The sequence below is a fragment of the Henckelia pumila genome, chromosome 3 (assembly GCF_033568475.1).
Source record: "Henckelia pumila isolate YLH828 chromosome 3, ASM3356847v2, whole genome shotgun sequence".
Lineage (NCBI taxonomy): Eukaryota > Viridiplantae > Streptophyta > Magnoliopsida > Lamiales > Gesneriaceae > Henckelia > Henckelia pumila.
Genome location: NC_133122.1, coordinates 15878562 through 15950650, shown reverse-complemented (window position 1 = coordinate 15950650; position 72089 = coordinate 15878562). Strand labels below are relative to the sequence as shown.

General features: G+C 38.3%; 4 protein-coding genes across 6 annotated transcripts; 1 reads left to right on the top strand and 3 right to left on the bottom strand.

Moving 5' to 3' along the window:
- Positions 1–264: 264 nt before the first annotated feature.
- Positions 265–1050, top strand: LOC140888137 (transcription repressor OFP15-like). The gene has a single exon (XM_073295822.1). It carries the CDS (start codon positions 265–267, stop codon positions 1048–1050), a length of 786 nt encoding a protein of 261 aa, XP_073151923.1.
- Positions 1051–35974: 34924 nt separating this feature from the next.
- Positions 35975–36619, bottom strand: LOC140893359 (transcription repressor OFP6-like). The gene has a single exon (XM_073302415.1). The coding sequence runs from the start codon at positions 36589–36591 to the stop codon at positions 36061–36063; it is 531 nt and encodes a 176-aa protein (XP_073158516.1). The 5' UTR covers positions 36592–36619; the 3' UTR covers positions 35975–36060.
- Positions 36620–38368: 1749 nt separating this feature from the next.
- On the bottom strand, positions 38369–43515 carry LOC140887403 (uncharacterized). 3 transcript variants are annotated; one of them, XM_073294631.1, is made up of 13 exons: positions 43429–43515; positions 43197–43301; positions 43033–43106; positions 42837–42908; positions 42679–42707; positions 42271–42321; positions 41991–42038; positions 40476–40535; positions 40296–40378; positions 40008–40155; positions 39521–39571; positions 38832–38936; positions 38369–38667 (listed from the first exon to the last, which is right to left on the bottom strand). In XM_073294631.1, the coding sequence occupies exons 1-13, from the start codon at positions 43470–43472 to the stop codon at positions 38530–38532; spliced, it is 1008 nt and encodes a 335-aa protein (XP_073150732.1). In that variant the 5' UTR covers positions 43473–43515; the 3' UTR covers positions 38369–38529. The 3 variants fall into 3 exon arrangements, 1 of the variants encoding a protein (XP_073150732.1); XR_012151818.1 differs by having other exon boundaries at positions 38624–38667; positions 38832–39148; XR_012151817.1 differs by having other exon boundaries at positions 38624–38667; positions 38832–39119.
- A 3683-nt stretch (positions 43516–47198) lies between these two features.
- LOC140888136 (probable protein phosphatase 2C 41) lies at positions 47199–50247 on the bottom strand. Its single transcript, XM_073295821.1, has 3 exons — positions 50235–50247; positions 49085–49291; positions 47199–47428 (listed from the first exon to the last, which is right to left on the bottom strand). Exons 1-3 carry the CDS (start codon positions 50245–50247, stop codon positions 47199–47201), a joined length of 450 nt encoding a protein of 149 aa, XP_073151922.1.
- Positions 50248–72089: the final 21842 nt, after the last annotated feature.

Sequence of the window (72089 nt, the reverse complement as noted above, 5' to 3'; positions counted from 1 at the left end):
AAAATAAAAAATGCATTCACTTTGAATATTATTATAAGATAAATATATTCTAAGCTAACAACAGGACATCATTAAATATAGTTTTATATCTGGTGCTCTTCCCTCCACTTTTTATATTTTACCTTTTCTTACTTGAAAATCAGCCGTTGAATTGAACCTACCAATTCTGTAGGCTTTAAATGCTGTATTAGTAAAAATCAGACAACATTAAAATATTACATCACTTTCTTTAGACCACCTCAAATTTACCAAACGGGCAAGAAAATGAAGTTCCCATTTCTTTTCAAGACCTCCTCCGCCGCCGCCACAACTTCTTGGCAGTGGCCAGCCTGCGTCAACAACCCCAAAACCCCGTCATTCAGAGCGAACCCGAGCGAAGACATATACAAAACCATGAACTCCGCATATCTCGCAGAAAGTACTATTAATCCAGAAACAAGTTTCTTTGAAATCGATCCATCTGCGGTGGTTCGAGGGCTGAGATCCTCGGACAGGCTGTTCTTCGAGCCTGGAGAGACGAATTCCATCCTGGAAGAAGCAAGATTAACCGGCGGTCAATATGATTATGATTTCCCGTACAAGGAGAGTACCGTCTCCATCTTGGCCATGGATTCCAGGGATCCCTTCTCTGATTTCAGAGCTTCCATGGAGGAAATGGTGGAGGCCCACGGGTTGAAGGACTGGGAATGCCTGCAGGAGCTTCTCGCTTGTTACCTTCGTGTTAATGGCAGAAGCAACCATGGATATGTCATCGGAGCTTTCGTAGATTTGCTGCTGCACCTTTCTTTACAGCTTGCCCCCGATTCTTCTTCTTCTTCTTCTTCAAAGCCCGCCGCCATTCATGATGACCCTGCAGCAGCTTGCTCTTCTTCTTCGAATACGACGCTGAATTATTCTTTGACTTCTCCTCTATCTTTTTCTTCTTCCACTTATAATTCCTCCATCTGCAGTCCTTGTTTATCTTCACTGCAAAACGAAGATGAATTAATAGTGGTGGAGAAAGTCGTTAATGGGTGTTCTTCTTCATCGTCAACTTCTTCAGGTGTTTAATTAATCGATTCGGTCCCATTTTTGTCTTTATTATTAATTGTGTTTAATGGGTGTTAATTAATTTGGCGTAGATTAATGAATATTTGGTGTGGGTTTGCATGCATAGTTTAGATCGATTCTTGAAAAATATATATATGAAAAGTGATCGATCATAGGTACGATTAATTAATTAATTATCGATTGCATTCAATTTCTCGCTTTCATAATAAGCGATGTATCGTAGATTCCGTAATTCGTAGGCTGCGACTTTGACGTATCGAGAACATCTCCACATTTAATTTACAGCAAAATTTATTATACAAATTTTACGATAAGGTGGAGCCCACTTTATAATATTAGAAACACAAAAACATGATGTTATAAGTTGAGTCAATTGCATGAGTTAGATATCTTGTTCGATCATGCTCACCAAAGTGATAAATCTTTATTCTATCCGATCCAAATTCCAAGATAAATTTTTTTATTATTATTATTAAAAAATGTTACATTTTATTTTAAATTGAAATAAATATATAATACTCGTGAGATCGTCTCACGATATACGGGCCGGGTTGGTAAAAATTATTGTTCTGACCGTTCCAAATAATTTAAAGACACTTTTGCGTGTTTTTAAGGCAAATTTTTTAGCTTCAAAAAATATATTTATAAAACAAATAGTATCTATTTTAGTTTAATTTGATTGAATTATTGTGTTTTTTGAGAAAAAAATATTTTATGGGAAAATTGTAAATTTGGTCTTTATTTTTTGTTTGCCTTTTTGCAATTTTGATTTCAATGTGGTCAAATTCTATTTTTACTCTGTTATCTTCTTTTATGTTTTTGGCAATTTTAATATTTTTTAGTGTGTGTCGTGTCAACACGACAACGTGTCACGGACATGATGCTAATATTTCAAATACCATGTAAGCGTATAGGTGCAAAAATGACTAAAGTTGCAAAAGAAATTACCGAAATTACAAAAAATCACGGAAATGTATATTTACATGAAAAATCGTAATTTTGAAACGTAACATAGATGCTCAAAATCACAAAAGTGCGGAAATAAGATAACATGGGATAAAAAATTTAAAAAAAAAATCCTCTTTATTATATTTTTTGTTTTGTTTTGTGTTGTACAAATAAATATATATATCGAATGGAGAGGGATTTTCACATTGGAATTCAAATTGTAGAGTGACTATATATCAGTGGACAGTTGACAGCAACAATTCTAAAACGATACAAAAATTTGCAGTGGTCCTGTCTGAAAATATATATTATGTAAATATATGTATCTGCAGCAGAATCGTCACAAACCAGAAATTGAGTGAAGAATCCATACTTTCATTAATTCATTCATATGAATGTCTCTATGTGTTAACTGCGACATCATCAACAACTGTATAATTACCCTTTTCGGACTTCAAATAAATTAATCATTATAATCTCCCACAAAACTTAAATAGAAAATTAAACCCATGCAATATAATATATAAGATATATATCGAAAATATAATGTGCCCCTTCTTCTTTTTTTCCTTTTAGTTTTTGGCTAGGCTACCACAAGTTTTTTGAAATTTTATATATAAAATGTTTAATTCCTCGGTTCGTTTCGTTACCGAATTCGGTTGATAAAGGGATTCATTGCATACCATTATGCGTTTTTTAAAAATAAAATAAAAAGTATAATTCCAACAAATCAGACATTTGTATTAATCCATTTTTTTTAGGGAATATATATGAAAACAGAAAAGAAGTTTTGTAGGGTATTTTGTTTTGGAGGGCATCTTAATTATTATATCTTTTTTCAGGCCTCACTGGCTGAAACGATTAGAGTCCTTTTCACGTCTGTTTAAACAGATAAGAGTTGGAGGAAAAGAACAAGAAAATGAAATTATTCTCATATGGACAAGACAATCTTACTTATATTTTGCATCAATGTTTGGTGCTGCTTACTTCATTATAATTCATTTGTAACTGCAAGTTGCTTATGAATCGATTAATGTTCGTATAGAGAAACGATCGAATTTTCGGGGAATTTTTTTTTTCAAGAATTCAAGTTTTATGGTGAAGAAGGAAAAACAGTTGAAACATAACATAGTCCATCGGATGAGGTTTTTGGAGGTATATATATATATATATGTGCATTATTGTGTTTGAAAGTTGAAACCATGAAAAAAAATAATCATTTTCTCAATTTAAACCTGCAAAATAACAAAAATGGCATTTTGTACCCTACTTTAGAGTGAATCATTAGCAACTTGCTCCATTTTTTCACAAGTGTATACCCCATTTGTCAGTTCCCAACATACTGAACCATGTATTAGCTAGACCCTGGACAACCTGCTGCTGGACTTGTCCATTATGGAAATAGATTTTTAACCTTAAAATTATTTTTATTATTTTATTATTTTTTTTTATAAAATTTCATGTGAAAATAAAAACAAGTATATTTCTTTTATTGTCACAACTGACTCACAAACCTCAAAATTTTGAATTCACCATTTTTGTTGAGCCGAAATTCAGTCTCGAAATAATAGGAAATAGGCCAAAGATTTTGAGTTTAACTTCAGTTTAAACATTTACAATATGCTACCGTCAAAAAAAAACATTTACAATATGCTTCACTTTTTTCTTTTCTTTTCTTGTTTTTTTTTTTCAAAGAAGATTTCAATTGTCAAATCCAAAGATTTTGAAAATAAATGAATCTTTCATTTTGTTTCCAAAATTTGAGCCCAAGCAACGTCTCATGTTTCAAATCAATCATTCAACATACAATTATTGAATAACTATTTCATTCTCTTTTAGCCAATCATTAATGTACATGCAACGAATTCATATATATAATATATCACCTATCATCACCTTCTCCCATGAGTCTATGATCATATATACTAGACATATTTATTGCGAGTTATTTAAATAACGTGGTTTATAAATTAGTCCAATGTTTTATTTAATTAGTGCATGTAGAAAGTGTTGAGTTTATGCTAGCATAAAAATAGTATTCTAATGCTGAATTTAATAGTTTAAAATTGATTTGAATATGCGAAGTCCATAAAATTATATAGATCTAAATAATCAAATTGAAATTGAACTATTGAATGTAGTATAAGTGTACTATCCTTATGTTAGCATCTCATCAATCTATTGGAAGATATCTTATATTATATATACGGGTTCTCAAGTAGTAAAAAATTGATTTGTGCACGAAAAGATAATTTCTGCGGGTTTTTACGTTATAATTTATAAAAATGGATTTGTACATTGTTTTCCTAATTACGACACCCTATTAATATCCTATTTCATATAATTTTGTATATAACTTTAAAATCAACATCGATTGACCATTACAAAATTAATTTTAAAAAATAAAATGCTTTCCAAAAATATTACATTTCATAATATATTGTATGGTGTCAACCTAAAAAAGAGCATGGTAGCATAAATTGCTCCACTCTTCGTGCGGTTTCTTTCCTAAATTCGAGCTCAAACAAAAACATATATTTTTTTAATATGGATGGAATAGATTAAACAATATAATATGGTTAAAAAAAATAGTAAAGAATCTTCAACTGATTTCAAACAATTTTGGCATTATATTATGGACAACTACACGATATGCATATGTGCATCAATCTCGGAGAAAGATTCTTGTCCTCTGATCTATCAGCGCCGAACCTTCTAAACCTTGTGCTTCACCAAGTTTTTCTTACAATCTAATTCACGTTTATATACAATAATAATGTGAAGATAATATTGATTAATCCTAATATTTGACTTCATTGATATGAGTGCGTAAGGTATTAATTAATTTAATTATAAATCTTATCATGAGTAATCTCAAGATGATAGCCGTTGTAATCGTTCGTTCGATTGAGTTCATTCTAAGAAAACTTTTTGTTCATTTTAATCGTGATACAAATCTCGTTGTACATTTAAGTTGTAACATAATTCAAAAAGTAACTCTCTTATATTGAAAAAGCAAAGTTCCAAACAAAATTTTTATTTAATTCATTTTTTCTAAAAAAATCGAGATTTTCAAAACAAAATTAATAGGAGTTTATTAGTGAAAAAAACAAGAAATTTCTATTGATGATAGGAGGAAGAGAATATTGATTAGATAATAGATATTATATATATACGTCGTTATGCACAATATATACTTAATATTTATAGAGCTTTTTCTTCTGCTACAAGAACAAGATAGTATACAACTTTGTCAATCAATACTAATCAACAAAAATTAATCGACATGCTAGCACAAATACCTTAGTCTATATATAATCTTAATTCTCGGTCACAAATCCACTAAGATTTTTTAGGGATATTTTCTTTAAATCGGGTCAAACATTTTTTTTTTAAAATGACTCTCATTTGTATATTGAAATACACGACAAATTTTTTTTTTTTTTAAAAATGACCCTCTCTAGTGTATTTCAATACACTACAGAAAATTATTTTTCAAATCAAAAAGTTAACTAAAGTTAGATAATCAAACGCCCTTTAATTTTAATAGGCATACGCAGGGAAATAAAAATATCTAGCTAGGCATATATTTATTAAAAAAAAAAAATCAAGGCATATATTTATTTATTTTGAGAAATTCACGTGATTTTGAACCCTGCAGGCTTTAACTTGTATATGCAGAATGCATTGATATGTAGCATCTTTGTTTGAGATATAATTTCGCAGTAATAATCTCGATCGAGCTGTTAACTTATTTTCATTTCCAAGAAAAAAATTGATTATTTCCCTGAAAATGATGGGGGCTGTAAACATTATAGAAGTTGGCGCGTCGTTTATTTTATCAATAAAAATAAATAGTTTATAAAAATGTTTTCTTCATGCATTTAATGCCGCTCTCAGATGAGCCAAGGCCCATTAATTAATTCACGTGGTGATCCAAGTCTAGTGAAAAGTTCTTTGAATTTTAAATGATAAACAATAACTTTAAAAACAATACATAACAGAATAACAATTTTGACTTTAAATAATGGTAAACTAAAAAAAATTCATACATTTATGTTTGTCGAAAAGTTCATAACATCATATTAAAAATCAATCAGAGTAAAATTTTTCATTATTATGAATTTATGACCGTAAGATGTTAATAAACTAAAAAAGTTCACATATATGTATATATATTTAAATTCGTGGCTAATTAATGACTGAAAAATTAATAAGTTACAACTCTCATACATAACTGTATTTTTTTTTAAAAAAATACCACATATTATTCTTTATCTATTGATCTTGAAATAATTTTTTAAGAAACTTAAAACATAAGGGTTCATTTTAATCCTTAATTACAAAGCAAATCTTTAAAATCGAACAAATGAAACAAGTTAATTTTGACTGCCTGCACAGTCGTAAAATTGCCCTCTGAATCCCTGGCTGCGATTTTAAGAGGGACCAAAGTAATAAATAAGTGTCGTCCTTTCCGTGCCCAGTGTGTGTGTGTGTGTGTGTTTTTTTTTTTTTTTTTTTTAAAAATAATTTCCTTTCCTAAAACTACAAATATTTTTTTTACAAACCTAAAGTAAATCGAGTGAAACATATTAAAAACAGAAGGGGAGGAACATAATTAAATATCCAAGTGATTCAAAAATTTAAATTTAACCAACTTTAACATTGCCTACACCTTCGCCTCAATCACAATCCAAACAAAAAAAAAAATTTAAAAGACAAATTGCAAACCTAACCCGAGAAGTTTATTTATTTATTTATTTATTTATTTATTTATTTATTTTTAGAGTAATCCACGCAGTTAAAAGGCGAGATGTGTGCATAAAAATCGACATGACGAATTATCAGGCAAGACCATACACAATCCGTCCAAGGAAAACACCAAACGAATTCAGTCATTCAGATATATATGCTTGCAGTCTATGGATTTCAAATCTATGTGTTTAAAATTCGTTAGATATTGCTTTGATTAATTTTTGGGTATGTTTCAAATCCATCTCTTGCTGATCTACGTAGTTACTTTGATAATTATGATAGATTTGAAATATATCGAAGATGAGCGTTCTTCGAAACTCGACATTCAAATCCCCCTCGAGTCAAATTTTTCCTTCCAAATCAAATCTTCATTAATCTAAACACAATCTCAAAGCATGTTAGCGCTAGTACACATCGTTTGTATTTTGGAACCAATAATGGAAGTCATGTTCATATGTTGTGGATCTTAAATTGCATCAATTAATTGTCTTGAATCCAAAGCTGAAAAAAAAAAACCAAAGACTTCGTTTGGACAAATACTTTTTTTAAAAGTGTTCTTTAAAATTTTTTTATAACGAATAAATATGTCTTTGAAAAACTATTTTATAAAGATGTTTTTATAATTAAAAATAAATATGTTTTGTTTTTAATCATTGCTTTCAATTCTAAAACATCGTAACACACATCTAAATTTTTTACAAAAATCTTGTCCAAAAAAATATTTTAAGTTATTTAATTTATAAAACACTAATTTTTTTTAAAAATACTTGTCCAATCGGACACCAGACAAATACTCCATAAATTAGTTATTATATATTGAATAGCAAAGGAATAATAAAAAGTTCAATACAGGAGATTCATAGCTAACTGGAAACATAGTTGTGGACTTGTCGTGAAAGCAAGCAGGCGCGAAGTCCAGTTTAGATATAGATATCATATAAGTGCTAAATGGGCCTTGGGCTATATTTCTGATCTGTAGGATGTATATTAACCCCATGATACATCAGCCAGGTGCTTCAGGCCTATCTTTTGCAGAATTGTATAGTTTCCAACTCCGATTCATTGTCATTTCTAACTAATACAAATAGTTCGTTTTATTTTAAATAAAATTAAAAAGAAAATGGGTATATGCATGCAAATGTCATCGAGATGGTTGAGAACGATGGTTTTGGAGTTGCTCTTGGTCATGTAAGAAAACTAAGGTGTGGTCAAAATAAAAACAATAAAATTTTATGGATGAATTTAAATCATAAAATTTTTAGAATAATAATAGTTTTAAACTTTAAAACGAGTATTCTTGGATACTTTAGTCATAATAATTGTTAAATTGAATTATGGCTTTCAGACGCGATGTAATTAAATTTGAGTGGAGGGGGGAATGAAATCAATTTTGAAATTAAATAAGAATGTGAATAGAATAATGATTATATTACATTTAAATGATTGGTACCGGAATAATGAAAACGAAATTTAATAATTTCATTTCATTTTTACATCATTCTCTCATGCGAAGTAGCTCTCATGCATCGTTATTGATACCCCATGAGTAGGCCCATCAAGTGCTTGAGCCCAATGAAGGCCCATAACCAAAGACTAAGGTCCGAGTCTCATGTTTAGAGGTAGGGCTGGCTCGTCAGAGGATTATGGAAGAAGATGTATGTTGGCTCCTAAGGGATGAAGGATAGCCCCGTCCAGTTGGACCTTAGACGTGAGGTCTCTAAGGTAAGTCGAAAGCTTATGGCAATTTGGAAGGAAGATGTGAAAGAGTATATGAAGGCAGCGGAGGAGAGGCTCGCCTAGGGTGGGCGAGCCTCAGGGTGGGCTTCCCCCTAAGGCGGGCGACCCCTAGGCTGGACAAGCTTGGTTTTGTGCTTTGAGTTGTCTTTGGAGGGCGAGCTCTAAAAGAGAGGCGCGTGAGCTACACGCTCGTAGTTCCCTACAAAGTGTTCGTGGTCCCCTACTTTGCCTCCTATAAATACGGGTTTGCTCCTTCCATTTAATTCAATTCACTTTCATTTTGAGGGGCGCCTAAGCTCCTCTTTTTCTTATTCGTTCACGTCTCTGACTTGAGCGTCGGAGGGGCTACGCCGGGATACCCTCCCAGCCCCTTCTAACATTATTTGCTTGATTTCAGGTTCATCTCTAGACTCGAGGCTTTGGGCTTGAGTGGGATCCGGACCATCAAATTTTAGTGAGTATCACTTGGCGCCGTCTGTAGGAAACTTTGAGTTGAGACGTAGAGATGGTTGGAAGGAGAGGGAGTAGAAGAGCTCACACCACCTCATCTCGCCTAGGGCCGATGCAGGAGGAGCCTCCCCCTAGGAATACGGTGGGAAGTATGACCTTGGAAGAGTTGGGCCAATTTATTACTAAGGTTGTGGGAGAGGCCTTGAAGAAGAATCAGGAAGTCTCGCAAGGTCAAGGTCATGAGCAGGAGCAAGAACGAGAGCAAGAGCAAGAGCAGGAGCAAGAACAAGAGCAAGTGCAAGTGCCAAGAAAGGATGAAATGGCTCAGCGAAGTCAGGTAGGGGGAACCCTACCCCCTCCAAGAATGAATGACCAAGAGAAGGAGGAAATGTGGAAAGAGATAAGGATGTTGAGACAATAACTTGGGAGCAAGGGTTCAGCTCTTAGGAAAGAAAGTCCATTTTCCCTTGCAGTTTTGGAGGAAGAACTTCCTGCCAGTTTCAGAAAGCCAAGCGTGGGAGAGTATGATGGAAGTACGGACCCGGAGGAGCATATGGGAAGGTTCGATAACGCCGCCCTATTGCACCAATACTCCGATGGTATAAAGTGTCGAGTATTCTTGAGCACGCTGGTAAAGTCCGCCCAACAATGGTTTAACATGTTAAAGCCCAGGTCCATAAGGTCTTTTGAGGATTTCCGTGTGGCCTTTATGCATCAGTTTGCTAGTAGCAAGAAATACCAAAAGAACTACTTGAGTTTATTTGTGATGAAGCAACATGATTAGGAAAATTTAAGGGAATTTATCCAACGCTTTAATGGTGCAGCTTTGGAAGTGCCGACTGCTACTCCTGATATACTGATCAGCGCCTTCACCCAAGGGTTGAAAGGAGGTGAATTCTTCAGGTCTCTAGTTAAGAAGCCTCCATCAAGTTACAATGATCTTTTGGCATGAGCGGAGAAGTATGTGAATTTGGAGGATGCTCAAAGATACAGGAGGACTAAATATAGGCCAGGGGGTAGTATCGTGGAAGGGGCAGAGAAGGGGGGCAGAAAACGAGGGGTGGGAGAGAAGGAGGATGATCGAGCTCGAGGTAAGAGGCAGTTTTCACCTTATGTCCCCTTGGCTCCAAATAGGGACAAGGTGATGGGGGTAGATGAAGGAAGAGGAAGGCAAGGAAGTTCGCAAAGGGTGGATGAATGCTCTAAGATCCTTCCACCTGCGAGGAGGGAGAGAACTCCTCCAAGAAGCAATCAGGAATTTCGATCACCTCCGCGGCGAGGTCGGGTCCCCCCTTGGGTAAATTCGAGAATGGAGGTGCCGAGAAGACAGATGGAGGGTCAAGTTCCTCCTCAAGGGCTTGACCAAATAAGGAGTGTGGATGAGGCTAATAACCCTACCAGAGGTATGATTCATATGATTTCAGGAGGCGCTACCGATGGTGACTCCGGACGGGCGCGTAAAGCACATGGAAGGAGGATGGAGAACTTTGAAATATCTGAGGAGTCGAATTTACCTCCAGATCCCATAATCAGTTTTGGACCCGAAGACCTTCGTGGTGTTGTGGCTCCGCATAATGATGCTTTGGTGGTCACGTTCACAATCGCAAATTATGATGTGGCGAGGATATTTGTTGACAGTGGGAGTTCAGTGAATGTGTTGTTCAAGGGGACGTTGGATCAAATGAAAATGGAAGGATTTGAATTGGAGCCCATCTCAACACCTTTGTATGGATTCACGGGCCATGCTATTCGACCGTTGGGCCAGATTTTCCTCCCAGTATCCATGGGAAATGACCCTCGACGGGTCACCAAGATGGTGAGCTTCACGGTAGTGGATGCTCCTTCCTCATATAATGGGATTTTGGGTCGACCAGCTATGAAAGATTTTAGAGCTGTGGCTTCTACATATCATCAAAAGATTAAGTTTACCGTAGGAAGAGAGGTTGGGATGTTGCGTGGGGATCAGAAAGTGGCACGCCGATGCTATGATGGAGTGGTGCGCGAAGAAGGAAAAAAGACACGGGTGGAAGTCAGCATGATACGGAGGGGTGGGGCTATGTTAACAGTGGCTAGGAGAGAGGTTCAAACCCTGGAAGAGGAGGAACCTGAAGTAGTGGAACTGGGGGTTAGCGGAGAGAAGCTTAAGATTGCTGCTGATTTGGAAACAGAGGCCAAGGAAAAACTCATTATTTGCTTGAAGGCTAACCTTGATGTATTCGCTTGGTCGGTTCAAGAGCTTAGAGGTATAAAACCAGCGGTTATGGAGCATAAGTTAAATCTCTTATCCGGAGTTCGACCCGTAAAGCAAAAGAAGAGGCATTTCGGACCCGACAAGGATAAAGTGATAAAGGAGGAAATAGGAGAATTGCTTAGGGCTGGGCACATTCGAGAGGTGCAATTTCCTACTTGGCTATCGAATGTTGTTTTAGTGCCCAAGAGCTCGGGTAGATGGAGGATGTGTGTGGATTTTAGGGACCTCAATAAGGCATGTCCAAAAGATTGTTATCCGTTGCCTCGAATAGATCAATTGGTGGATTCTACGGCCGGTCATCAATACTTATGCCTAATGGATGCTTACCAAGGGTACCATCAAATCCCTTTAGCTATGGAAGATCAAGATAAGGTAAGCTTTATCACTTCTGAGGGAACTTTTTGCTTTGTGGTCATGCCCTTTGGGCTTAAAAATGCCGGGGCTACGTACCAGCGTTTGATGGACAAAGTTTTTTCCAAGCAAATAGGGAGAAATGTGGAGGTGTATGTGGATGATATCATGGTAAAATAAAAAGATGCAATTGGCCTCGTCGATGACATGGTGGAAACATTTTCCACCCTACGGTCTTATGGATTGAAGTTGAACCCTCAAAAGTGTATGTTCGGAGTTAAGAGTGGAAAATTCTTGGGATACATGGTAACTGAGCGTGGGATTGAGGCTAATCCAGAGAAGGTTCAAGCTATACAAAATATGACGTCTCCTCGGGGCCCGAAGGAGGTCCAACAATTGACCGGGAGAATCACGGCCTTGGCGCGATTCATTTCTCGGTCAGCTCATCGTAGCCTGCCATTCTTCCGCACTTTACGGAAAGACAAGAAGTTTGAATGGGGTGAGGATTGTGAGAAAGCTTTTGGAGAATTGAAGAAATATTTGGCTGAGTTACCTGTGTTGGCTAAACCGGTGGCTGGAGAAGGGTTATGGGTGTATCTATCAGCTTCGGAGGCAGCCGTGAGTTCAGTTCTTGTCAAAAAAGAAGGTTCAACACAAAAGCCTGTTTATTATGTGTCGCATGCACTTAAAGGGGCTGAGTTGAGGTATTCGGGGTTGGAGAAGTTGGTGCTGGCATTGGTGATGACGGCTAGACGTTTGAGGCCATATTTCCTATCTTATCCTATTGTGGTGCTTACAAACAGCCCTCTAGGAAGGATTTTAACTCGCCCAGACGTGTCAGGATGGTTGGTGAAATGGGTTACTGAGTTGGGAGAGTATGATACACAATATGAGCCAAGAACTGCTATTAAGGCGCAGACTTTGGCTGACTTCTTAACCGAAATCGTTCATTTGGAAAATGAGGATCCGTGGAAGGTATTTGTTGATGGTTCATCGTCTATATAAGGAAGTGGAGTAGGGGTGGTGCTGATCTCTCCTACTGGTGAAGAGGTGAAATTGGCAGTGAAATTAGATTTCAAGGCATCTAACAATGAAGCTGAATACGAAGCCGTTTTAGCTGGACTTCGAGCGGATAGGAACATGGAAGCTGTACGAATACACGTCTTTTCCGATTCACAATTGGTGGCACAACAAATGAAAGGGACATATGAAGTGAAAAATGAAAAGCTTATTGAGTATGCTCGAGAGGTGGATAAGGCAAAAGAACAATTTGCAGAGGTGGTCTTCGAACAAATACCTAGAAGGGAAAATGAGAGAGCAGATGCTTTGGAAAAGATGGCTGGTTCTATGGGGAGTTGGAAAACTAGAGATGTAGTATTTCAGGTGGAGCTCGCACCTCATATGAGCTCGGTTATACCTGAACTCCCGAAGGAGGATTGGAGGGTCGTTATAATTAATTATTTGAAGGAAGGAAAGCTGCCCGAGGACCCTAGGGAAGCTCGGAGGTTGAAATTAAAGAGTTCAAGATATGTATTGATTGAGGAAGTGTTATATAGGAGGTCATTCGCGGGACCTCTCCTTCGGTGTTTAAGTTATCAAGAGGCTGATTATGTGCTTAGAGAAGTACATGAAGGGTGTTGTGGGAATCACTTGGGAGCTCATGCTTTGGCAAGAAAGGTCTTGTTGGGGGGATATTGTTGGCCTAACGTTCTGGGAAGTGCCCAAGAGTTGGTCACATCATGTGATAGTTGCCAACAACATGCTCGATTGCAACATCGACCCGCGGAGCTGATGAAAGCTATTGTCTTTTCTTGCCCCTTTGATCAATGGGGTATGGATATCGTGGGTCCTTTTCCCGTAGCTCCTGCTCAAAAGAAGTTTTTATTGGTGGCGGTTGATTATTTCTCGAAGTGGGTGGAAGCTGAGCCTTTGGCTAGGATCACGGAAGGAGATGTGTTGAAATTGTGGAAGAATATAGTGTGTCGGTATGGGGTACCTAGGAGACTGATATCCGATAATGGTAGAGAGTTTCAAGGAGCTAAGATTCAAGCGTGGTGCAAGGAGATGAAAATTCAGCAAGCTTTCACATATGTGGCTTACCCTCAAAGTAATGGGCAAGTGGAAGTGACAAATAGATCTGTAGTGACCCTTACCCGGATCACCTACTAAACAGAACTTAGGCATGCAATTAACTTAATTAAACAGATATCAGAATAAAACTGTGGAAATCATAAACGTTATACAATCCCAAGTAAAGGAATCTGTAATTTATCCAAATAATATACAACCAAATCAAATAGTTGTATCAACCCAAACAACAGTAATAAAACCTAGACGAAGCTCCAGCTGGCCAACCACTGACTAGCCCCTCCTGGATCCACCCTACTTGTCCAATCGCAAACCTGCCCCATGGAATAGGGTGTCCAGAAACACAGAGTACGAGACGTGAGCATAAAACGCTCAGTACGAGAGTATGAGTATACATGCATGCAAAGTGAACTCCCTAAAAACTCGAGGTCAAGGATCAGATAACAGAGACAGACCGGGCCCTGGTATGTAGCACGCTGTGCCGTCGCTTCAGGAGGTGGCTCCCATACCATAATACCAGTGGATATTCCGGACCCAAATCGATGGAAGTCCAACCACTAACAGGATAGGGAAAAACCCTACTAACAGATATCTCGAAGGAGATAGCTCAATATGCAAATGAATGCAGCATAAATCAATGACATATAAACCATGCAGTCACATAATACATGCATACTCAGTCAGGATATCTCAAACAGTACTTTCGTACCTCAAATCAGTGCAAGCTCTACCAACTCTAGGTCCACGCCTATAGTCTGCTCTACACTACCAAATGATACTACTATCATTAAAGTGCTCTAAAAGCCTTAACTAAGCTATTGCATACTCCTAAATATTTATAGGAAGCAAAAGCTATACCATCGTCCGTCGTTAGCCCTTTGATGTCGATGCCTCCAGAACTTGGGCACAACTCCGCTACGACTACCAAACGCCTCGTTGACCGCCGGGTCAAGCCTAGGAAGGCTAGAACAACTCGAATAGACTAGAAAGGAGAGGGAAATACTCGGAATTGGAAATTAGAAATGAAGCCTCGGACCTCTATTTATAGACAACGATCGGAACTTCCGATCCTTGATCGGAACGTTCGAACCTCGATCGGAACGTCCGATCCTGCCATCGGAGCTTCCAAAGATTCTGATCTGCCACGTGTCAAAATATCACTTGTTGACTTCGGATAGGGGTGATCGGAGCTTCCGATCCAACCACACGTCATGGATGACATAATAATATCGGTGACTTCGATCGCTCATCAGAGCTTCCGATCCTGTTCGGAGCTTCCGATCGTGCCTTCGGAGCTTCCGATCCGTCCGATACCCAATTTATTTAATTAGCATTAATCCTTTAATTACTCAATTAGGGTACGGGCTACTACATTCTCCCCCACTTAAGATATTTCGTCCTCGAAATCAGATCTTAAGTACTGAATGCAATACAGAAATCAGAAACATTCTTTATTCAAATCAAACGTTTACAGAGTTTGCAACTGAATACAACTTAAGAATGTAATCAAAACAACTCAGGATGGTCTTCATGCATCCTGTCCTCAAGCTCCCAAGTAGCTTCTTCAGTGCCTCGGCGCTGCCACTGAACTAAAACCAAAGGAATGACTTTGTTCCGCAAAACCTTATTCTTATAATCCAGGATACGAATAGGTTTCTCAACACAGGTCAAATCCTTGTTCACCTGAACCTCAGACCGCTGCAGAATATGAGATTCATCCGCTACATACCGTCGCAATAGAGATACGTGGAACACGTCGTGAATACTAGATAGATGCGGTGGCAAAGCTAGTCGATAAGCCAAATCGCCAATGCTCTCCAGATTCTCAAACGGACCGATAAACCTAGGAGACAACTTGCCCTTAAGGCCAAATCTGAGAATCTTGCGGAAAGGTGATACTCTCAGAAACACTTTTTCCCCGACATCGAACTGCAAAGGCCTACGCTTGATATTAGCATAGCTGGGCTGACGATCCTGTGTAGTCTTAATCTGTTTCTTGATCTGATCGACAATGTCTACCGCCTACTGGATAAGCTCCGGTCCCTCAGCCTGTCTCTCCCCCACTTCTTCCCAGAAGAGTGGAGTACGACAACGTCGCCCGTACAACGCCTCAAAAGGTGCCATCCCAATACTAGTATGATAGCTGTTGTTGTACGCGAACTCGATCAACGGCAAATGATCCTTCCAGGCTGAACCAAAATCCATGACGCACGCTCTAAGCATATCCTCCAAAGTACGGATAGTACGCTCTGACTGACCATCAGTCTCCGGATGATAGGCAGTACTCAAACTGAGAGTAGTACCCATCGCACGCTGAACACTCCCCCAGAATCTAGAAGTGAACTTGGGGTCCCGATCGCTGACAATGCTCACAGGCACTCCATGAAGTCGAACGATCTCCTGAATGTACATCCGTGCCATGCGATCCACAGAGTACTCTCGGCTATAGGCAATGAAATGCGCTGACTTGGTGAGTCGGTCCACCACAACCCAAATAGCATCACAGTTCCTCGAGGATACTGGCAAATGGGTCACAAAGTCCATTGTGATAAACTCCCATTTTCATTCAGGAATAGGCAGACTGTGAAGCAATCCTCCAGGTCGTCGGTGCTCTGCCTTGACCTGTTGACACACCAAACATCTCGAAACAAACTGATAAACACTGCGTTTCATATCCTTCCACCAGAAACGAGTACGTAGATCCTTGTACATCTTGTTGCTTCCAGGATGAATACTCAACTTAGTGCGATGTGCCTGAGACAAAATCTCCTCTCGCAACTCTTCATCCTGCGGAATCACAAACCTACCAGACAAACACAGAAAGCCATCTGACTGATAATGAAATCCAGACGAGCTACCCTCGTTAGCTAGACGAGCTAAACGCTGGGTTTTCAAATCAGTCATCTGAGCATCTCGGATCCGCAAATACAAAGCTGGCTCAGATAATATCACAAACATCTGGATACTCTGCATACCTTTCTTATGCTTGAAGGTATAACCTGAAGTACAACAGTCACTGATCGCACTAGACATCGAACAAGTCTGAAGTGCGGATAGTCGCACCTTTCGACTCAAAGCATCAGCAGTGAGATTAGCAGCTCCCGGATGGTACTTAATCTCGCAATCATAGTCCTTAAGCAAGTCCATCCAACGTCTCTACCTTATGTTCAACTCCGCCTGAGTGAAGAAATACTTGAGACTCTTATGGTCGGTGAAGATCTCAAATTTCTTGCCATACAGATAATGACGCCAGATCTTCAAAGCGAACACAATGGCTGCTAACTCCAAATCATGGACTGGATAGTTGTCCTCATGAAGCTTCAGCTGTCTAGAAGCGTATGCGATCACATGCCCATTCTGAGTCAGAACACAACCTAACCCCTGAAGAGAAGCATCAGTGTATACCACATACCCTCCAGATCCTGACGGTAATGCCAACACCGGCACAGAAGTCAACCGCCGTCGAAGCTCACAGAAATTCTCCTCACACTCGGAGGACCATTCGAAATCCACACTCTTGCGGGTAAGTTGCATTAACGGTCGAGCTAACTGAGAGAAGTTCAGAATGAAGCGACGATAATACCCTGCTAGACCCAGAAAACTACGGATCTCAGCAACTGTCGTCGAACGCGACCAATTAAGTACCGCTTCAATCTTGCTTGGATCAACAGAAATCCCTTCCCTGGATATGATATGGCCAAGAAAGACCACTCGATCCATCCATAACTCACACTTGCTCAGCTTGGCGTACAACTGCTCATCCCGAAGAGTCTGCAGTATCAACCGCAAGTGAGAAACATGCTCTTCCATATTATGCGAATACACTAAGATGTCGTCAATGAAGACCACGACAAACTTGTCCAAATACTCCCTGAAAACACGGTTCATCAGATCCATGAATATAGCCGGGGCATTAGTCAAACCAAATGGCATTACTAGAAACTCGTAATGCCCATAGCGAGTACGGAATGCAGTCTTGGCTACGTCCTGATCACGGACTCTCAACTGATGATACCCAGATCTCAAGTCAATCTTGGAGTAAAGTGACGTGCCCTGCAGCTGATCAAACAAGTCATCAATACGAGGCAACGGATACTTGTTCTTAACAGTGACTCGATTCAGCTGCCGATGTCAATGCACAACCGCATCGACCCATCCTTTTTCTTCACAAAGAGAACAGGAGCTCCCCAAGGAGATACACTAGGACGAATGTACCCCTTGTCCAAAAGATCTTGTAGCTGATTTTTCAACTCACGCATCTATGATGGAGCCAGATGATATGGTGCTCTAGAAATAGACGAAGTACCCGGCATCAACTCTATGCCAAACTCGACTTCTCTAGCAGGAGGAAAACCCGGAATCTCATCAGGAAATACATCTGGAAATTCATCCACAACAGGAATGCTCTCTATCCCAATACTCTCAGCGGACAAATCAACTGCATAGATAAGGTAGCCTTCCCCGCCAGACTCTAGAGCTCGACAGGCTCTCAAAGCTGATACTAAAGGCATCGGGGGTCGTGCTCCCTCACCATAGAAAAACCAACTCTCACTCCCCTCCGAATGAAAGCGTACTAATCTCTGATAGCAGTCCACTGAAGCTCGATAGGTAGTCAACATATCTATTCCCAGAATGCAATCAAAGTCGTCCATCGCCAGGACCATGAGATTCACTAACAGAATGTTCCCTTCGAACTCTAAAGGGCAACCCCCGTCGGAGTAAAAACAGACATCACTACGTCTAGTGCAATGCATGGTAACTTATGCCTCTTAACAAAACGTGCAAAAATGAAGGAATGAGATGCACCAGTGTCAATAAGTACAAGAGCAGGTATACCATAAAGCAAAAATGTACCTGCGATGACTTTCTCATTCTCCTCCACTGCCTGATCATGTCTCAGGGCAAAAACCTAGCCAGAAGCTCGTGGCCTCAAATGAGAACTCCCAGCAGACTGTCCCTGCGACCTCTGCTGTACGGTGGCCTGAGAACCAGATCCTGAACCAGATCCAGAACCGCCTTCCCCAGATAGTGGACAATCTCTCCGGATATGACCAGTCTCTCCACAATGGAAACAAGCTCCAGAAGCTCTACGGCACTTGTCGGATGTATGGTTCTTCCCACGGTGATCACACTTGTCCTTCTTACCAAAACGGACAACACCTCCAGAACCAGAGGAAGAAGTAGATCCAGACTTCTTGAAAGATTGGGCACGGGGTCCCAAAGAACTAGCAGGCCTCGACTGAGGGAAAGACCTGTTCCGCCGAATGCTGTCCTCCGCCTGGTGACAACGGCTCACCAAACCCTCGTAGGACATGTCGTCGCCAACTGCCACACGGTCATGGATCTCAGGTTTAAGGCCCTGAAGAAACAGATTATACTTCATCTCTGAGCTATCAGCAATCTCGGGGCAATAGGATAGCAGATCAAAGAACCTCTGCTGATACTCATCGATAGACATGGCTCCCTGTCGCAGACTCAGTAGCTCGCCTGCCTTCGACTGACGGAGTGCAGGAGGAAAATATCGCTTTTGGAAAGCTGTGCGGAACTCGGCCTAGGTGGCCACTCCTCTCGCCACAATAAAAGGTGCAGAAGTAAACCTCCACCACCTACGGGCTCGCCCATCCAGAAGATAGCCAAGGGTCTCCATCTTCTGCTCCTCGGTGCAGTGAAAAGTCTGAAAAGTCGTCTCCATGCGGTCTAACCAATTTTCCGCATCCTCCGGAGACTCACCTCCAACTAAGGGCTTAGGACCCATAGCTAAGAATCGACGCACAATGAAACGCTCGTCGTCATGATGACGATGACTCCGTTCTCGACGATGCTCTCGGTCGGCATCACCCCAACGCCCACCAATACTGCCATGAGAACCCTGGTTATCACGATTTGCCATCTACAAAAATACCTCATGATGAGACTAAATCACAAGAATTCTTTTGCATGCTATGATTGAAAGAGTGGGTGCCCGGTGAGCCAACTTGTGGCTAAGGGCTTTGATGACTCTTTGTATAAACAATCTTTTGTTTAATATAATTTACACTTTTATTAATGGCAATGACTTTATCTTTCTTCATATTGTTATATTGTGATATACTATTGTTGTTTTGATAAAGACCTTGAATATACTATAGTGTATGTAAGATGTGGTAGAACATGGGGATGTCTATCATGAAACACATCTTATAGTCATTGTATATTCTAAACAGTTCCTAGTCGATTGAGCCGTCCGTTAATAAGGATAAGGATCGCTCGAGTTTGAGACTAGCATTTGCGATGCAGAGTACCACGTTTCATTGGTAAGGAACATAGAGATGTTCGAAGCATGCAAATGGATATTCATACGATGAATGATCGAACTACCCTATCCGGATTTTCCAAGTGGTTATCACTTATCGAGTGGATAAAGTCCGCGGTTTTGGTTGTACACCATTAGTCCTTACTACTTGAAACATCATTGAGACTCTATATGCTAGTACTGTGCTTTGACTCGTTTACCGACTCTATTGGGGTCATCAGGTGTTGGGATTGGGTACAGTTACGACACATATAGGAGTCGATGCTTTGTTGTCAAGGATTCACCACATACTTGCGAGTGTGGATATCCTATGCAATCTGAGGAGATATTAGTGTGACGAATCTCTGGCCAGAGTACATGATGTGTTTTAAGAAATGGTTTCTTAGTAGCACATGCGATGTCACTATTTGATCTTCAAGATGCGTTGCATAGTTATCGAATCTAGAACGACTCTCGATTTACCAATGGTTGTTAATTCGATCGGGATATTTGGATGAAGGGACCGTACTGTACGCTAACCAAAATCTATTGGTTCTTGTAGGCACTATTAGTGATACCTAGGGAATCATGGGACGATGTTGCTAGGCGCTCTTACCATGATTCGATGGGCAAGTCGGAAATTGTTGTTCCGAGTCACAAGGAGTTGTGAGCCCATGGCTAGCTGTATCCCTGAACCATTGAGGGTCACACAAAGTAATGGATTTTTAATCCCCGTTGAGATAGTTAAATTTAAAGAGTTAAATTTAATGAACAAAGAAGTGGGATTTCTTATTTAAGAGTAGAGGAGTAAGATTTCCTAAAATGACATAGGGATGTGCATTTTTGGAAATCACTGAATTCGGATTCAGAAAAATTTATCTTGACTTTAAAAGTGCAGAAATGGTTTCTGTGAACATTGGTGAAATTGGTTTATCAATCTGAGTCACGATGAATTTTATATTAATTTCTGAACATGCGGGCTTTGCTTGTCAGGCTTGAACTTATGACTAATGGGCCCTAAGCTGTTAGCAGCCCAAATTATAAATAAGTTATTGCAGTACAGAAATTACACAACAGAGGTCACAATTTTTGAAAACCCTAGTTTTCTCTCTAAAAGTGGCCGCCCCCTCCCCTCTGCTCGGGAAAAATCCAGCCTGTGAATTTTGAATTTGCAGTCTGGTTTAACGGATCAAATTCGTTAATTCTCTTCGTAGAAACTTCTGATAGATTTTCTAGTGCAATCTATCAGAGGGATTAAATCTTTGTTCGTGGACCTGATTGAAGAACAGTTCGTCCATCAGTTCCAGGGATATACAACAAGAGCAGAGTAATCTGTTGGTGTCCATAATCTCGATTCGAGATTGGAGGTAAAAATTTATAATTATTATTTAATTTTTACACACACAATTTAATCGTAAAGTTTTGATACCCATTATGGAATCGTTCCATATAAAAATTTTAAACTTCCGCTGCACCGGGTATCAATTCTGATTGATCTGATCACCGTTCTCCAACAGTGGTATCAGAGCCAGGTTGCTCAGATCAAGCGATTAAATTAATCGATTGTACAAAAATTTTTAAGCCTCGGTTTTTGAAACAAAATAAATTTTTTTAAAAATAATTTTTTTTTTTTCGGGCAAAACACGGGCAGCGATTGGATCGCTGCCCGGGGGGCATCGATTGGGTCGCTGCCTGGCCCGAGCCCCTTTGGGGCGCGGGCTGCCCGGGAGTGTCCCGGGCGGCCCGCGAAAAATTAATTTTTTAATTTTAAAATTAAAATTTTAATATGTTAAAATTCTATTTTTGGTCCGATCGAAAATTGTTTTTGATTGGTCCACGAGGCATCGGATCGAATTGTTCGAGTCCGAAAATTTTAAAATTGATTTTTGGATAAATTTGAATTTTTGGAAAATTTATAGATTTTATCCGTTAAATCATATTTTATGAAATTAATTATTTTTGGTACAATTGATGATAAGATATGATCTTATGGAAATATTGAGTAAAATATGATTTTTTGTATAAAATTGGATTTTATATGTAAAATATGATTTTATTTGATAAAAAGATAAAATATAATTTTGTATGTAAAATAAGATTTTATATATGGAATATGATTTTATCCTTTTAAATTTAATTGCCCGGTTTATGGCCCGTTCCCACCCCTTAAAATGTATCCCCTACTTGTCATGGTTATTTATTGTAAATACATTAGACTTAGTGGGAGATGAATATTTGAAGACGGAGGTGGGCCCAGCAGATAATAAAGACTGAAGAAATGTAAATTGGAAGCTCAATGTAATAGGATTGCATTGCATACCTGCATATTACCTAGGATTGGACTTAGACTCGTGATTGGCAACCACGGGTCGATTAGAAATGGAATCGATCATCCTATATAATATATGATATTATAGTTGTATGCATGTTTTAGACAAAATTGTATGAATCCCGCAAGCATACAAATTTCTAATGATGAGACAAATTTTCAAAATTAAAATCCCTCATTTTAAATATGATTTAAAATTGATATCAAGATAAATAAAGTAAATTTAAAATTGTTTAAATGTTCCTACCTTCCATCAACGATCAATGTATGAGATGCTATCCGCGGATACGGTCCGGCTCATATTATTGGGGGGGCCCGTTCGTCGGAAAGCTGTACATTGGATCGACACATGTTGTAAGTTGGGTGGAACTCCCATGGGATCGGCTCATATTATTGGGGGATCCACATGGCGACCGTCCATCACAACTTAATATTGATGGGTCATCTTGACATGTCACAATAAACGGCGTCATATTATTGGGCCCTTATTGGACATGAGGTAAAAACGTGGAGGTTGCTTTGGAAGCAATTGGACTCTACCTTTTGAAAATTATGGTTGGCTGATATTATTCGGGACCATAGTTTGTCAATTGGACTCCATGTTCCCACTAAGGAAAATAGTTTCCCGTTTTCACTAGAGGGTAGTGAAATCGTTAAAATAGTGGGAGTGAGATTCATAAAATAAATTTCGCCTATTTTATGTCTTAGTAAATTAATTAAACAATCACTGATAATTGTCTGTTTCTTTTCAGTATTTCATAAAGATGAATTCGCGTAATCCACTTTTCTCTATCCTCGAACAAAATAAATTGACTGGCGCAAACTATACGGAATGGTTCCGTAAGTTGAAGATTGTCTTGACTTCGAAGAATATGCTCTACGTGTTAGAAAAATCTCCTCCGAAGGAAGCACCAGTTGATGTAAGTCCGGAAGAATTGGCCAAACTTGATACATGGTGGGACCATGATATCAAGGCCAAATGCTATATGCAAGCCTCGATGTCTGATGAACTCCAGATGCGATTTGAGGATACCGTGAATGCTGTTGACATTCACGTACAACTCAAGGAACTTTTTGGGGCTCAATCGAGAGCTGAAAGGTTCGCTACTGTAAAAGAGCTAATGACGTGTCGCATGCGTGAAGGGACTTCGGTCCGTGATCATGGGGTACGAGTGATTTGGCTCATACAGAAGTTGGTAACGCTTGATTTGGTGTTGGAGCATGAACTCAACGTGGACTTATTACTTCTATCTCTTCCTTCTTCGTTTGACGGATTTGTGGTAAATTTCAATATGAACAAGATAGAGGTCTCCCTTGAAGAGATGGTCAATATGCTTGTAACATATGAATCCACTTTAAAGAAGGATAAACCAGCTTTCTTGGTGGGCTCCTCTTCTTCTGCTAAGAAGGGGCCAAGTACAAAGGGTAAGAAACGTTCTGCCCCACCCAAGAAAACCGAACCCGAGAAGAAGTACAAGACAAAGGCTTCAAACATGGAAAAGTCCAAGGATGTTTGCCATTACTGCAAGAAGCCCGGTCATTGGAAACGTAACTGCAAGGAATATCTAGAGCAGTTGCGAACTGCGAAGGGTATGTTCTATATTGAAATAAATGTTTCACTTAATACTACTTCTTGGGTATTGGATACCGGATGTGGATCTCACATTTGCAATGATTTGCAGGTGATGACAAGAAGTCGCAAGCTTAGAATGGGTGAGACCCAGCTGAGGCTCGAAAATGGTTCTAGAGTTGAAGCTAAAGCTGTAGGAGACGTTTATTTAATTTTGCAGAACGATTTTAAGTTACTTTTGAGAGACATTTTATTTGTTCCAGATTTAATTAAAAACATTATTTCTGTTTCTATGCTTGATAGAGATGGTTATTCTTGCAATTTTGTGAATGAGATTTGCAATATTTACAAGAATGAATGTTTGATTGGAAATGGACAACTTGAAAACGATCTATATAACTTAAAATTAAAAGACGTTCCAATAAATTATGTTGATAAACCGGTAACAACAAACAAAAGGAAAATCGATAGTCAAAACCCGGCAAACCTTTGGCATGCTAGGCTAGGTCATATTTCCTCAAGGAGGATGAACAAGCTAGTGGGAGAGGGCATGTTTGATATGTCTGATATTAACTCTCTACCTACTTGTGAGTCCTGCCTGAAAGAAAAAATGACTAAATCTCCTTTTAAGGGGAAACCTGAGCGTAGTCAAAATCTGTTGGATTTGATCCATACAGATGTTTGTGGTCCATTTAGAATTGGTACTCAATATGGCCACACCTACTTCATTACCTTTACTGATGATTATTCTAGGTATGGGTATTTATATTTAATGAAATATAAGTCTGAAGCATTTGAAAAGTTCAAAGAATTCAAGGCTGAAGTAGAAAACAAGCTAGGTAAAAGTATTAAAGCACTTCGATCGGATCGAGGTGGAGAATACTTGAGTACCGAGTTTTTGGACTATCTGAAAGAGAATGAGATTCTCTCTCAGTGGACTCCTCCTATGACACCTCAGCTGAATGGTGTATCGGAGCGTCGTAATCGAACTTTGTTGGACATGGTTCGATCCATGATGAGCTTCACTGAGCTTCCACCTTCGTTTTGGGGCTATGCGCTTGAAACGGCGGTATTGTTGTTGAACAACGTCCACACTAAAGCAGTGGATAAAACACCATACGAGTTATGGAATGGCAAAGCTCCTAAGTATTCGTACTTGAGGATTTGGGGATGTCCTGCTTACGTGAAGCAGACAGTGGGAGATAAGTTGGATAGTCGATCCACCTTATGTTATTTTGTAGGGTATCCGAAGAATTCAATCGGATATTATTTCTATCATCCTGCTGAAACAAAGGTGTTGGTTTCAAGGAATGCCACCTTCTTGGAGAAGGAGTTCTTATTGGATAAGAAAGGCGAGATGATGGAACTCGAAGAAATTCGAGAAGAACCCGAAATACAAAATAATGATCCTACACCTCAGGAACCAATGATGGACACGCCTATACTTAGAAGATCCGAGAGGACTTCTAGACCTCCTATTCGATATGGTCTTCTTCTTGAAGGGGATCAAGATGAACCCGACGTTGGATGTGATCCAAGAAACTTCAAGGAAGCAATTTCTGATGCGGATTCTAATTTATGGCTTGAAGCAATGCAGTCGGAAATAGACTCGATGCATTCAAACCAAGTTTGGTCTTTAGTAGATCCTCCCGATGGAATTGTTCCAATAGGGTGTAAATGGATCTACAAGAGAAAGCTTGGGCCTGATGGTAAGGTATTGACCTACAAGGCGCGATTGGTGGCGAAAGGTTATACTCAAAGACAAGGAGTTGACTATGATGAAACTTTTTCACCAGTTGCAATGTTCAAGTCCATAAGAATCCTTATTGCCATAGCTTCTTGGTATGACTATGAGATATGGCAAATGGATGTGAAGACTGCATTTCTTAATGGAAACATTAAGGAAGAGATCTATATGACGCAGCCTGAGGGATACACATCCATGGGAAGCGAGCATAAGGTATGCAAGCTTCAGAGATTAATCTATGGTCTAAAACAAGCATCAAGAAGTTGGAACCAGAAATTTGATGAAACAATAAAGGATTTTGGTTTCATCAAGAACCCGGAGGAACCATGCGTGTACAAAAAAATAGTTAAGGATGCTGTGACATTCTTAGTACTTTATGTTGATGACATCCTACTCATTGGGAATGATGTAGGGATGTTGCAGTCAACAAAGATATGGTTATCAGGTAGATTCTCGATGAAAGATTTGGGTGAGGCATCCTATATTCTAGGGATACAGATCTATAGAGATAGATCTAAGAGAATGATAGGAATCACTCAAGCAACCTACATCGACACCATATTGAAACGGTTTTCAATGGATGGGTCCAAGAGAGGACATCTACCTATGTGTCATGGAGTTTCTCTATCCAAGTCTATGTGTCCCAAGACTGATGAAGAGATAGAGAAAATGACACATGTATCATAAGCGTCAGCCATAGGTAGTATCATGTATGGGATGATATCTACCAGACCGGATGTAGCATTTGCTCTGAGTGTCACGAGCAGATATCAAGCTAATCCCGGTCAAATGCATTGGAAAGCCGTGAAGGACATTCTTAAGTACTTACGAAGGACTAATAATATGTTCATGGTATATGGAGGAAGAGAACTGAAATTGGAAGGCTATATCGACTCTAGCTTCCAAAGTGACGTGGATGACTCGAAGTCAACCTCTGGATTTGTGCTCATGCTCAATGGCAGTGCTGTCTCTTGGAAGAGTTCCAAGCAGGACACCACAGCGGATTCCACCACTGAGGCAGAATACATTGCAGCATCAGCTGCTGCTAAAGAGGCCGTTTGGATGAGGAATTTCGTCCAAGAGTTGGGCGTTATTCCGGAAGTTGTTGGTCCAGTCCCGGTGTACTGTGTCAACACAGGTGCCGTTGCTCAGGCAAAGGAACCAAGGTCTCATCAAAGATCCAAACACGTACTGAGGAAATACCACATCATCCGGGAGATCGTGGAAAGAGGAGACATCACTGTCGAGAGAGTGGCCTCTGCAGACAATATCGCTGATCCACTTACTAAGCCCTTGCCAGGACCATTATTTGACAAACATCGCGAAGCAATGGGTCTACGTAGTATGACTAATTGGCTTTAGGGCAAGTGGGAGATTGAAAGAGTGGGTGCCCGGTGAGCCAACTTGTGACTAAGGGCTTTGATGACTCTTTGTATAAACAATCTTTTGTTTAATATAATTTACACTTTTATTAATGGCAATGACTTTATCTTTCTTCATATTGTTATATTGTGATATACTATTGTTGTTTTGATAAAGACCTTGAATATACTATAGTGTATGTAAGATGTGGTAGAACATAGGGATGTCTATCATGAAACACATCTTATAGTCACTGTATATTCTAAACAGTTCCTAGTCGATTGAGCCGTCCGTTAATAAGGATAAGGATCGCTCGAGTTTGAGACTAGCATTTGCGATGCAGAGTACCACGTTTTATTGGTAAGGAACATAGAGATGTTCGAAGCATGCAAATGGATATTCATACGATGAATGATCGAACTACCCTATCCGGACTTTCCAAGTGGTTATCACTTATCGAGTGGATAAAGTCCGCGGTTTTTGTTGTACACCATTAGTCCTTACTACTTGAAACATCATTGAGACTTTATATGTTAGTACTGTGCTTTGACTCGTTTACCGACTCTATTGGGGTCATCAGGTGTCGGGATTGGGTACAGTTACGACACATATAGGAGTCGATGCTTTGTTGTCAAGGATTCACCACATACTTGCGAGTGTGGATATCCTATGCAATCTGAGGAGATATTAGTGTGACGAATCTCTGGCCAGAGTACATGATGTGTTTTAAGAAATGGTTTCTTAGTAGCACATGCGATGTCACTATTTGATCTTCAAGATGCGTTGCATAGTTATCGAATCTAGAACGACTCTCGATTTACTAATGGTTGTTGATTCGATCGGGATATTTGGATGAAGGGACCGTACTGTACGCTAACCAAAATCTATTGGTTCTTGTAGGCACTATCAGTGATACCTAGGGAATCATGGGGCGATGTTGCTAGGCGCTCTTACCATGATTCGATGGGCAAGTCGGAAATTGTTGTTCCGAGTCACAAGGAGTTGTGAGCCCACGGCTAGCTGTATCCCTGAACCATTGAGGGTCACACAGAGTAATGGATTTTTAATCCCCGTTGAGATAGTTAAATTTAAAGAGTTAAATTTAATGAACAAAGAAGTGGGACTTCTTATTTAAGAGTAGAGGAGTAAGATTTCCTAAAATGACATAGGGATGGGCATTTTTGGAAATCACTGAATTCGGATTCAGAAAAATTTATCTTGACTTTAAAAGGTGCAGAAATGGTTTCTGTGAACATTGGTGAAATTGGTTTATCAATCTGAGTCACGATGAATTTTATATTAATTTCTGAACATGCGGGCTTTGCTTGTCAGGCTTGAACTTATGACTAATGGGCCCTAAGCTGTTAGCAGCCCACATTATAAATAAGTTATTGCAGTACAGAAATTACACAACAGAGGTCACAATTTTCGAAAACCCTAGTTTTTCTCTCTAAAAGTGGCCGCCCCCCTCCCCTCTGCTCGGGAAAAATCCAGCCTGTGAATTTTGAATTTGCAGTCTGGTTTAACGGATCAAATTCGTTAATTCTCTTCGTAGAAACTTCTGATAGATTTTCTAGTGCAATCTATCAGAGGGATTAAATCTCTGTTCATGGACCTGATTGAAGAACAGTTCGTCCATCAGTTTCAGGGATATACAACAAGAGCAGAGTAATCTGTTAGTGTCCATAATCTCGATTCGAGATTGGAGGTAAAAATTTATAATTGTTATTTAATTTTTACACACACAATTTAATCGTAAAGTTTTGATACCCATTATGGAATCGTTCCATATAAAAATTTTAAACTTCCGCTGCACCGGGTATCAATTCTGATTGATCTGATCACCGTTCTCCAACAATGATACCATAAATGTAGTGACCCTTACCCGGATCACCTACTAAACAGAACTTAGGCATGCAATTAACTTAATTAAACAGATATCAGAATAAAACTGCGAAAACCATAAACGTTATACAATCCCAAATAAAGGAATCTGTAATTTATCCAAATAATATACAACCAAATCGAATAGCTGTATCAACCCAAACAACAGTAATAAAACCTAGACGAAGCTCCAGCTGGCCAACCACTGACTAGCCCCTCCTGGATCCACCCTCCTCGTCCAATCGCAGACCTGCCCCATGGAATAGGGTGTCCAGAAACACAGAGTACGAGACGTGAGCATAAAACGCTCAGTACGAGAGTATGAGTATACATGCATGCAAAGTGAACTCCCTAAAAACTCGAGGTCAAGGATCAGATAACAGAGACAGACCGGGCCCTGGTATGTAGCACGCTGTGCCGTCGCTTCAGGAGGTGGCTCCCATACCATAATACCAGTGGATATTTCGGACCCAAATCGATGGAAGTCCAACCATTAACAGGATAGTGAAAAACCCTACTAACAGATATCTCGAAGGAGATAGCTCAGTATGCAAATGAATGCAGCATAAATCAATGACATATAAACCATGCAGTCACATAATACATGCATACTCAGTCAGGATATCTCAAACAGTACTTCCGTACCTCAAATCAGTGCAAGCTCTACCAAGTCTAGGTCCACGCCTATAGTCTTCTCTACACTGCCAAATGATACTACTATCATTAAAGTGCTCTAAAAGCCTTAACTAAGCTATTGCATACTCCTAAATATTTATAGGAAGCAAAAGCTATACTTTCGTCTGTCGTTAGCCCTTTGATGTCGATGCCTCCAGAACTTGGGCACAACTCCGCTACGACTACCGAACGCCTCGCCGACCGCCGGGTCAAGCCTAGGAAGGCTAGAACAACTCGAATATACTAGAAAGGAGAGGGAAATACTCGGAATTGGCAATTGGAAATGAAGCCTCGGCCCTCTATTTATAGACAACGATCGGAACTTCCGATCCTTGATCGGAATGTCCGAACCTCGATCGGAACGTCCGATCATGCCATCGGAGCTTCCGAAGATCCTGATCTGCCACATGTCAAAATATCACTTGTTGACTTCGGATAGGGGTGATCGGAGCTTCCGATCCTGATCGGAGCTTCCGATCCAACCACACGTCATGGATGACGTAATATCATCGGTGACTCCGATCGCTCATCGGAGCTTCCGATCCTGTTCGGAGCTTCCGATCGTGCCTTCGGAGCTTCCGATCCGTCCGATACCCAATTTATTTAATTAGCATTAATCCTTTAATTACTCAATTAGGGTACGGGCTACTACAAGATCATTGGTGCAAGGCTTAAAGACTAGACTTGGGAAAGCAAAAGGAAATTTGGTGGATGAGTTGCCAAGTGTTTTGTGGGCGTATCGAACTACACCTAGAGAAGGAACGAAGGAAACGCCCTTCAGCTTGGTTTATGGTAATGAGGCGGTGTTGCCAGTGGAAGTCGGGATGGAATCAGCTAGGGTCATGTTTTATGATGAAGATAATGGAGAAAAAAGATGTACTGATCTGGATTTGGTGGAAGAAAAAAGGGAGGCTGCAACAATTCGGTTGGAAGCTTACAAATGTCGTATGACTCAAGCTTATAACCGTCGAGTTGTCCAGAGAAGCTTTCAAGTGGGTGATTTGGTCTTAAAGAAGGTGCAAGAGGAGCAAAGAGGGAAATTGGACCCGAAGTGGGATGGTCCTTTTAAAGTCATTGAGAAGCTTAGCTCGGGAGCCTACTACTTGGAGGATACACGTGGCAAAGCTTTGAAGAGGCCCTGGAACGCTTATCATCTTAGGAAATATTATCCTTAGCTTACTTACTGATGTATCTCGTTTTGAATTATCGTTTTTGTAAGAATTTCAAGTTCAATGAAATCAATTTCTTGTTTTGAAGTAATATGTGGTTCTGTTGTTAAAATGAATGGTGCTTTGCATGGGTTCCTAAATTATGTGAACTCTAAGCATATGTGTCCCGGGGCATGAAATCGTATTTTTCCTACTATGGTCATAACCTAGTAGAGGAGTTTGAGGGGTTGGAGGTTGAAAAACATATTTTTCCTACTATGGTCATAACCTAGTAGAGGAGTTTGAGGGTTGGAATTGAAAATCGTATTTTTCCTACTATGGTCATAACCTAGTAGAGGAGCTTGAGGGTTGGAGTTGAAAATCGTATTTTTCCTACTAAGATCATAACCTAGTAGAGGACTTTGAGGGGTTGGAGGTTGAAAAACATATTTTTCCTACTATGGTCATAACCTAGTAGAGGAGTTTGAGGGGTTGGAGGTTAAAAAACATATTTTTCCTACTATGGTCATAACCTAGTAGAGGAGTTTGAGGGTTGGAGTTGAAAATCGTATTTTTCCTACTAAGGTCATAACCTAGTAGAGGAGTTTGAGGGGTTGGAGGTTGAAAAACATATTTTTCTTACTAAGGTCATAACCTAGTAGAGGAGTTTGAGGGGTTTGAGGTTGAAAAACATATTTTTCCTACTATGGTCATAACCTAGTAGAGGAGTTTGAGGGTTGGAGTTGAAAATCGTATTTTTCATACTAAGGTCATAACCTAGTAGAGGAGTTTGAGAGGTTGGAGGTTGAAAAACATATTTTACCTACTAAGGTCATAACCTAGTAAAGGAGTTTGAGGGGTTGGAGGTTGAAAAACATATTTTTCCTACTATGGTCATAACCTAGTAGAGGAGTTTGAGGGGTTGGAGGTTGAAAAACATATTTTTCCTACTAAGGTCATAACCTAGTAGAGGAGTTTGAGGGTTGGAGTTGAAAATCGTATTTTTTCTACTAAGGTCATAACCTAGTAGAGGAGTTTGAGGGGTTGGAGGTTGAAAAACATATTTTTTCTACTAAAGTCATAACCTAGTAGAGGAGTTTGAGGGGTGGAGTTGAAAATCATACTTTTCCTACTAAGGTCATAACCTAGTAGAGGAGTTTGAGGGGTAGAGTTGAAAATCGTACTTTTCCTACTAAGGTCATAACCTAGTAGAGGAGTTTGAGGGGTTGGAGGTTGAAAATCGTATTTTTCCTACTAAGGTCATAACCTAGTAGAGGATTTTGAGGGGTGGAGTTGAAAATCGTATTTTTCCTACTAAGGTAATAACCTAGTAGAGGAGTTTGAGGGGTGGAGTTGAAAATCGTATTTTTTCTATTAAGGTAATAACCTAGTAGAGGAGTTTGAGGGGTGGAGTTGAAAATTAATGTTGGAATATGTGGTGCGCCATGTGAAAGTTAACAATTGCAAATGGAGAAAAATTATACATACAAGAAAAGCAAGAAGAGAAATTTCATATGTCCATGAAGATTGCGACGCAAAATAATGAAGCATAAAAGTCATACATGTCATACTTGCATGTCAAAAGTAAAGACGGAGGAAGATAAAACAATATTCATTATGACAAAATAAGCACCTAAAGGCGCGTATCGTCCACGATGATGATGACAAAACATAAATAAATCAATATGAGCCTAGATATCCGATGGAAGGCTCGCCAAAAGGTCTCTAAGGCTGATGAAATCATTAGAGGCGCCTGGAGGAGGGTATCCGTTGTCCTTGAACTGCTTCACGGCACCCGTGAAGCCCACGTCCAAGTACCGAAATGCCTTGGGACCCCAAATCTCTTTGAACTCCTCGGATTTGAGGAACTCTTCCTTGAAGGATGATCGAGCTCGAGCTAGTTCTTCTTGGTGTTCCTGTTGTGCCTTAGCCTTGGAAGACTCCATCCTCTCCTTCAAATTCTGGATCTCCATCTCATGAGCTCTCTTTAGCTGCTGGACCTCCTCCTCCTTCTTCATCAGTAGCTCGTCAGATTGAGCCTTCAAATCTTGCAGCTCATGGTTGCGTGCTCTTTGTGACTCCTCAATCTTGGCCGTAAACCCGTCAATGATGGACTTGTTCTTCAAGTTTTCGAGAATGATTTTCTTGAAGGAGTTGACGCGTGCAACCAACTCTCCTAAACACATGGCACCCTGAAATAAAAGATCAAATGTGAACAGTGTGAGAATGAAGTATAGCACATGATTATAAATAAGGAACTTAAAAAAAAAAAAAAAAGGGGATAATGAGAGCTTACATCTGTGATGCTACTGCAAGTGCGATCGACAACGTCTAAGTACTCGAGAGAGCTCAGAAACTCGGCATCAGCAGTGGATGGAAGATTGTATAGGAGCCCATGCGCAATGTGATTGGGACCACGTCCCACGATGGTCGACTCTGGGGTGTATGAGGGGTATATGCTCGGACCCGTGTGAGGGATGCCTGGATGGCTGGACCCTGTTTCCTCTGAAGAGGAGATGGAGGCAATCGAAGTCGTAGAGAGCTTCCATTTTCCTTTTGGATTTTACTGAAGGGCTTGGACTTTCGGGAATCTTCTCCTTGCCACGGGCGCGAGAAGTCTTGACTTTTGGAGGGGTAAGAGAGTTGGACTTCTTGGAGGTTTTCTTAGGCGGAGCTTGTTTCTTTTTGGTAGGGGATGAGGGTCCTTCATCTTTCTTGACAATGGCGGGGGCCTTCGCCTATTTTTTTTTTTGGATGGCTCAGCTGGAGAACCACCAGCTTTCTCCTTCTTCTCAAGATCACGAAGGAATATGACATTCATGACTCTAGCCCCTGCAAAGATAAGAGCATGAGAATATTAGAAGATGTTGAAGATTTTTCATCATAAAGTTTATAAGGTAAAAGTAACTACCGGCATCACCCTCCAACTCGACACCTGCGGGGCTAAGATTAGCGTGGCATAAGAAATCTTCGGATAAAAGGTGAGGAATGCTAAAGCACCTATCTCCCAGTTTCTCTCGCATGCGGAGATATTCTTTGTTTTTCTTGAGGTTTTCGGGAGGGTCGAGCTTAGTGAAGGTGGGATACCACTCAGTGGTGCACTGCCACTCTACAGGAGGTTTGATGAAAAAGAAACATCTTTTCCAACTTTTCACATGACTAGGAGCACCGCCGAAAAGTTTGGGATTGGAACGAGAAGTCACATAAATAGACCCCTCTTTCGATTGACCCAAGACTAAGAAGTAGGAAAAAGTGGTGCAATTCACCGGAAGACCCAAAGAGTGGAATAACACTGAAAAACTGCAAATGGTACGGAATGCATTGGGTGACAACTGGCCGATGTGCACTTGGTAGTAACTACTGAGATCCTTGAAGAAATCTGGCATCGGGAACCTAAGACCCGCCTCTAGCTGCTACTGGAAGAATGTGTAATACCCGGGGGGAGCTAGATAAGGGCGATCTTTCGAGGATGGGATTATGATATGGTGGGAGGTAGGAATGTGTCCTAAAGCCCTAAGGATGGGCTCGGAAGTAGACTGGAGGGCGGAGGTCAAGTGCCCAAACCAAAGGGTATCGGCATTGGAAATGTTTGCTTGTCGCTGGACATGACGAATTTCTTTCCCAGGACGACTATGACCTATGTTTTCCTCAACTTTCTCGGGCTCAAAGTACTCACTACTCTCCTCAGAATCACTAGATTCGTCGGAATCACGTGAAGAATTGGAAGATTCGGAGGAAGACATCAACCTAAGATGATTTTTAAGGGGAATATAGGGAACACAAGTAAAGTCAAATTTCAAAGGGGAAGAAAGTACTTACCGAATAATTTGAAAAATTGACGAAAACAAAAAACTAAGGAACGAGCGAAGAAACCAAGTAAGTTGAGATGAGAGCTATCCAACACGAACAAGTTGAGCCGAGCAATTCGTCAAACACGTGAAGGGCGAGCTTGGGCGAGGGTTTGGGCGAGCCTGGGCGAAGGCTTGGGCGAGGGTTTGGGCGAGCCTGGGCGAGGGCGAGCTTGGGCGAAGGCCTGGGCGAGGTCTTGGGCGAGCCTGGGCGAGGGCGAGCTTGGGGCGAGCCTGGGCGAGGGCGAGCTCGGGCGAGGGCTTGGGCGAGCTTGGGGCGAGCCTGGGCGAGGGCTTGGGCGAGCTTGGGGCGAGCCTGGGCGAGGGCGAGCTCGGGCGAGGGTTGGGCGTGCGTGAGGCGAGGGGCGATGGGAGAAGGTGGGTGAATGCTTGGGGTGAAAATAGGAGAAGGAAAATGAGAATGAAGGGAAGAGTGAGTATTTATAGAATAAGGATGGGTGAGATCTACCATCCAAAATTCAAAAGTGAAGGGTGAGAGATGGGCCTAGGGATGCGTGAAAGGTTCCACCCAAACAACTAATCCCGCGAAAGTCATCAATTGGTCGCACCGCGAATTTTTCGGGTCTGTTAGAGAAATTTTTGAATCGCCAGCCCCAGGTGCCTAACTTAACAAGAATACAAGAAATAAAGGTCCTGACTATGAAATTCACACAATCGAGTTTTGAACCTGCGATTCAACTCGACTTGGGAGGGGGAGACTGGTGATACTCCATGAGTAGGCCCATCAAGTGCTTGAGCCCAATGAAGGCCCATAACCAAAGACTAAGGTCCGAGTCTCATGTTTAGAGGTAGGGCTGGCTCGTCAGGGGATTATGGAAGAAGATGTATGTTGGCTCCTAAGGGATGAAGGATAGCCCCGTCCAGTTGGACCTTAGACGTGAGGTCTCTAAGGTAAGTCGAAAGCTTATGGCAATTTGAAAGGGAGGTGTGAAAGAGTATATGAAGGCAGCGGAGGAGAGGCTCGCCTAAGGCGGGCGCCCCCTAGGCTGGACAAGCTTGGTTTTGTGCTTTGAGTTGTCTTTGGAGGACGAGCTCTAGAAAAGAGGCGCGTGAGCTACACGCTCGTAGTCCTCTACAAAGTGTTCGTGGTCCCCTACTTTACCTTCTATAAATACGGGTTTGCTCCTTCCATTTAATTCAATTCACTTTCATTTTGAGGGGTGCCTAAGCTCCTCTTTTTCTTATTCGTTCACGTCTCTGACTTGAGCGTCGGAGGGGCTACGCCGGGATACCCTCCCGGCCCCTTCTAACATTATTTGCTTGATTTCAGGTTCATCTCTAGACTCGAGGCTTTAGACTTGAGTGGGACCCGAACCATCAAATTTTAGTAAATATCAGTTATCATATGAACTAATCGTTACATATTTTTGCACACTAAATTTGATCTTTATCAATAAAAATAACAGCAACAATACTTTTATTAATTTAGACTAAAAACAACAAAACATAATGTGAGATTACAAATTTGACATACTACTAACTTCACAAAAGTCACAACTCCATCGGCGAAACATATACACTTCTCTTTCCTTTCATTTGAATGGATATATGTATATAACATCGCACGTGCAAAAGCTACAAATCACGTGGCATGCTCCGCCCCCCATGCGCGCCGGCGGCGGAAGCAGAGTGCATTCCGTTCCAGATTTCCGTGAAAGCCCTCACGATAATCCCATGATAGTACGGCGAATTCAGCTGCAAGAAACAAGACAGCAGCTCTTTGAGTTCATCTCTCGAGTATATCTCCTTCTCCAGAATCATCTGTAGCATCGACTGCCGGAAATCAAGATATGGGTCGTCGGAAACTTTCTCCACCGCCACGCTCTGATCTCCGATCCTTCCGAAGCCCTGCACACACCTCAGGCCGGCCTTGAGCTCTGACTCCGTGTCGGAGGAGGTGAAACTGGTGGTGGTGGTGGCGGAGGTGGCGGTGTCGAATGAACTAGAGGAAGAGTCCTGGTACTGGTGGCCGGGGGAGTGTTTTTCTCTGATCCGCCGTGGCCTTGGGTGGAAGACGGCGGATAATCTTGGCCTTCTGCAGCCGCCGCATCCTAAGTTTACAGCTGCTTTGTTTAGATTAATGTATCTTTTCTTGGAGCTTGACATTCTGAAAAGGAAGGGGAGAGTGAATGGAATGATTGATTACTGTGAGTTCTAGTGTGTGAAAATGGTGAAGAAGATTAATTTTACATATATAATAATATTAAATAATAATATATGAATAATAATATGTGCATTGAAGTTAGGGAGTCAGGCACTAGTGTTATCTCTCTGCCAGACTCGTTAACCTATAAATTCTGCCCGTGAACTTTGAGGGATACTCCTAAATATTTCCAAACAAAGTCCTTGAAAACTAAAATTTTCAAGAAATATATATGACGGGTATATTATATTTTAATTTTTTAATTATATTATATACATGTATATCAAATATTAGGCAAATAGTATTTTTATTTTTAATTGAATGTGTGAGCTACAACTTGTTCAAATTTATCTTTAACATGTTATAGATTAAAAGTACGTTGGATAAATCCATTTAAAAATAATCTAACATTTATATATCTTGATAAATTCATGTACTATGTAATAGATAACGGTTCTTTAAATTATACCAATTTATAGTATTTATATCGAAGCAAAAGAAAAAGGTGAGTGGTGATATATATAATATTGAAAAGATTCATCTTATTAATTAAATGTCTTTAATTTACACCAACTTTATTTACTTCGCCCAAGATGTCCCCTTCCTTGCTAACATTACACCTTCAATTTGATGCAACGAACGTTTTATATCACTCTGAATCACAAGTTTTCTGCTCCATTGTTTAATGTGTGAATTCATTTTATGTTTTTTTTTTTCTAATTTGGTGTCGGTGAACTTTAATTATTAAATTTTTTAGCTTAAAAAATATTTAAAATCGTGAAGGATAATATAGGAACAAAAAAAGCTCTTGTTAAACTGTCTTACAATTGAATTTTGTGAGACAAATTCCTAATTAGATCACCCATGAAAATATTATTTTTTTATTATAAATATGAACAAAATTGATCCATATCATCTTTTACCCATGAAAATATTATTATAAATATGGACAAAATTGACCCGTACCATCTTGCAAAAAACCTACGACTCGTATTAGAATTATGTTAAAAGGTCAAATTTAATTAATCTTTAAGAAAACTAATAGAAGAATGTTAATCTTTATTTTTCCTTTTATAATTTATTACCATATCACTTGATGACAAAAAAAATTTAACGTTGGACAGGGTGCCCTAATAAGTCGGACAAATATAAGTTTTCGGTTAATTATAATTCAGTCCCCAAACCTAAACAAAAATTAATGATCAGTCCCTGTCAGAAAAAAACTTTGTTTAAACTCCCTGGGCCACATGTTTTGTTTCGAATAAAATTCGGTACAAAACATGAAAAATATGGTACAAATACATGATATTTGAGTATCAAATGTGTTAGATCTAGTATAAATATATGATTTTCGAGTACTAAAAAATATTGATATTAATAACACATTTATCTTATTTGGATGAAAATCGGTACAAAACATTAAAAATATGGTACACATATGTGATTTTTGAGTACCCAATGTGTTAGATCTGATACAAATATATGATTTTTGAGTACTCAAACACATGTTGCAAGTTCACGTTAATAAAGATGTTTAGATTTTATACTCAAAATTGTATTTTTTGTACTCGATCTTGAACAATTAGTGCTCAAATATCTTGTATTTGTACCATATTTTCAATGTTTTGTACTTAATTTTATCCGAATAAAATAATGTGGGCCCAGGGAGTGCAAACAAATTTTTTCTGACAAGGGACTGATTCTTAATTTGCTTTTGGATTTAGGGACTGAAAACCAATTCACCCATAAGTTTTCTACTAGAAAAAAATTTCTACCATGAATTTTTTGTTAGCCTGGTGTTGCAAATATCCAACATATAATAAAGAAATACAACTTATAATTATTGATCTGCTTATGTTTATTTTCAATAGATAAATGAAAGCTAGTTATGGAATAGCATGTCACTTTGGTAAGTGATTCTTGATCAAACTACAGACATGCTGAGCAACCCAGGTCGAACCGGCGTCGGTGCAGGAGAATGCGTGCGTGTGACCCTCGCGTTCGATTGCCAGAGTTGCATCGGGTACCTTCTCATAAATCTGTAACAAGTTGGGTCATTCTATACGATTAAAACGAATCGCTAACCCGATAATATCTTGCAAGAATGAATAAATCCTATACCTTCTAGCCTCAAAATTGGAAGAAATAAAAATCTTGAGCTGCACTAGCAAAAAAAAAAGAAAGAAAATAATGCATTAAGTACCTCTTCGTATAAATGCAAAGGACCCCAGTGATCATCACTGCCGAACAGAAAGGCCAGTTTTCTTTTATTTCCTCCAATGAAATCGAAATCTGGTGTTTCGGGTAGCTGTGATAGAGATGTCGAGTTGAAATCAGATTCATGTTCGGTCAAGCATGAATATATTGTCAGGAGAGTGCCTAGCATGGGATGAAGGGGACCGGTCCCTCGGCTATTTTACTAAAGACTCGCATGAGTCGTAGTATCTCATCCCCTTAAATATAAGAAATCGTCCCTCTTCATCCCCGCAGCCTGTTTACCCCTTGATCAGTAGATTTTATCTATTGGCACCATGTGAATGATAAAAACTGTGAAACATGATATACTACAAACATTTATTATCGCGAAACACATAGCTTCATAAACTGCAGCTCCCTAGCTTTGACAAAATGTGCAAAACATGAGTGCGCTTTCTTAGAGGTTAGAATATAACCTAATATTGATGGAATATATACTTGGTAAAACAAATACAGATGATGAAACATTCACCATGGGGATTGGGGAAGTCGGAAAAATCACATTTACTGACTATAACTCAGGTCACTATACTGATAAAAACCGCAGAAAACCAAGCCACGTAGCTTATGACTTTATGAGTTCGATCGACATTACATCTTCCATTTGTCAAAATCGGAATGAGATGCGAAAGGTACCTTCTCGAATTCAGTCTTTGCCATGTATAGCATATTCCGCACCACATGATACTGAACAAAAAAGAAAAAGAAAAAAGGTTTCTCACAACATATGAATGCGAATAGGTCTATCCTATATAATCGAGTAACATCCATAATTTTTTAATACAAAAAAAACCACTTTATTTTCGAGGAAAACAATTGATGAATATTATTTACTGGCGCAACTAACAGGATCTAATCACGCGCATAGCAGCAGACCCAAAAATTTTGATAAGAGAGTGACATCATAATTTAAGATGACAAAATTAATGGTCTCAGATATACCCAACTACTTTTTTTTTCCCAAACATACACCATGGATTTGAATTAAGCATTGGAAAACGATTCATCGTGAGATTGATCACAGAACTCAGGAAAAAAGGCAAAGACTTGACGGTAAAGACATGATAGACAAAGCAAGTGAAGAAATCTAGAACTCCCGTTGATTTGAAGAGAATACTTCAACCTTAAGTACATGAGTACATAGAACCTCCACCGTAGAAGAAGAACAAGATTTGCCTAAAATTATCTTGGCAAGGAATTTTGAAAAACGGGCTGGGAGAAATCCGAGAAAGGCTCCAAGGGAGCTTAATCCAGTACTTAGAGCTCGAGACCTGACCGCACAAATTAAAAAAAAATTACTCGCTTTGATAAAGAAAAAATTTCTTTATAATCATGAGTAGTTCAACACTCTGATAAAATGTTAGTGAGAAAATGACAGATGCACCCAATTAAACAAATTAAAGAGCTTTACGTGGCAATTCTTCTAATTGTAGCCTGTTTTGATGATGCAGCATCCGTCGCCAAAAATGGATACAGGCAAATGCAGTATATGACCTATAGCATAATAATTGAGGTCAGATGGGGTTCTTCCGATAAAAAAGAATAGAAACAGGAAAATAAAGCTGGATAAATATCAAATCTGATTGCATACCTTCTCCTGATATCTTCTAAATAATTCAAGAGAGATGTGACAACCAATAGAGTGGCCAACCTTCAGATAGAAACCAAATGTCAAGAATTTGGGGGAAAATTGTGTTTACAGGATATTTTGCAACAGATTCAAATCCATTGCTGAAAATCCAATAATATTTATTTATGTTTTTTCAAAAGCAAAATCAAATAATATTGAAACACACAAATGGCAAAATATATGAGGCACCAAAAGAGGAAAGCAAATTTTGTCTTGTCATTAAAATAAAGATATCTAAGATGACCAAAAGCATCACATTAGCTAATTTCGTTCAATGGCATCAGACTCGCCCACAGTGCGAGGGGCTTCCCTTCGGAAAAGAGGCTTCTAACAACCAAAAAGAATCGAGATAAAACTAGAAACACGCGATAATAGATAATATATATATAGACTCATAGAACTAATTTTATTGAAATTTGGTTTAGCTAGGATCAAAGCATTCGATAATTTGAGCTACATCCTTGTAATTATTTAACAGAAATTCTTGAAAAAAGTTTGTTGGTTAGATGATTGTCCGACTCTCTTTCGTGGCACATTGATTGAAACATTCTGCTTGGGCTACTCCCAGTTCAAAAGATTTGCAATACATCATTATCATAAGTTACAAGTTTTAGTGAAGCTGACTAATGCTCAGTTCAACAAATAATACTAGAACCAAGGTTATGTGAGCAGTTGGAGTGATCGTTGGATGTTACTACCTCATTATCATATACTAGGGGTACACAAAAACAAAAACAAGCTCGAAAAACACGTCACACCAGCTCAACTCAAAAAACTCAATACTTGTACTTGAGCTCAAGCTCAAGCTCAACTGAAAATTTTTGTCTCAAGTAGAGATTTTCAAGTTCAAGCTTAATTAGAGTAATTTTAAAGTAACTCAAACTTGAGCTTGAGAAGCTTGATTTTATAGGGCATCAATCAAGCATGAGTTAAGCTCGAGTGTAACTGCATATTTAAAAAAAAAATTACAATTTAAATTGCTGAAATCAGTGGTTAAAGCTATCTGGTTAATGGCAAAATGAAATTCATGGCAAAAAACACTCAAGCTCAAGAGTTGTCGAGTACTCGAGCCCGAGTCATTAAGTTTACTTGGAGTTTCGATTAAGCCGCACACAAGCCACTGCAAGTTGTTTGGCTCACTTGCACCACTAAACATAACCAACGATTATTGCTGCTTTCGTACAATGGTACACATTCTTTCGTATTGCCACATTTGACCCATCGATACAATTTTTTCGTTTTCATGGATTAAAAGTAACTGATCATGAGCTGCAGTGTGGAGATCACATTTCACCAAACCTACCCAACCAACTTAATAGTAATACATCCCACCCAGATCCATCAATGTAAGATCCCGCCACCAGTATATCTACCATCGGTCCAAATCAGGAACTCATGAAAAAGGTCAGCAAATTGCAGCAACTAACCCTTGAGAGAATTGCTCTGACTGTTAGCAATAATAGAAAAACCACTTACCAGCACAATCGGTAATGCATCTTGAAATACATGCTCGATGAAGCTAATCTGCAAAAGACAGGGGTCAGAAGATCCACGTATGCTAACAAAAAAATTGTATGTTGAACTGAATGAGACTTTGTGAATCATTACTGGATCGTACGCATAATAATAGACATTCATAATTTTTTTTTGATAAGAAATAATATACATTCATAATATAATAGCCTATCTGGTAACCAGAACTCTTTCAACAAGCTAACCATTATTTTTGCTGAAACAACGGTGCTATAAAGCTAACCTTATGCTCAATTTGTTCTTGTAATGAGAACAACCTTCCTGATTCCCAGTTCTAGCAAGAGAGAAACCACAAAGGTACGTAGTATAGTTATTATCAGCCATTGTGATAATGCCAACATAAAAATATCTATATCTCATTCCGATGATCGCATACATCCATCAGTAGAAATTTTTTGTGATGTCAGAACAAGCAACTTCAAAATTTTGCAAATCACGTCAAGATATGCCTTAGTTGAATGAAACAAGTGATAAAAATAAAATAAAGAGATTTGACTTTGAGATCATTTCTTAATTGGAGGCACTTTTAAAATAGGTATCAAAACGACTATATTGATTCAAAGTGAAAAAAAAAACATTTGAAATCCAAGACCATTATCGCCTCAAAATCAAGATTTAAAGTAATAAATACCTTTTGTGTGTGAGATACATGGCCAATAGCTTCACCAAGCACAAACTCAACCAATCAGCACCAGATGCATGGTTCTATAATGGAAATTCTTATATCTAAACAACCATAATCATAGAATTTCCAACACTCAGGGAAAAAAAAATTCAATCTTTTCTTGCCTGTGACACAAGCGGTCCCTCCCAGCAGCTCAAACAATGACTCCAAAAACTCGGTGTAAAAGGAGATAACACCTACCACATAAATTTTCAAGCACAAATTTTGGTCTAGTTTTTAAAAAATACAAATTTAGCTCACACCACCACTAAATTCATGGTGGCCCCTTCACATAATGTACACAAACAAGAACTTATGTACCAGGATTGCCAGGAATAAACAAGACATGAAACGTAGGATCCTGGCAATGAATCTCCAACAAATCTGCTTTGTACCTGAGTCAAACGATTCCAAAATCAACAAAATATAAGGTTTTTATACCATTAAAAACAAAGGATATAATCAGAACGAGTTCCTGAAAATACCCAGAAACGTTGATGACCCGAAGATCAGCATGCCTTCTTGTCGGAACAAGACTTGTCTTCTCGCTGCCCATACGGGAAATTGAACACCTTGTGGCTAAAAATCTCCTGCAAATGAACATAAACAGAGGTGGCACACTAAATCACGAAAGTACACAATGGCAAATTGCGAGATTTTGCTTGAATAACAGAGTATCAACGAAAGAATTGTGGCATAGGCTGTGAAGAATAGTACCTGTAGCTGGAAAAATTAGTTGGTGAAAAAAGGTTAAGACTCATCGAAATCACGGGACGTTAGGCGCCAGCGGCAGATTAAAAATTTTTGAGGGATTTTCCAAATAACCTTCTTGAAAGTTGAAATAAATAATCAATTTTGGCCTTAAGTTAATTCTTAAAAATAGCATTTAATTCAAAAAACAACTTTCATTATTTTGTATTAGGTAGTATTTGGAAGAGCTGGAAGCACTTCTAACTTCTAAGCTCTTCCTAAACAAAATTTGAAATTTTTGTGAAAATTTATTAATAAAAAGCAGATAAGTACTTCTTAAAAAATGTCATAAACACTACCTCATTTTTCTTTTTAACCTTTTCTAAACAAACACAGAAAACATATTTATTAAATTGTAAATGTACAAGTTCATAATTAAAATATAAAATTTTATATGTGAAAGAAACAACTAAAGATATAGTAAGCAATTTTCTACCAAAAATTAATAGTCAGATAAATTAGCATTTTTTAAAAATTAATTAATTAATTAAGAACAATTATTATTTTGCAAGATGAGATAAATAGTGCAGATTCAAAAATTTACTTTTTTTATTTTTAAATAGAAAATAAATAATAATATTTAATTAAAATAAAAATATTGATGAAGATAAGAATACTATTGATAGAAAATTAAATTAAAAAAAATTACATCATTCATAACAAATTAATAATAGTGAAATTTATTTTTTAAGCTTCTAAATTAATTGGTGAATTGTTTCTTTGAAGTTAAAATTGAAATATTTATATGAATAATTTGAAATATGGAAGAAAAAAAATCATGATTTTGTACTATCATTGAAAACTAAACATATTAGATTTCAAAAATAAAATGAAATTTTAAGAAAATCAACTAATTGAAAATATTTATGAACTTCATATCATAAACTTAAATTTTTTTATATGTATTAAAAAAATAATATAAAGGAAAAAAATCATGAATTAAAAACAAAAAAAAATTGAAAACTACATATGCATTCAGCACTATGTTACAAAATTTATGATTCAATAATTAAAAGTTATATTTCATCATTATATTATTAAAAAATTTTAAATGTATATTTTCTAAATACAGAAAAACAAATCGTAGTTCTAGTCTTCTAGAAAAAAAATGTTGACAGATAAGTACAACATATAACTAAATAATTTATCTGTTTAAGTATTCTAATCTATTCATGAGAGTATTTTAGGATTATTATATTAAATAAGGTTATATTGTGAAATATTTAATAAATAAGACTATTTTTAAAATAGTCTTTTGAAAGGGATAAACTAATTAAATTCCCAAAGATGATTTTAGCTTCCAATAAACAAATAAACATGTAACTATGTCTCATTTTTATTTTGATAGAATAACTTTTTTTTAATAATAAAAAACGAATAAACATGTAACTATGTCTCATTTTTATTTTGATTCATGTTGGCGATGTCAACTCTACTCGGTATTTTGATGAAATAAAATAATTAGGATGACCTCCGACCCGTGTGAACCAGTCTCGTAGTTCAAACCCAATCAAATGAATTGCAGGATGGGGCCAGCTCAACAAGCTCCAAGAACGGTACGGGGTTACGTTTGGGTAGACCCTCTTCGACCCATCCTGTATATACATAATATATATATATATATATATATATATATATATATTATTTCTGATACCACGCACCCTAGTGTGCAAGATTTTTGTGAGCGATCACTAAACTCCATCGGTGGGTTTTAGTTTTTTATTTATTTTTTTTTACAAATATCGCTCAAAATATCCTACACACTAGTGTGTGTGATATCAAAATTTATATATACCTATATAATGTTTACTGTGTACATATATAATATATTATATTACATATACACTATAATTATACAAAACTTATTTTATATATTATATTAAATATATGTATATATATACATAATATATAATTAAATATGAACTTATACATATATTATACACATATTTCATATAATATATTTGTATGTACATATATATAATATATATCATAATAATAATTAATTAAAAAATATTTAAAATTAAATGTTAGCGGGATGGCGAGTCCTATCTGGGTTAGATCTGCCTGGTTTTGAGGTTGAGCGGGTGGGTCTAAAAAAAACGGGGATGAGTCCGAGTCCGATTTTTTCAGGCGGGCGGGTCTTAGGTTTGGCGACAGCTTCTACGAAAGTTTCTATATATATTACTCTGAATCATAGGTTTTCTGCTCCATAGTTTAATCTTTAACGTGCGAATTCATTTTATGCTTTTTTTCTAATTTGGTGTTGGTGAACTTTAATTATTAAATTATTTAGCTTAAAGAATATTCAAAGTTGTAAAGGATAGTATAAGAACACAAATTCATGCGAGACGATTTTACAAGTAAATTTTGTAAGATAAATTTCTTAATTAAATTACTCATGAAAAATATTATTTTTTTATCGCAAATATAGACGAAGTTAACCTATCTCGCGAATAAAAGTTCGTTAGATCATCTCACAAAAACTCTACTCATTGAGAATTACGGCAAGAGTCAAATAGATTTAATTTGTCGACAAAGTAAATTAATTTAAAGTAAACTTATAGTAGAATGTGAAGCTTTATTTTTTCTTTTATGATTTATCACCATATCATTTGATGACAAAAAAAATCATCTAACGCCCATAAGGTTTGTCTAAGTTGATAGAGTAGGTGAACTTTTAGCCAAGTGGTCAGAAGTTCAATATTCCCTACCAACACATTCTTGGACTAGTCTGTCACACAGGGATTGCCTAGTGTGGTTTACCTGGCTAACGTAGTTTGCAGACTATTGTGTTAGTCCGGAGATTTATCCAGTGCGCAAACAAAAATAACGGCTGCGGATTTCCACGTGAAAAAAAAAAAAAAATCATTTAACGTTGGACAGGGTGCCCTGATAAGTCGGACAAAAATAAGTTTTTTCTCCTAGAAAACAAATTCTTCTTTCACAAATCACAAATGAATTTGTTGTTACCCTGGTGTTGTAAATATCCACACATATAAAGAAATACAACTTATAATTATTGATCTTCTTACGTTTATTTTCAATAGAAAAATGAAAGCTAGCTATGGAATAGCATGTCACTTTGGTCATAGGTGATTCTTGATCAAGTAACAGACATGCTGAGCAACCCAGGTCGAACCGGCATCTGTGCACAGGAGAATGCGTTCGATTGCCAGAGTTGCATCTGGTACGTACCATATATCTGCAAAAAGAAAGAAAATATATAAATCATTATGTACCTCTTCGTATAAATGCAAAAGGACCTCGGCGATCATCACTGCCGATCGAACATAAATGTCAGTTTGCTTTTATTTCCTCCAATGAAATCAAAATCAGGTTTTTCGGATAGCTGCATGTGATAGAGAGATGTCTTTCAACAGATTTATAAGCATGGATATATATATATATATATATATATTGTCAGGAGAGTGCCTAGCATATATGGGATGAATTTTACCAAAGACGTACGACTCGTATATATGATCAATAGATTTTATCTACTGGCACCATGTGAATGGTAATTAAAACCGTGAAACATGATAGATAAACTACAAACCTTTATAATTAATAGCCAAACACATATATAGCTTCATAAACTGCAGCTAGTTTTGATTTGACAAAATGTGAAAAGCTTAATTAAGCATGATCATCATAAATCTTTCGATTTCAATACAGTACTCATTTGATTTTAAGCAAGATTAATTAACATATATTGGTTTCCACACTTGTCCAATTATCTAGGCATGGAACCGCACCACGACAACGGTGATGTTATCGGCACTTCCTCTGTCGAGTGCTTTCTGCATCAGCCTTTGTGCTGCTTCTTCGGGATCTTGGATGGGTTCAATCATCCCAACTGCTTCATCATTTGGAAAAACGTCCCAAAGTCTACGACTTGCAAGGATGAGCAACTCTAAGGTCTCATCCACCTTTTCCTCGTGAATATTTGGTTTCTCGTGAAGGGACCCTAAAGCAAAACATGTTTGCATTTGAGGATTTTTGAGCAAATTGCCAATATTAAAACTTAAATCTAAATCGATTCTTCTGTAAATCTTTATCAGTCTCTTCTCTCTCCTTTATTTCTCTTCAAACTCTCATCTCCTTCTCTCGTTTTCTTCATTTTTCCAAATCTTATCTCACTATTCTTCTTCTCAAACTCTTTCAAAATAGATGAACAATAATCTGATATGTTTTCAAATTATTTATTTAAATATTTTAAAAAAAAAACTAAATGGGTCTACCCAAGCTTCCCCATGCTTGGGTTGACCCAAACAAGCTCTTGGGTCGACCCAGAGCAATCTTTGGGTCGACTCAAGCTTGTGATGCGGAAAGAATCTTCCGCAGCGCGCGGCGCACTGCGAAAATCAACATCTGTAGCATGTTATGAGCGCTGCGGAAAGAAGCATCTGTTTGTCAAGAAAAATTAGGCACTTAAATAATTTTTTCGCTGCTGATCTCACAAATTTGACCAATATTTACATAATTTTGACCCATAATTACATAATTTTGACCAATGATTTAACGATTATAATATATGATTATACATATTGTAACATATAAATCGACTGATTTGACAATTATATTATATGATTATACATATTGTATCATATTAATCGACTGATTTAACGATTATGTTATCTCATTATATTAATCAACCAAATTCACCAATCGAAGGATGAATTCAAGGTTTCATATATAATCGTGCAATTTATAATGTCTTCACTATTATGTTATATGATTACACATATTTTAATATAAAGATCAACTGATTTAACGATTATGTTATATGATTATACATATTGTAACATATTAATCAACTAAATTTACCAATAAAAGGATGAATTGAAGGTTTGATATGTAATCGTGCAATTTATAATGTCTTCACGATTATGTTATATGATTATACATATTTTAATATAAGAATCAACTGATTTAACGATTATGTTATATGATCATGCATATTGTAACATATTAATCGATCAATTTTACGATTATGTTATATGATTATACATACTGTAACACATGAATCGACTGATTTCATGATTATGTTATATGATTATACATATTATAACATATTAATCAACTAATTTCATTATGTTATATGATTATACATATTTTAATACAAGAATCAACTGATTTCACAATTATATTAAACGATTATAAATATTTCAATATTCAAATCAATTGATTTGACGATTATGTTGTATGATTATACATATTGTAACATATGAATCTAATGATTTTACGATTATACTATATGATTATACATATTTCAACATAAAAATTAACTGATTTAACGATTATGTTATATGCAACTGATTTAACGATTATGTTATATGATTATACATATTGTAACATATGAATCGATTGATTTAACGATTATGTTATATAATTATACGTATTATAACATATAAATCGATTGATTTCACGATTATTATACATGATTATACATATTGTAACATATAAATCGACTTATTTCATGATTATGTTATATGATTATGATTATACATATTAATCGACTGATTTACGATTATGTTATATGATTATATATATTTTAAAATATAAAAATCAAAAAAATCTCTATGGTCTACTTATGGTCTACCAAAAAAATTTCATGGTCTACCCAAAAAGTTCTGGGTAGACCATGGTCGACCAACCTCTTTAGCAAGCAAAATTGCTCTTGATTGGTCGACAAAGAATTTTTCTCTTGGTTGGATTGGATTTTGCTCTTGGTCGACCCAAGAAGCTCTTGGGTCGACCAAGAGGTGGTCAACCCAAGAACAGCTCTTACCCAAGAGCTGTTCTTGGGTCGATTGCGCAGTTTTTTCGTCTAAGAGCAAAAATTTTTCAGATGATTCAAGAGCTGTTGTTCTTGGATAATTCTTGGGTTTTTTGATCGACTTTTTTTTATTGATCTATTTTTGGATTTTGAGAACAAAAGTGTAAAAAATTTGGGGAAGAAGATGACATATTCTTAATTAACTTAACTAATTAAGTTAATAGGTTTAATTTTAAATTAATTGAGTCACTCCCTTTTTTTTAAAAAAAATAGTCAAGATCCCTATTTTTTAAATATCCTTTAAAGTGTTCCTACTTTTTTAACCAGCCCGTTTGTTTGATGAGGTGTGTCACTCTTCAATCTCGAAACGTGGTGTCAACATTGCTTTCGAATGAAATTCGATAATAATAACTGGTGTATTGGTGTAAGCATTGCATCCTTGTATAATATTTAGTAATTAATTTGATTTATATTCAAATAGGAGAAATATCTTAATTGTAAAAATTATTTAGAGACTAATCTGTAATTTGAAATATCGAAATTAAAAAAAAAACAAAAAAAATAAAAATGTAATATCTATATCACATGAGGACAATTTTGGCAAAAAAGAAAGATGATGTCTAACGAGAGATTCTTTATATGTAGAGAAAGATAAGACTTTTAGAAATTTATTTATTTTTATCTAAAATATTTATGCATTCGCCCTATTATCCTTACGTTATGTCTATCCTCCGAAATTTTGAGTAGAGATTCTGTTATTTAAATAATTAAATTACCCTTAGATAACAATTCTTTCATTTCTATATTAATAATTTTACAAATAAGAATAAAACGATACATTAGAAGTATTTGGTGGAGGATGGATACAGGCAAATGCAGTAGGATACGACCTATAGGCTATAGCATAATAATCAAGGTCAGATGGGGTTCCTCCGATAAAAAAGAATAGAAACAGGAAAATAAAATTGGATAAATATAAAATCGGATTGCATACCTTCTCCTGACATCTTCTAAATAATTCAAAAGAGACGTGACAACCAATAGAGTGGCCAACCTTAAGATAGAAACCATATGTCAAGAATTTGGGGGAAAAATTGTGTTTTCAGGATATTTTGGAACATATTCAAATCCATTACTGAAATTCCAGGATAATATTCATTTATTTTTTTAAAAGCAAAATCAAATAATATTGAAACACACAAATGGTAGTATATATCAACCACCAAAAGAGAAAAACAGATTTTGTTTTGTCATTAAAATAAAGATAACTAAGATGACCAAAAGCATCACTAGCTAATTTCATTCAATGGCATCACCCTCACCCACAGCGCGAGGGGCTTCCCTTCGAAAAAGAGGCTTCTAACAACCAAAAAGAATCGAGATAAAACTAGAAACACGCGATAATAGGTAATATAGATATTGACTCATAGAACTAATTTTCTTGAATTTTGGTTTAGCTAGGATCAAAGCATTCGATAATTTGAGCTACATTCTTGTAATTATTTAACATAAATTCTTGAAAAAAGTTTGTTGGTTAGATGATTGTCCCACCGTCTTTCGTGGCACATTGATTGAAAACATTCTGTTTGGGCTGCTCCTTGTTTAAAAGATTTACAATATATCATTATCATTAGATATAACTTTTAGTGAAGCTGACTAATAATCAGTTCAACAAATAATATTAAAACCAAGGTTATGTGAGCAAGTTGGAGTGATTGTCGGATTTTACTACCTCGGTATCATACTAGGGGTACGAAAAAACAAAAAAACAAGCTCGAGAAACATATTTGAGCTCAAGATTGTCTGAAATGTTTTGTCTCTAACTCGAGCTCGTAAAGTAGGGATTTTCAAGTTCAGGCTTAATTAGAGTAATTTTAAAGTAACTCAAACTTGACCTACTTGATCTTGAGAAGCTTGATTTTATAGGGCATCAATCAAGCGCAAGTTAAGCTCGAGTGTAACTGCATATTCTAAAAAAAAATACAATTTAAATTGCTGAAACCAGTAGTTAAACTATGTGCATGGTTTATGGTAAAATTCATGGCAAAAAACACTCAAGCTCAAGAGTTGTCGAGTACACGAGCCTGAGTCATTAAAGTTTGCTCGGAGTTTCAATTAAGCCGCACACAAGCCACTGCAAATCACCACTAAACATAACCAACGATTATTTATGCTTTCATACAATGGTAATGTAACACCCGAAAATTTTAATACGTAAATTTGCATGCATAATTAAGGAAAATAATTATTTAAAAATTTATATTTGGGTTAAATTACAATTATGTGTTATTATGTGAATTATATGCATGATTTAAATTTATTTTTTCATTTAACCCGCAGTTATTGTATTTTTAGATTTTTGAGAATTTTATTGAGTTGATCACGTAGACGGGACCGTGGACGGACGAGATACCAAAATTTTTAGCCAAAAATATTTTATGAGTTTTATGAGTCTTAAAATAATATTTTAAGGTATTTTGTCAAGAAAATTTTAGTATTTAGTTATATATTTATTTATTTAAGGGTTGATTTTTAGCCAAAATAAGTTATTTTAATGACTTTATTTAAATTTTAAAAATCCCTTAATTTATAATTTCGGGATTTATGATTTTACATCAGATTTTAATTATTAGCAATAGTTTTAATTATGATTTTATAGTATATTATCTAATTAGGTTTTGTATTTTAAGTAATTATCTAATATTTAACCCTAAACCAAATCTTTAATCAATCAAAAACCCTCCTTAGCCGCCTACCCCATATCTTTCTTCATCTCCCTCACGGTTTCAGCAGAAAACAAGCCACCATAGCCGATCAACTTTTTCTTTGAGGATTTATTTGGTCGTTCGTCGTCCCGGAGCCTCGTATACGCGTCTTTCTTCGTCAAATAACTAAAAAGGCATGTCTAAAACTTTTATTTGGCCACCATATAAGCTATTATGCATGAATGATATTTTTGTTTCAGAATTTATTAGCCATGGTTCGAATGTATTGCAAGTATGAATGAATTGTTGCATGTTTTGGTGCATTCATGATCATAACTCGCTTTTGGCCTTGCATGGTTCGGTCCAGAGGCTAGGGCTCGAGTCAGAGGTGGGCTAGGGTCCTAGGAAGCGAGCCATGATCGGATTACAGGGGCTGGAGTTGGCTAGATTCAGGTCTAGGGTCGAGTTGGTCAAAGAGCTGCAGTTTAGGGTTTATGAGAAGAAGCCTTCGGCTTCTTGGCTTGGACCATGGCTCGGGATGAGCCATGGTGGGTTGGGACCGCCCAGACATGGGCCACGTCTGGGCAGTGGTACTCCGGCCAGGGGCGGCCGGAGTAGGTTGGCAGCAGCCCTTGTTTGGCTGCTGCCCGCCGCCGAGAGGAAGGGGAAAGAGGGGGGGGGGGTCGGGTTTTGGTTGCTGGGTCGGGTTCTGGGTCAGGGTTGGGTTATGGGTCGGGTTAGGTAGTCAGGGGTCGGGTCAGGTCGGTCCGGGTCCGGGTTAGGTGGGCCGGACTCGAGTATTTTAATTTTTAAATATATTATGTTTTAATTGGTTTTTGGGCCAATTAATTAGAAATAAAATTATTTGGGCTTCCAAATAATTTTATTTGGGCTTTCAAAATTATTTTTAATTTAGCCCAATGATTTTTTATGGGCTTGGGAGCCCATGAATATTTTTGGGCCAGTCAGTGGATTTTGGGCCAGTCTAGAATTTTATTGTGTTTAATTAAGTTAATGGGCTTAAATATTTTATTTGGGCCCAGTTAAGTTTAATTATGTTATTTGGGCTAAAAATATTATTATTGGATTTTATTTAAGTTTAATGGGCCTAGATGAGTGACCAGTAGTCTGGACCAACCCATGAAAAATAAATAAGTCCAGAATATATATTTAATTATTTTTATGCATGAAGTCTATTTTAAGTATATTATGAAAAATTAATTAAATATATATTACGGACATATTTTCAGTGCATGCATTCATGAAATTTCTTATGTATATAATTATGTAAATGATGAGCAATAAAATATTTTGGTGGAAATTGAATTATGTGTGACATAGGGGTGGTTTTCCACCATATGATTCGGTAGTTTTACTACCATAGGGGTGGTTATCCACCATATGATTCGGTAGTTTAATACCATAGGAGGTGATTTATCACCGCCATCGTACGTTGGTTCAGGAGACTGATCAGTCGACACATGAGCGTCACACTTATGGATAGGACCATCTTCAGGTTTCAAAAGCATTGCTCAATTATGTTATATATGATGAAGAAATAATATGTTTATGATTATGGTTATGATTCAGCAGTTTTATTATGTGATGAAAATATTTCCATGCATGCTCATGTACATGTATATGTATTAGTAATTATGTGATGCATTATTTTTAACCTTGTTATAAAGGATTAAACATATTGAGCCCCTAGGCTCACTACGCTTATATGGTGCAGGTGAGCATGATGACGTTTATGTAGCTCCTACCGGTGGTGAGGACTTATGAGCTCACGAAGCAGTGGACCCCGTGACCGTCGCAGCTATTTAGTTTATTATGTTGAATTTTGAAACATGTTTTATTTTATTATTCTTTCCGCATATGAGATTTTTAAGCAGCATTGTTTATTATTTTAAATTGATGCATGAAACATTTTAAGGATTTATTTATTTAATATTTTTCAGGTTATTTAAGAAAAAGTATGTTATTTTTATATACATATATGTATGGGCATGTATGTATAGTAGTATTATTTTTTTTAAAAAAAATTCTCATTTATTAGTAGTCACTGTCGGTCTGTAAGTTTTAAATGCTTTAATAAGATTTAGAAGGAGCTTATGTATTAAGTTTAAGTATTTCATGTTCAATAAGACTTTTGAAACCCTTAGTTATGCATTGCGATTTACGTAAAGAAAATATGTGGTGGTGCAGAATGCCTCCGAGACAGATGAATAGGCGAGGGGGATCTCCACTTCAAACTCCGCAGAACCCTCTCTCAGCATTGGAGCAGGCCAATGCTAACATGATGGCTGGGATTACTGCTCTGTTGGAGCAGCAAGCGGCACGTCCTAGGCTCACACATGATGAGGATGTTGCCGAGCGGTTCCAGAAGAAGGGACCTAAGGAGTTTGTCGGCACCACTGATCCACTCATTGCTGAGGGGTGGATTCGATCACTGGAGTCCATATTTGACTACATGGGGATCACTGATGCTGACAGGGTGAAGTGTGCAGTGTATATGATGAGAGGTGATGCAGCCTCTTGGTGGGAAGGTGCGGTTCGAGGTGTGAATCTACCTACATTGACTTGGATAGAGTTCAGAAACATGTTCTATGCCAAGTATTTTACTGAGGATGTGCGCAGTCACATGATCCGGGAGTTTATGAGTCTCCGCCAGGGAGACAAGTCTGTGGTGGATTACATCACCCAATTCGAGAGATGGTGTCATTTCGTGCCTCTTATTGCTGACAGTGTGCCGGATAAGTTGAGGCAATTTGTGGATGGTTTGCGGGCTAAAATCAAGCATGAAGTTCGCATGTTGGATGTCACTACTTATGAGGCGGCAGTTAGCAGAGCATTACGTTCTGAGGAAGGGAGGCGAGAGATGCAGCGAGAGCAGCAGAGTAAGAGGCAGTTTCAGCCAGGGTATCAGAGGGCGACTTCGCAGCCTCCTGCGAAAAAGCCGTATACTGGGCCGTCTAAAGGCCCGAATCAGCAGGGACAGCAGCAGAGGCCTCAGGGGCGTCAGCCACAGCAGCAGCAGAGGGGCGGGGCCCCTAATACTGGAGGAGTTCCGATATGCCCGCAGTGTCAGAAGCCGCACACCGGGAATTGTCTAGTAGGGTCCAATGTATGCTATGTTTGCAAGGAGCCAAGGCATGTTTCATATAACTGCCCGAAGAGGAAGAACACCACTGGGCGGGTGTTTGTCATGCAGGCTGAGGAGGCAGACCCAGATACCTCCTTAATCACCGGTATTTCCTAAACTTCTTCTTTTAAGAAATTTTTGGGAATTTACTTCATGATTTTAAATTGCATGAATTATCTATTTGTTTGGTTAGAGTAGGATGTTTATTTTATTCGTGTTTAATTAAGAGAAATATTTTGTAACTTGTATTGGGAAAAAAGTAAGTTTAGTATGCGATTGTTGGGATTTTTTGCATGCAGAGAGAATTTTAGTGGAAGGAAATTCCACGTTTGCATTGCTAGATTCAGGGGCCACGCATTCATTCATCTCCCTAGAGTTTATCAGGTGGGTAGGCATCAAGCCTGAAGTTGCTGTTACAGGTTACGATGTCACTATTCCGTCTGGTCAGATTCTTACTACCACTAGCATCTGCAGAGATTTGGAGATGGAGTTACAGGGACATACTATCAGAGCAGATTTTGTGGTTTTACCGTTGACTGGATTCGATTTGATTTTGGGTATGGATTGGTTGTCAGTCAACGGAGCAGTGATTGATTTTCGGCAGAGGACAGTGGCAGTGAAACCAGTGGTAGGCGACCAGTTTGTTTTCTATGCATCTCCGAGCAGTGAGATCTCGCCTGTTATCTCTTATACATGTGCGAGGAAGTTATTGAGACGTGGTTTCCAGAGGTTTCTCGCCAGTGCAGTCACTTCATCAGAACCACCTAGCAGATCATTGTCAGATATAGAGGTGGTTTGTGACTTTTCAGATGTCTTTCCGGAGAACGTTTCGGGAGTCCCACCAGCTAGAGAGGTGGAGTTCAGTATTGATCTGATACCAGGTACTGTGCCTATCTCTAAGGCACCGTATTGACTTGCTCCTACTGAGATGAAAGAGTTGAAGGAGCAGATTCAAGAGTTGTTGGAGAAGGGCTTTATTCGTCCTAGCTTTTCTCCTTGGGGAGCTCCAGTGTTGTTTGTGAAGAAAAAGGATGGTAGCATGAGACTTTGTATCGATTACCGAGAGCTCAATAGGGTCACTGTGAAGAACAAGTATCCACTGCCGAGGATTGAGGATTTGTTCGATCAGTTGCAGGGAGCTTCGGTTTTCTCTAAGATCGATCTGCGATCTGGCTATCATCAATTGAGGATCAGAGATGCAGATGTGTCCAAGACTGCTTTTCGGACACGCTATGGGCATTACGAGTTCTTAGTAATGCCGTTTGGATTGACCAATGCTCCAGCGGTTTTCATGGATCTCATGAACCGCGTATTTCAGCCGTACTTAGATCAGTTTATCATAGTCTTTATTGATGATATCTTGATCTACTGTAGGAGCATTGAGGAGCATAGACAGCACTTGAAGACAGCATTGCAGACTTTGAGGGAGCATCGACTGTATGCGAAATTCAGTAAGTGCGAGTTTTGGCTAGAGCAGGTGGCATTTCTTGGCCATATAGTTTCGAAAGATGGGATAGCGGTGGATCATACGAAAGTGCAGGAAGTGCAGGATTGGGGAATTTCGAAGAATGCTTCAGAGATTCGCAGTTTCTTGGGTTTAGCAGGCTACTACCGGAAGTTCATCAAGGGTTTTTCTTCTATTGCAGTACCCTTGACTTCCTTGACCAAGAAAAATGCAAAGTTTATATGGAGTTCAGACTGTCAGAGGAGCTTTAATCGACTTAAAGAAGCACTCACATCTGCGCTAGTGTTGGCGATGTCTGTTTCACACGAGGAGTTAGTGGTTTACACGAACGCGTCTAAGCTTGGGTTGGGCGCCGTATTGATGCAGAGTGACCGAGTCATTGCCTATGCGTCGAGACAGTTGAAGATTCATGAGCAGAACTATCCGACGCATGATTGGAGCTAGCAGCAGTGGTTTTTGCTTTGAAAATATGGAGGCACTATTTGTATGGTGAGAAGTGCAAGATTTTCACAGACCACAAGAGTCTCAAGTACTTCTTCACACAGAAGGAGTTGAACATGAGACAGTGCCGATGGTTGAAATTAGTTAAGGATTATGACTGTGACATTAGCTACTGTGACGACCTGAGTTCTAATATCTCATTAATCAAATCATCATAAAATAATAGACAAAGAATCAAAGTCTAAACAAAGTAAAAATTTTTTTTTTTTTTTAAACATTAGTACCTCGCTCGATCGGTGAAAACCCACCGATCGAGCGAGCACTTAATCCCAACTCTCGGGTGAGTTCAAATTGTGGCCTCGCTCGATCGGGTACTTTCTATCGATCGAGCGAGCACAAAATGCTCAAGGTTCTGTTTCCAAATCAAGGGCCTCGCTCGATCGGTGATAATCACCCGATCGAGCGAGCTCAGTTTCCAGCAATTCCAACAGAATTTCATTTGCTGTCAACACATGTTCTATCATACATTTCTCATCTAACATCAACTCATACATAGCCTATACAAAAACATAAGCTAACATACATTCTAACATGATACAATTTGATAGAAATAGATCATCTCAAAGCCTTAAAATCAACATGATAGGCTCATATATCAAACATGGAACATTGTATACAATATCAAGTCAAGTCCTAAGAAGTAATATACATCATCTCAAGTCTTGTGCATATTATTAAGACAAAAAAATCATAACCATTAAGTCTTGACATATGTAACTACAACATATTCATGTTTTTGGACTCAACACAAACATTGACAGCTCACAACCATCTAAACTCGGATCATCACGCTATTCTCCCATTCCCTTGTTCTTCAAGTTCGCTTTTGTTCGGTTCCACTTCCGCCTATTGCCATGACACATACAACACAACAATAGCCGGATAACTCCGGTGAGAAATATATTTCCCAGTAAAAGCAACTAAACATGCATAACAAAGCATATATCAAATTCATGATATAAAAGTAACTACAATGCATGTTTTAAAACAAGGTTCTCTAAAAATTCTCTCATTTCATCGGTTGAGATCCCGAGAAAAAGATATCATAACTAACCACCGACTCTCCCGATCGAGGTGGGGCTACTTATCTTACTTCTCTAGACTTTGAAGCCATTATATATGTAAATCAGACGCTAGGCTAAGTCAACCACCCAGGCCATACATATATAATCCCTCAAATCGTCTAATTAAACGTTTCCGTTCATTTCAAAATCAAAGAACAAGTCTTACAAGATGAATGCAACATATATCAACAAAATAGCATTCATTAAAATCAAGACTCATTCAACCATTCAAATACAACATATAAAAGCAAATAAGAAAATAAGTATGTGATTTAGGGAACTCGATACAAACCATCTCGAGTTATAATCCCATTCAAGTAGTAGTCCACTTTTACCTTTTGATTGTGAGGTTTCAAGGCAACTTCAAGCTATCCAAATCTGAACAACACAATCACCAAACCTATCTCAAAATCTGCTCAAGCTTCAACCAAAATTCAAGGCAAAAAGCTACAAACCTTGTTCTTTCTTCTATCAGTTTCGAAGTCGAGATTATCGAGTTGATATCCCCTGTTTATGAACTGAAATCACAGCATATAAACCAAGTAAACATCAGCTACAACCCAGCAACATCTTAGTCCAAGATACAATAGAAAAACAGCCTCAAATCATAAACTCGGCGGCGTAACGATATAAACTTGGCAATCCCGAAACGCAACTATAACAATTCTATAATCATATCAGCCATATACAATTCAAAACCAAAAATAATTCCTCAACATATCAGTAGGTATACGATCAAATATACGGCTGAATTCATAAGAACATAATCGATAGCCATCCTTCAACCCGAACTCGATAGAACAAAAAATACAAGCTCAACAACAACAATTCATAACCATATCTGATCTCTGCCATTTTTCGACTTCTCTAACCATAATGAATCAAAATAAAACTTACATCAAATCGAAGGTCTTCTTGCAAGGAGTCCAGAACCCTTTTCGGAATCAAAATCGGATACCCGAAACTCAAGATATAGCAATTTAAAGATGAAGAAGAAGCTTGGAGTTTCTTGCTCTTTTCTCTCGATTCCTTCTCTAATGTTTCTGATGAAATATGGTCATACACACGTGAATACCTATTTTGCATACCAAGTGTCCACCAAGTTTCCATTATTTGCACTTTGGCCCCTCAAGTCTTCAATAAATGCAATTCAGTCCTCAAATTTTCAATTCATTCAATTTCAATCCTAATAAATTTAAGAATATTAGAATTTAAATAAAAACTCAAAATATTCCCAAATTAAATATTCTTGGATTAAAATTAAATAATTTCGGGCGTTACAATTCTCCCCCACTAAGACATGATTTCGTCCTCGAAATCTCAAGTACTATCAGCACATGAGATATATCAGATAACAGAAAACTAAAGGAAAACTCTCATCATTGAAACATCTCTGGAAATCGTTGTCGCATATCTGATTCCATTTCCCAAGTAGCTTCTTCAATACCATGACGACTCCACTGGACCTTCACAAGCGGAATAGTCTTCGTTCGAAGTTGCTTCTCCTTACGATCAAGGATCTAAATTGGCTTTTCAAAATAACTCAAAGTTTCGTCGAGTTCAGCCTCATCAGGTTGAAGCACATGAGATTCATCAGCAAGGTATTTTCGAAGCATCGATACATGAAAGACATCATGTATTCCAGATAAGGATGGAGGCAAAGCAAATCGATAGGCAAGATTGCCTATTCTCTCCAGAATCTCATACGGACCGATATATTGTGGAGATAACTTCCCTCGCTTGCCAAAACGTACAGTACCTCTGAACGGAGAAATTTTCAAAAATACACAATCCCCCTGTTCAAAAGACAAAGGTCGACGTCGAATATTGGCATACTTCGCTTGTATATCCTGAGCTGTCTTCATTCTCTTCTGAATAAGCTTCACTTGTTCAGTCATATCTCGAATTATATCAGGTCCAATATCAGGTACCTCTGAAATATCATCCCAGAAAAGAGGTGATCGACACTTTCTACCATACAGAGCTTCAAACGGAGCCATCTCAATACTCGATTGATAGTTGTTGTTGTACAAGAATTCACAACGTGGTAATGAATCTTGCCAACTAGTGCCAAAATCAAGCACTACAGCTCTCAACATATCCTCCAATGTCTGAATGGTACGCTCAGACTGTCCGTCTTTCTGTGGATGATAGACTGTGCTCAAGTGTAACTGAGTACCCAAAGCACTCTGTAAACTGTACCAAAAGAGAGATATAAATCGAGGATCACGATCTGATACAATAGACTTCGGCACTCCATGTAATCTGACAAATTCTCGGACATAAAGCTTTGCCATCTGATCGTGTCAATATGTCATACGATAAGGAATAAAACACGCTGACTTCGTCAATCTGTCGATAATCACCCAGATAGCATCGCAACCTCTAGAAGATCGAGGTAACTTCGTCACGAAGTCCATGGAAATATGATCCCATTTCCATTTCGGCACTGATAAACTCTGTAACAAATCAGGCGGTTTCTTCCTTTCAGCCTTCACCTGTTGGTAATTAAGACATTGAGACACAAAATCAATGATATCAGACTTCATTGGTTTCCACCAATATCGAGTCTTCAAATCGTTGTACATCTTTCTCCCACCAGGATGAATACTATAACGACTACAATGCGCCTCTTTCAGTAGTTGTTGTCTCACATCAGAAATATCAGGCACTACAAGGCGATTTTTTACATACAAAAGATCATCTCGAACCTAGTATTCAAATACATGCCCTGATCGAACTGTCTCAATCAAATTCTGCACATTCTGATCAAGTTTCTGATCTTCTTTAATTCTCAAAAGTAACTCTGGTTCAACTTGAATTTTATAAAGTCGGAGAGGCTGATAATTCATATCAAATACTAATCCAGAACAACAACAGTCTTTAATCAAATGGGATACACCAATCGTCGATAGAGATAAAGAACATACCTTTCGACTCAATGCATCAGCTGCTGCATTCGATTTTCCCGGATAGTATCTAATTTCACAATCAAAATCTTTAAGCAAGTCAAGCCATCTCCGCTGTCTCATATTCAGTTCTGACTGTGAAAACAAATATTTCAGACTCTTGTGATTAGAATAAATCTCAAACTGTTTCCCGTATAAATAATGTCGCCAAATCTTCAAAGCAAATACGATGGCGGCCAATTCAAGATCATGAATCGGGTATCTGGTCTCATGAGGCTTCAACTGTCTCGAGGCATAAGCAATCACATGCCCTCGCTGCATCAAAACACACCCCAAACCGCGATGAGATGCATCACAATAAACAGTGAAACCACCAGTACCTGAAGGAATCGTCAAGACTGGTGCACTAGTCAATCGCTTCTTCAACTCAATAAAACTGGATTCACAGGCTTCAGACCAGATAAATGGAGCATTCTTCTGAGTTAACTGAGTAATCGGCTTCGTAATACTGGAAAAATCTTTAATAAAACGACGATAATACCCAGCCAAACCCATAAAACTACGAATTTTAGGAACAGATGTAGGTCTCGACCAACTGATCACTGCCTTGAATTTACTCGGATCAACAGATATACCATTTCCAGATATGATATGTCCAAGAAAAACAACCTGTTTCAGCCAAAACTCACATTTTGACAATTTAGCATACAGTTTCTCAGTTCTCAAAGTCTTCAACACGGTTCTCAAATGCTCAGAATGATCAATCAAATTCTTCGAATATATCAGAATATCATCAATAAAAATTATCACGAAATCATCGAGATATTTCTGAAACACACGATTCATCAAACCCATAAACACAGCTGGAGCATTTGTCAGACCAAACGGCATAACTATAAACCCATAGTGGCCATACTTGGTTCTGAAAGCATTTTTCGGAATATCAGAATCCCTAACTCTCAGCTGATGGTATCCAGATCTCAAATCGATCTTGGAATACACAGAAGAACCCTGCAACTGGTCAAATAAATCATCAATACGAGGCAAAGGGTATTTGTTCTTTACTGTTGCCTTATTCAGTTGCCGGTAGTCGATGCACAATCTCATTGAACCGTCTTTCTTCCTGACAAACAATACTGGAGCACCCTAAGGAGAAACACTGGGTCGAATGTATCCCTTGGCCAGTAAATCTCCAACTGATATTTCAACTCTTTCAATTCCACTGGTGCCATTCGATAAGGTGCTTTAGAAATTGGTGCAGTACCTGACATCAGTTCTATGTTGAAATCAATCTCACGATACGGAGGTAGTCCTGGAATCTCATCAGGAAAAACATCCGCAAATTCACTAACCACTGGCAAATAAGCCAGGTTCGGGCTAGTTTTTGAAACATCAACTGCATATACAATAAATCCCTCCGCTCCTTTCTGCAAAAGTTGGGTCATTGATAATACAGAAATCAGAGGAATCTTAGCACGAGAACCCTTACCATAGAATTTCCATTCTCCAGCCATCTCAGGTCTGAATCTCACTATCTTCTGGAAACAATCTACGGTAGCTCTGTACTTGTTTAGCATATCAATCCCGATAATGCAGTCAAAATCAGACAAACCAAGCACAAAAAAATCTATCTCGATCTCATTACCATCATACCGTAGCACACAATTCTTAACTGTCTGAATAGATATAAGACCTCTCCCCAAAGGAGAAAAAACAGATACTACAACAGGTAATGTTTCAACAGGCAAAGAATGTAATGAAGCAAATCGTGCAGAGATAAACGTATGGGATGCACCTGTATCTATCAATACATATGCGGGATAACCATAAAGAGAACAGTTACCTGCAATCACGTCATCTGGTGCTCCCTGTGCCTGTTCCTCCGTCAGTGCAAAGACATGAGCCTGTTGTCTCGATGACTGAATACCTGTCTGATTCCCTCCTGGCCTTGGCTGTTGCTGTGAATATGATGGCTGGAAGGAATGAACAGAAGAGACTTGCCTCGCAGGTTGAGCCACTGATCGTGATGACTCTGCACCTTGTGACTGTCCAGAACCTCTCTGAGGACACACCCTCGCAAAATGGCCAGTCTGATGGCATATATGGCACCTCCCAGATACACCTCGGCACTGATCGGTTGGATGACCTCCACCGCAATTGTTACAAAACACTCCTGACTTCTGTTTCGTGCCACTGGAACTCGAAGAACTGCTCCCTGACTTTTTAAACTGTTTTCCTCGAGCTTGCAAATATCCTTTCTTGCCACTGCTACTACCACCACTTTCAAATCGAGGAGGTTGTTGCGAGATTGGAGCTGAGGGTTGTGACTGTCTTGGAGGCTGAGCGGTATACAAAGTTCCTCGATGTTGTATCAAACCAGCTTCCGCTCCTTTGGCACTGTTCAAAGCATCAGCAAAATTATTCGGTCGCCTTGTGTTCATCAAAGTAAAGACCTCCGGAGTAAGTCCATTAATGAACTGATCAGCCATTGCCTCATCACTATCAGCAACATGTGGAGCAAAACGTAGCAATGTAGTGAATTTTGCAACATAATCTTCAATATTTAAGTTGCCCTGCTTCAGGTTCGCAAATTCTGCACCTTTATATTTGCGGTAAGACACTGGAAAGAAGCGTTGGTAAAACTCAGTTTTGAAGACATTCCACATCAGTACATTTCCTCTATGCTCCAAAGCTTTCTTGGTCGTGGACCACCAGCTCTTCGCAACCTCATGCAACTGATGTCCAATTAATATGACTCTCCGCTCATCACCATAATCAAGCGAATCAAACAACATCTCAATGTCATCGAGCCATCCTTCACATACAACTGCATTTTCAGTACCGTTTAGAGTAGGCGGATGGTATGATTGAAATCTTTTCAATAATTTTTCCATCGGAGTGGCAGTCATATCTGTCATATCTCGAGAGGTGCTTCCCTGTTCATTGCTCGGGACTGCAGCTTGAGGTACTATCGGTGTTACCACTGTTTGTTTCGGCAGAGGAGTATGAACTGTCTGCTCTAGTATAGGAGTAGGAACCTGTGGTCTAAGAGGAGGTCGTCCTGGTCGTCGAGACATATCTGATTATCAAAATGGTTAGGATACCATAATCATCAAATCTATCTCAGTCCTCCTCTGATCATCTTACCTCTGATCAAGACACTGTTCTTATTCAAACTAAAATAAATAATTGAAGTACTCAACAAAACATGCTTCCAATCCATTCAAATAATCAGGTAGCATATCATAATTCATCAGAACACATGCCTCTAATCATTTCAGATATCCCAGTAAGCATGCGTCTTCATACTTTCAAATAAAATAAATACAACATCATGTAATAAAATACTTGAAAGTAAATCATGCTAGCATTTAACACATGTAATTAAATCATAGCATAATAAAATAAATAAGCAAGGAAGATGACTCGATCTACCCCACTCACGATCTACCTCAGTCCAGAATTAACCTGGCTCTGATACCACCTGTTGTGACTACCCGAGTTCTAATATCTAATTAATCAAATCATCATAAAATAATAGACAAAGAATCAAAGTATAAACAAAGTAAAAAAAAAAATTTTTTTTTAAAACATTAGTACCTCGCTCGATCGGTGAAAACCCACCGATCGAGCGAGCACTTAAGCCCAACTCTCGGGTGAGTTCAAATTGTGGCCTCGCTCGATCGGGTACTTTCTATCGATCGAGCGAGCACAAAATGCTCAAGGTTCTGTTTCCAAATCAAGGGCCTCGCTCGATCGGTGATAATCATCCGATCGAACGAGCTCAGTTTCCAGCAATTCCAACAGAATTTCATTTGCTGTCAACACATGTTCTATCATACATTTCTCATCTAACATCAACTCATACATAGCCTATACAAAAACATAAGCTAACATGCATTCTAACATGATATAAGTTGATAGAAATAGATCATCTCAAAGCCTTAAAATCAACATGATAGGCTCATATATCAAACATGGAACATTGTATACAATATCAAGTCAAGTCCTAAGAAGTAATATACATCATCTCAAGTCTTGTGCATATTATTAAGACAAAAACCTCATAACCATTAAGTCTTGACATATGTAACTACAACATATTCATGTTTTTGGACTCAACACAAATATTGACAGCTCACAACCATCTAAACTCGGATCATCACGCTATTCTCCCATTCCCTTGTTCTTCAAGTTCGCTTTTGTCCGGTTCCACTCCCGCCTATTTCCATGACACATACAACACAACAATAGCCGGATAACTCCGGTGAGAAATATATTTCCCAGTAAAAGTAACTAAACATGCATAGCAAAGAATATATCAAATTCATGATATAAAAGTAACTACAATGCATGTTTTAAAACAAGGTTCTCTAACAATTATCTCATTTCATCGATTGGGATCCCGAGAAGAAGATATCATAACTAACCACCGACTCTCCCGATCGAGGTGGGGCTACTTATCTTGCTTCTCTAGACTTTGAAGCCATTATATATGTAAATCAGACGCTAGGCTAAGTCAACCACCCAGGCCATACATATATAATCTCTCAAATCATCTAATTGAACGTTTTCGTTCATTTCAAAATCAAAGAACAAGTCTTACAAGATGAATGCAACATATATCAACAAAATAGCATTAATTAAAATCAAGACTCATTCAACCATTCAAATACAACATATAAAAGCAAATAAGCAAATAAGTATGTGATTTAGGGAACTCGATACAAACCATCTCGAATTATAATCCCATTCAAGTAGTAGTCCACTTTTACCTTTCGATTGTGAGGTTTCAAGGCAACTTCAAGCTATCCAAATCTGAACAACACAATCACCAAACCTATCTCAAAATCTGCTCAAGCTTCAACCAAACTTCAAGGCAAAAAGATACAAACCTTGTTCTTTCTTCTATCGGTTTCGAAGTCGAGATTATCAAGTTGATATCCCCTGTTTATGAACTGAAATCACAGCATATAAACCAAGTAAACATCAGCTACAACCCAGCAACATCTTAGTCCAAGATACAATAGAAAAACAGCCTCAAATAATAAACTCGGCAGCGTAACGATATAAACTTGGCAATCCCGAAACGCAACTATAACAATTCTATAATCATATCAGCCATATACAATTCAAAACCAGCAATAATTCCTCAACATATCAGTAGGTATATGATCAAATACACGGCTGAATTCATAAGAACATAATCGATAGCCATCCTTCAACCCGAACTCGATAGAACAAAGAATACAAGCTCAACAACAACAATTCATAACCATATCTGATCTCTGCCATTTTTCAACTTCTCTAACCATAATTAATCAAAAGAAAACTTATATCAAATCGAAGGTCTTCTTTCAAGGAGTCCAGAACCCTTTTCGGAATCGAAATCGGATACCCGAAACTCAAGATATAGCAATTTAAAGATGAAGAAGAAGCTTGGAGTTTCTTGCTCTTTTCTCTCGATTCCTTCTCTAATGTTTCTGATGAAATATGGTCATACACACGTGAATACCTATTTTGCATACCAAGTGTCCACCAAGTTTCCATTATTTGCACTTTGGCCCCTCAAGTCTTCAATAAATGCAATTCAGTCCTCAAATTTTCAATTCATTCAATTTCAATCCTAATCAATTTAAGAATATTAGAATTTAAATCAAAACTCCAAATATTCCCAAATTAAATATTCTCGGATTAAAATTAAATAATTCCGGGCGTTACAATTCTCCCCCACTAAGACATGATTTCGTCCTCGAAATCTCAAGTACTATCAGCACATAAGATATATCAGATAACAGAAAACTAAAGGAAAACTCACATTATTGAAACATCTCTGGAAATCGTTGTCGCATATCTGATTCTATTTCCCAAGTAGCTTCTTCAATACCATGACGACTCCACTGGACCTTCACAAGCGGAATAGTCTTCGTTCGAAGTTGCTTCTCCTTACGATCAAGGATCTGAATTGTCTTTTCAAAATAACTCAAAGTTTCGTCGAGTTCAGCCTCATCAGGTTGAAGCACATGAGATTCATCAGCAAGGTATTTTCGAAGCATCGATACATGAAAGACATCATGTATTCCAGATAAGGATGGAGGCAAAGCAAATCGATAGGCAAGATTGCCTATTCTCTCCAGAATCTCATACGGACCGATATATTGTGGAGATAACTTCCCTCGCTTGCCAAAACGTACAGTACCTCTGAACGGAGAAATCTTCAAAAATACACGATCCCCCTGTTCAAAAGACAAAGGTCGACGTCGAATATTGGCATACTTCGCTTGTATATCCTGAGCTGTCTTCATTATCTTCTGAATAAGCTTCACTTGTTCAGCCATATCTCGAATTATATCAGGTCCAATATCAGGCAACTCTGAAATATCATCCCAGAAAAGAGGTGATCGACACTTTCTACCATACAGAGCTTCAAACGGAGCCATCTCAATACTCGATTGATAGCCGTTGTTGTACAAGAATTCACAACGTGGTAATGAATCTTGCCAACTAGTGCCAAAATCAAGCACTACAGCTCTCAACATATCCTTCAATGTCTGAATGGTACGCTCAAACTGTCCGTCTCTCTGTGGATGATAGACTGTGCTCAAGTGTAACTGAGTACCCAAAGCACTCTGTAAACTGTACCAAAAGTGAGATATAAATCGAGGATCACGATCTGATACAATAGACTTTGGCACTCCATGTAATCTGACAACTTCTTGGACATAAAGCTCTGACATCTGATCGTGTTGATATGTCATACGATAAGGAATAAAACACGCTGACTTCGTCAATATGTCGATAATCACCCAGATAGCATCGCAACCTCTAGAAGATCGAGGTAACTTCGTCACGAAGTCCATGGAAATATGATCCCATTTCCATTCCAGCACTGATAAACTCTGTAACAAACCAGGCGGTTTCTTCCTTTCAGCCTTCACCTGTTGGTAATTAAGACATCGAGACACAAAATCAATGATATCAGACTTCATTGGTTTCCACCAATATCGAGTCTTCAAATCGTTGTACATCTTTCTCCCACCAGGATGAATACTATAACGACTACAATGCGCCTCTTTCAGTAGTTGTTATCTCACATCAGAAATATCAGGCACTACAAGGCGATTGTTTACATACAAAAGATCATCTCGAACCTGGTATTCAGATACATGCCCTGATCGAACTGTCTCAATCGAATTCTGCACATTCTGATCAAGTTTCTGAGCTTCTTTAATTTTCAAAAGTAACTCTGGTTCAACTTGAATTTGATAAAGTCGCAGAGGCTGATAATTCATATCAAATACTAATCCAGAACAACAACATTCTTTAATCAAATGGGATACACCAATCGTCGATAGAGATAAAGAACATACCTTTCGACTCAATGCATCAGCTGCTGCATTCGATTTTCCCGGATAGTATCTAATTTCACAATCAAAATCTTTAAGCTAGTCAAGCCATCTCCGCTGTCTCATATTCAGTTCTGACTGTGAAAACAAATATTTCAGACTCTTGTGATCAGAATAAATCTCAAACTGTTCCCCGTATAAATAATGTCGCCAAATCTTCAAAGCAAATACGATGGCGGCCAATTCAAGATCATGAATCGGGTATCTGGTCTCATGAGGCTTCAACTGTCTCGAGGCATAAGCAATCACATGCCCTCGCTGCATCAAAACACATCCCAAACCGCGATGAGATGCATCACAATAAACAGTGAAACCACCAGTACCTGAAGGAATCGTCAAGACTGGTGCACTAGTCAATCGCTTCTTCAACTTAATAAAACTGGATTCACAGGCTTCAGACCAGATAAATGGAGCATTCTTCTGAGTCAACTGAGTAATCGGCTTCGCAATACTGGAAAAATCTTTAATAAAACGACGATAATACCCAGCCAAACCCATAAAACTACGAATTTTAGGAACAGATGTAGGTCTCGACCAACTGATCACTGCCTCGAATTTACTCGGATCAACAGATACACCATTTCCAGATATGATATTCCAAGAAAAACAACCTGTTTCAGCCAAAACTCACATTTTGACAATTTAGCATACAGTTTCTCAGATCTCAGAGTCTTCAACACGGTTCTCAAATGCTCAGAATGATCAATCAAATTCTTCGAATATATCAGAATATCATCAATAAAAATTATCACGAAATCATCGAGATATTTCTGAAACACACGATTCATCAAACCCATAAACACAGCTGGAGCATTTGTCAGACCAAACGACATAACTATAAACTCATAGTGGCCATACCTGGTTCTAAAAGCATTTTTCGGAATATCAGAATCCCTAACTCTCAGCTGATGGTATCCAGATCTCAAATCGATCTTGGAATACACAGAAGAACCCTGCAACTGGTCAAATAAATCATCAATACAAGGCAAAGGGTATTTGTTCTTTACCGTTGCCTTATTCAGTTGCCGGTAGTTGATGCACAATCTCATTGAACCGTTTTTCTTCCTGACAAACAATACTGAAGCACCCTAAGGAGAAACATTGGGTCGAATGTATCCCTTGGCCAGTAAATCTTCCAACTGATCTTTCAACTCTTTCAATTCCACTGGTGCCATTCGATAAGGTGCTTTAGAAATTGGTGCAGTACCTGGCATCAGTTCTATGTTGAAATCAATCTCACGATACGGAGGTAGTCCTGGAATCTCATCAGGGAAAACATCCGCAAATTCACTAACCACTGGCAAATCAGCCAGGTTTGGGCTAGTTTTCGAAACATCAACTGCATATACAATAAATCCCTCCGCTCCTTTCTGCAAAAGTCGGGTCATTGATAATACAGAAATTATAGGAATCTTAGCACGAGAACCCTTACCATAGAATTTCCATTCTCCAGCCATCTCAGGTCTGAATCTCACTATCTTCTGGAAACAATCTACGGTAGCTCTGTACTTGTTTAGCATATCAATCCCGATAATGCAGTCAAAATCAGACAAACCAAGCACAAAACAATCTATCTCGATCTCATTACCATCATACCGTAGCACACAATTCTTAACTGTCTGAATAGATATAAGACCTCTCCCCAAAAGAGAAGAAACAGATACTACAACAGGTAATGTTTCAACAGGCAAAGAATGTAATGAAGCAAATCGTGCAGAGATAAACGTATGGGATGCACCTGTATCTATCAATACATATGCGGGATAACCATAAAGAGAACAGTTACCTGCAATCACGTCATCTGGTGCTCCCTGTGCCTGTTCCTCCGTCAGTGCAAAGACATGAGCCTATTGTCTCGATGACTGACTACCTGTCTGATTCCCTCCTGGCCTTGGCTGTTGCTGTGAATGTGATGGCTGGAAGGAATGAACAGAAGAGACTTGCCTCGCAGGTTGAGCCACTAATCGTGATGAATCTGCACCTCGTGACTGTCCAGAACCTCTCTGAGGACACACCCTCGCAAAATGGCCAGTCTGATGGCATATATGGCACCTCCCAGATACACCTCGGCACTGATCGGTTGGATGACCTCCACCGCAATTGTTACAAAACACTCCTGACTTCTGTTTCGTGCCACTGGAACTCAAAGAACTGCTCCCTGACTTTTTAAACTATTTTCCTCGAGCTTGCAAATATCCTTTCTTGCCACTGCTACTACCACCACTTTCAAATCGAGGAGGTTGTTGCGAGATTGGAGCTGAGGGTTGTGACTGTCTCGGTGGCTGAGCGGTATACAAAGTTCCTCGCTGTTGTATCAAACCAGCTTTCGCTCCTTTGGCACTGTTCAAAGCATCAGCAAAATTATTCGGTTGCCTTGTGTTCACCAAAGTAAAAACCTCCGGAGTCAATCCATTAATGAACTGATCAGCCATTGCCTCATCACTATCAGCAACATGTGGAGCAAAACGTAGCAATGTAGTGAATTTTGCAACATAATCTTCAATATTTAAGTTGCCCTGCTTCAGGTTTGCAAATTCTGCACCTTTATCTTTGCGGTAAGACACTGGAAATAAGCGTTGGTAAAACTCAGTTTTGAAGACATTCCACATCAGTACAGTTCCTCTACGCTCCAAAGCTTTCTTGGTCATGGACAACCAGCTCTTCGCAACCTCATGCAACTGATGTCCAATTAATCTGACTCTCCGCTCATCACCATAATCAAGCGAATCAAACAACATCTCCATGTCATCGAGCCATCCTTCACATAAAACTGCATTTTCAGCACCGTTCAGAGTAGGCGGATGGTATGATTGAAATTTTTTCAATAATGTTTCCATCGGAGTGGCAGTCATATCTGTCATATCTCGAGAGGTACTTCCCTGTTCATTGCTCGGGACTGCAGCTTGAGGTACTATCGGTGTTACCACTATTTGTTCCGGCAGAGGAGTATGAACTGTCTGCTCTAGTATAGGAGTAGGAACCTGTGGTCTAAGAGGAGGTCGTCTTGGTCGTCGAGACATATCTGATTATCAAAATGGTTAGGATACCATAATCATCAAATCTATCTCAGTCCTCCTCTGATCATCTTACCTCTGATCAAGACTCGGTTCTGATTCAATCTAAAATAAATAATTGAAGTACTCAACAAGACATGCTTCCAATCCATTCAAATAATTAGGTAGCATATCATAATTCATCAGAACACATGCCTCTAATCATTTCAGATATCCCAGTAAGCATGCGTCTTCATACTTTCAAATAAAATAAATACAACATCATGTAATAAAATACTTGAAAGTAAATCATGCTAGCATTTACCACATGTAATTCAATCATGTAATTAAATCATAGCATAATAAAATAAATAAGCAAGGAAGATGACTCGATCTACCCCACTCACGATCTACCTCAGTCCAGAATTAACCTGGCTCTGATACCACCTGTTGTGACTACCCGAGTTCTTATCTCTCATTAATCAAATCATCATAAAATAATAGACAAAGAATCAAAGTCTAAACAAAGTAAATTTTTTTTTTTTTTTTAAACATTAGTACCTCGCTCGATCGGTGAAAACCCATCGATCGAGCGAGCACTTAAGCCCAACTCTCTGGTGAGTTCAAATTGTGGCCTCGCTCGATCGGGTACTTTCTATCG

Bases quoted from the DNA above. Each gene is read 5' to 3' on its own strand.
- LOC140887403 (XM_073294631.1), bottom strand. From the start codon at position 43,472: ATGAGTCTTAACCTTTTTTCACCAACTAATTTTTCCAGCTACAG. The intron at 43,107-43,196 runs GTATTTTCAGGA...CGTTTGACTCAG, and splicing joins CGGGTCATCAACGTTTCTGG to GTACAAAGCAGATTTGTTGG. The intron at 39,572-40,007 runs GTTGAAGTATTC...TTTTTTGTTCAG, and splicing joins TATGTACTCATGTACTTAAG to TATCATGTGGTGCGGAATAT.
- LOC140888137 (XM_073295822.1), top strand. From the start codon at position 265: ATGAAGTTCCCATTTCTTTTCAAGACCTCCTCCGCCGCCGCCACAACT.
- LOC140893359 (XM_073302415.1), bottom strand. From the start codon at position 36,591: ATGTCAAGCTCCAAGAAAAGATACATTAATCTAAACAAAGCAGCTGTA.
- LOC140888136 (XM_073295821.1), bottom strand. The intron at 47,429-49,084 runs GTAGACCATGAA...GTTTTGCTTTAG, and splicing joins GTCTACCCAGAACTTTTTGG to GGTCCCTTCACGAGAAACCA.